This window comes from Nycticebus coucang, chromosome Y (assembly GCF_027406575.1).
Source record: "Nycticebus coucang isolate mNycCou1 chromosome Y, mNycCou1.pri, whole genome shotgun sequence".
Taxonomy (NCBI): domain Eukaryota; kingdom Metazoa; phylum Chordata; class Mammalia; order Primates; family Lorisidae; genus Nycticebus; species Nycticebus coucang.
This window is the reverse complement of record NC_069805.1, coordinates 33535292-33607380: the sequence shown is the minus strand read 5'-3', so window position 1 is coordinate 33607380 and position 72089 is coordinate 33535292. Positions and strand designations below refer to the sequence as shown.

The 72089-nt window shown below is 34.4% G+C and overlaps 1 long non-coding RNA gene across 1 annotated transcript; it reads right to left on the bottom strand.

Annotated features, from left to right (window-relative positions):
* Nucleotides 1-27695: 27695 nt before the first annotated feature.
* LOC128579190 (uncharacterized) lies at nucleotides 27696-61807 on the bottom strand. The gene is made up of 3 exons (XR_008378064.1): nucleotides 61759-61807; nucleotides 42099-42312; nucleotides 27696-28285 (listed from the first exon to the last, which is right to left on the bottom strand). It is a non-coding gene; the product is annotated as an uncharacterized LOC128579190 (long non-coding RNA).
* Nucleotides 61808-72089: the final 10282 nt, after the last annotated feature.

Genomic DNA, 72089 nt, shown 5'->3' with positions numbered 1-72089 from the left:
CTAACATTAATTAAATAAAAAATGCATCTACCTATTAATCTTCCTTGCCACTGTTACTGTTAGAAGCAACTTTAAATTTGGAATAGTCAACCAAGTAAGTAAAACCTGAGGAAACCATCATTTAGCAACTCAAACCACCAGAACCAATATGTTGGTGGTAATTTATGGGTTCTAAAATTATATTCTGTCTTTAAAAGTTATTTGAGTGTATGTATACTTATAGATTATGTATAGTAGCTCACAGGAAATGCAATAAATGTAATAATGTAGGGCTCAAGACAAATTAGCATAAACATAATACCTATGAATGTACTCATTATCTAAATATATCATATTAACTCTATTACAAGTTTATCATTTTAATTTGTAAATTCCTAATATCTACTGTGTTACATAGTTGATTCTAGCAAAGGGAAATTCAGCCAAATTTTGAAATTTATTTATATATTTTCCAGAATGCACAGGACTAGTTTAAAAGGTTTAGTTTTGAATGATAAGTTATATAATTTTTAAATGTTAAATACAGGACTTGATACACTATAAATCTAATATAGTAAAATAAAACAAAGAGCAACAATAATAATAATAATAAAAAAAAACCTTAGAAATTTTTCTTTTAAAAATTTGTGGTGGTGGCCGGGCACAGTGGCTCACACCTATAATCCTATCACTCTAGGAGGCCCAGGCGGGTAGATTGCCTGAGCTAACAGGTCTAAGACCAGCCTGAGCCTGAGCAAGACCTTGTTTCTAAAAATAGCTGGACATTGTGGTGGGTGTCTTCAGTCCCAGCTACTTGGGAGGCTGAAGCAATAGGAACACTTGAACCCAAGAGTTTGAGGTTGCTAATAGCTAGGAAGGCATGGCACTTTACTGAGGGCAGCAAAGTGAAACTCCGTCTCAAAAAAAAAAAAATTGTGGTGAGATAATGTCTTGATATAATTAACCTAACAGATAACATCTAGTCTAAAAATTTATGATTAGTTTATCTAATGAATATTTTGTTTTGCATTAGTTATTATTAAATGGATGTTATCCAAGATGTAATTCTGCGTGAACAAGTTAAAGGGAAAGTATCATAAAATCACAAGTTAAAATTATCTGCTACCTATAAGAAATTCATCCATAGCTTCCGGGTGTAAACAATAAGACAGAAGAAGAGCTGTGCTGTCTAACATTACATGACTATTACCCTTTAAGGTCCAGAATATTAACAACTTCTTTTCAAAAATCTCCAATTAAGCTATGTCTACCAATACTTAAGCTGAATCAAATATTGTGCAAACACCACAAGAATTACTAGGAGGGTCACTAGAGGAGTAATATACTGTTTTCTACCATTTTATAAGGAAGAGAAAAGATAAATTGTTCACAAACAATAAATATTAGGTTCCTTTACAAAGCTTTCTCTAGTTCTCCCCAAAGTTACCTCTGTTTTCTGAATTCTTACAATATTAAAGTAAACTTGTTTTCATTGCACTTAGCTTATTCTGCTATCTTTTTATTTATTCATATATACTTGATTTATTTATTATGATAGATTGAATGTGAATAGTTTATATTATACTTCTTTGAAGCTGTAGAGCTCCCAGAATAGCTCTTTACATGTTTTACTCAGTAAATTATTGGAGAAAATTGAATGCCTAGAAAACTGTGATTAAATCAACATAACTATATTATTTTATTATAGCAAGTTTGAATGAATGGGCACAATTTAAAAAGAACATTGAGCTATATCTTATAGGAAGACCTACATTCTTTCCCCTACAAGTCTACCTGCAACGAGTTCGTCTTAATTACGTGTAAGACAGTTAGAGCAAGAAAAAAGCTCTATAGCAGATCTGGGTGTTAACAGAATTTCTTCTTCATTAGGTCCTTGGTCTCAGGGATTCTAGGACTGAATACATGGACTACAGTTCAGTGGTAAGACAGGATTTATTTTATAGAAAAGAATACAGAAGAAAAAACACCAGAGCTCCTGGCAGAGGGAAAAACTTGAGTCTGAAAATATCTCCTCTGTGCCTGTGTTCTTTGTCTTGGGGTGTATGTGTAGTCTCACAGGTACTTTGTAGTTCGTTTGGCCAAGCCTTGGTTATAAATTAATGGATACAGATCCTTCTTCTGGGGCAAGATGAATGAGTGCTTTAATGAAAGGATACGGTCCCTTCTGTTAGAGGCAAGGTAAATGGACACATTAAAGAATGGATACAGTCCGTTCAAAAAATTGCCCAGGGCTAAGAAATTAGGGGTCCCTGTTCATCCCTCAACATGGGAACCTTGCATAATCCTTAGGCCAGTGAAATGTTCACAGGTGAGTAGTGCAGCCAGAGTAGAATTTTCTAGGTTCTATGGTGGTTCTGGGGTTGATACCAGCAGCAGCGCCAGCTGTGCCATGGTCTCCCTCAACTAACCAGGGAACTGTGGGCTTCCACTGAGCTCACCCTCTCTGCCACACTTGGTTCTCCAGCTCTGCTTCCCCTGGTCCGCTGCACCAACACCACCAAGCCAGCACAGAGATACAGAAGGTGCGGCAGGTCCTACTGGTGGCTGGCGCTGACCAACCTGGGGTTCACTGCCCTGTATTATTGACAGCATAACAAACTTGTCTATGAGGTATCAGTTATGCACCTCAGAGCATCAGTGATGCTCCTCAAAATCTCTGGGAGAAAAAAAGATGCTCTTAGTCATCCCTGGCCATGGGATAATTGGAGCAAAGAGCTGTGTTAAAGTTATATACTGTCCTGTCCCAAATAGTTTCTGTTGAGAAAGAGATCTTGATTGGCTACAGGAATCTGAAGCAGACTTACCATTGAAACAATTGATTTTCTAACTTGAGCTATCTGTAATTATCTGCCGAGCTATATATTATGTGAAGCAGCACCTCATCCTTGAATAGGACAGAGATAACTAAGATCAGTCACTAGTCTCTTATGCATTCACGAGTAAGTGGCATAGCAAATCTGGTGCAATACTACCTATCATTTCACTTAAATTGGCAGACTTTGGGGAAGTGTTTTTAACCAATTGGCTGGGTAAGAAAATGCTTAGGCCTAATTTATGGATAATTCTGCAGATGATGGTGGCACTAGCCAAACTTGGAAATGCTATGGAATTATTTTCCTAGTCTAGTGACCCTGAAAAAAAATAGTGGAGAATAAAAGTCATCCCAGTGTCCAGAACTTCTGAGCAGTGAATAATTTTTATCTTATATATCATGTGGAGATGCCCCAGGCTACCAATATCCAAGAATTAATGGTAAATACATAATAATTTGTCAAATGGTCAAGGAATATGAGAAAGAGGACTGGGGGATTGATTTTTTTAAAAAGTATCATGAAGAGGAACAGAGATGGATCTCTGTAAAGGAACATATAGTTTGAGGGTTTACCTGGGCCAGATGAACCAGAAAAAGAAAAGTAGGATCTCTATTGACTTCAATCAGAAATGAAAAGGAGGAGAAAATAATAACAAATACCACAGAAATACAATAGGACTTTAATGATTACTCTAAAAAACTCTATATCTGGAAATTTGAAAATATAGAGGAAATGAACTAATACCTGGAAACACACTGATACCAGAATTTCTCCTTCAGTTGGTCCTTGGTCTCCGGAATTCAAAGAATGAATGCAAGGACCATAAATCAGTGGTAAGACAGGATTTATTTTACAGAAAATAATACAGAAAAACAAAAAATAAAATGAAACAGAGCTCCTGGAAGAAGGAAAGGTTTAAGTCAGAAAATCTCTCTGTGCCTGGCTTCTTTGTTTAGGGGTATATGTAGTCACATGGGTCCTCTGTAGTTACATCTGGCCAGGACATGGTAACAAATGAATGGATACAGTCTGTTCTGCTAGGGCAAGAGGAATGAGTGTATCAATGAATGAATATAGTCCCTTGTTCTAGGCAAGGTGAATGAATCTTTTAATGAATGGATACAGTCCATTCACAGAATTGTCCAGGCCTAGGAAATTTACATAAAGCTGGACAAACCTGAGAAATGGGGGGTTCCTGTTCAGCCACAAGTGCAAGGGAAGGGAGACAGAGGCCAGGGGCAGAGACAGGACTGCACTCCCTGATCCGGCAACCTGCAGGTGTCCCCCAGCAGTTGTCTGGCCCCTTGGGTCAATGGAGCCTCCTAGGGCCACTCCCAACCTTCCAACCGGCTAGTTCCTCTGCTGGCTGCCGAAAAAACACCCCAGGGCGAAGACCACATGTCCTCCCCTTAGCTCTGGCAGGGCTCGCTGGGACACCACCTTCCTAAACTCAACCAGAAAGAATTAGAAATTTTGAACAGACCTAAATCAAGCACTGAAACTGTGTTAACAATACAAAATCTTCCAAAAAAGAAAAGACTCTTGACCAGATGATATCACACCAGAATTCTACCAAAGCTTCAAAGAGTAGATAGTACCTCTATTGCATAGTCAATTTCAAAACAAAGGAGGAATCCTCCCTTAAAAGATTCTATGAAGCAAATATCACCCTCTTTCCAAAACCAGGTATGGGAGAACAAATTCCAGCTGTCTTTTATGAAATAATGTTAATCAATGATTGTGGAGAAACGTGTAGTCACTGCAATTCTCATTATTCTTCAACTTATTTGCTTACTACGTGTCTGTGACTGACATAATCTAAAATATCACAAGCCATAAAGTATATGTGTTGGAAATTTGTAACAAAGACACCTCAAGATATGCATAGGGAGCAGAATGTCCAGGGCAGTAGCAAAAGTTGCTGACCTGTGACATTAGCTAGGCAGGTGACTGTAACAAAGTTTCGGTCACAATCACAGTGAGAATTAGGACACATGTGTTAGCAGCAACAGTTACAACCATAGGCACAACAAAATTAATCACTTAGCTAGGCAGAAACAGCTAAGCAGATACTAGTCAGACCAATAACAGCAGGTGTCAAAGCACATGTTCCCCATACTATGATACATCAACCTAGAAAAACAGTCTGCACATCTTGTGTATCCTGCTAAACAGTGTAACATTTATTGTAACATTTTCCTTGCAACTGTTTCTTTAAATTCCTTTGTTTGAATCTCAACAAATACCTGTAAGAACCTGGAGTAGCCACGGCACTGCCACACTCTGACAGCTTCTGGCCCCCAGGACTCTTGGTTGTATAGTTATTTTATTCTGACCTTCTGCATTTTCTTTCTGCCATGTTCCCAGAAACCCAAACTCTCCACCCCACTGGGGGCTGTCTCAATCAGGAATAGACCCAACAAAAAGGAAAACTATAGGCTAATGTCATTGATGAGTATGATGCAAAATTATTCAATAAGATCTTAGCAAACAGAATACAGGTGCACTTAAAAAAACGATATATCATGATCCATTGGGTTTTATCCCAGGGATTCAAGTTTGGTTCAACACATATAATCCTATAAATGTAATTAACCACATAATTAAAATAAAAGACAAAGACCATATGATTCTCTCACTTGATGCAGAAAGGGCATTTGACAAAATACAGAATACCTGAATTTTGGCTATTATTGAGCCATTAATATGACATCATTTCCTGGTCAAACAAGTGGTAGGCTGACTACAATGGGACACTTTTATCAAGGAAGAAGCATCAATGCATTCTCAGTTTAACAAATAATAATGTAGGGTATGAATTTACTTTCCTTTCATGTAATAATTATTTTCTCCTCATCCTCAGTGGATTAATCAAGTTTCTTATTAATGATCATGGCAAAACAAACTGCATTTATTCTTATTACAGAATTTATTTAGCCAGACAAGTGCATCAAAAAGGTACATATTGCAATTTTTTTTGTCTTTATCATGAGTTCCCATCAACCAAAAGGGACAAGCCAGATGAAATGCTGGAATCACCTTCTGAGAATTTGTTACAGTTAAGGATCATCTTACTGTAATTTTTATTTTTTTTTATTTAGTGTTCTTTCAATTAAATTATAATATATAGGCCCAGGTGATAACAGTATTTTGTGGGACTGATTTTTCTATTATACAAGACGTTTGAGTTTTGAGTAATTATTGCCCTGGGCTGCCAGTTAAGACTGTTATCTGACCATTTAGGTGTCTTCCTCTTAATGAAACATTAGATAAAGGAAATAATTATTGGAACGATTGATGCTGATTATCAAGAGAAAATTAGGTTGTTGCTACCTGATAGGACAGAAAGGCCCTTTTATAATTCATAGAATTATCTGGAAGTTTCTCTTAAAACTTTTATTTCAGTAGTAAAAAAGTAAAGTAACTGACAATAAAATAATGCAAGTGACATTATTCATTCAAACTCTTTACCCATCAGGTTAAGACACTTAACCAGCCAAATGTTGCCTGAGGCTAAAAGGAGCATGGTTAGAAGAGTTTGCAAATGTCAATTCAGATCTCCTGATCAGTCACAGCAACAAGGATTTAAGCATATATGCATATTTTTCTTGGTTGTGAATTATATATTTGTGTATAACTATTTTGTGCTCCTTATTTTTATTGGGGGTATTGTTTGTGTCAACTTTAGGATATCATCCCTAGGGTACAGATTTTCCAGGTAAAATTTCAACAAGTATAAAACAATCAGCAGTGATGAATAACATGACTGGAGAATTTTGTGTTCATCCTCTTTGAAGGGGCACAGTCCCCTGCACCCTTGTAAGGTGAATCAGTCTCATTTGTGCTCCTTGAAGTATGAGGCCCTGAGAAGGAACATTTCCAGTACTTGGGCTAAATGTGAGTTTTGGGGGATATTCTCCCCCAGCTCACAGAAGCAGCTTTGCTGAAAAATGCAGGCAGTTATCTCTTAAAGGAAAGAATGTGCCAGAGGGCCCTGACAAGTCACAGCTAGGGACATCTAGCTGTGGCAATGGGCCCTTGCACTTACTTCCCTACCTATTTACACAATAACTTTTAGTTAGTCATCTAGGGAAATGGGCAAACAGAACAGACAACCCAGCGCCTTTGTGGTTTATCTCCATTGTTGTTTATCTCCAAACAGAACATTCTTAGTTTGGAAAGGTGTGTAAGTACTTTGCGGCATTAACGCTGATAAGGAATCTTTATGACAGTTTTGTTACATTTTGTCTTCTTTATCCTTGGATTATTTTTATCTGATGAGTTTGGATATATAAGAATGTGAATAAAGACAGGTGATTGCTGATGTGCCTGAGCGAGCACCAGCCTTCCCTTTTAAAATCATTCATTTTGTCTGTGGTGCTGCCTCTGTGTCATCGACCAAGAAGCCCAGTGGACAGCAACACCTCTTTTCACACATGGTGAAAATCACTATATGTAATATAGTCACATTATATTGGGCAGAAGCATGAAGCTGTTGGTGGTGGTGGTGTGTGCAGACACATATGTGAAAGGACAGTGCACCCTGGGGCAGATACACATCTATCCTCTCAAAGACCCACCCTTTTGTGTACTCATCCATATTGTTGCTATGAAACAAAATTTTCCCAGACTTCCTAAATGTTTCTGCTAATAGTGAGAAGACCGGAAGACAGGAGAATGACGAGCCAATTCTGTTTCTGCACTAAAAGTAGTGAGCTGCCCCTAGTTACTTCTCAGGCTGTCAGTGAGAGATGTGTGCCAGGGACAGGAGCTCTGGCAGAAGGGATAGTTCTCTTTTGTTCCACATATAGTGGTGGTATCTTTTCAATTGTTTTAGACTCCACTGCCATATCATGTCAGTGGTATTGCCAATCTTCTGCAGAAAATCAGAAGGTGTTGCCTTTGGGTTTCTGAACATAAATAAGTATTGGTAGATTATTGACCTTGTATTAAAACCACATTTTATTTTTGATACCCTTTCCCTTTTACTCCTTCCAACGTTCCACAAACTTGAATCCATCCCCTTCATTAAAGTGTCTAGATTCTTGGAATGATGGAGTCAATGTGGTAAGAATGAGTAAGTACTGAGCTGTGACCGGGGAGGTCTGCACTGCTTTTCTAAACCTATACTACTGCGACAGTTTGTTCTGGTTGAACTTTTCTCTACATTTGTGTTCAGTGTTTTTGACTACAAAAATGCAGCAAATAAATAGCTATCTGGACAATTGATCTTAATTTTAAAACTCTATAAATGCATTTTGTCTTTACTGAATATGCATACTTTCAATTTTTAATTCTTGAAAATTAAAAAAAAAACATTTATTTATTATGTCCAGAAAGTTTGTGTCCCCATAAAACTCCTATGTTTGAAATCCTAAGGTAATGGTACTAGGAGATGAAGCATTTGGAATACAGTTGGATCATAAAGATGAAACTCTAACTTAATGAATTTAGAGGCCTTATAAAACCATAAGTGATTCGTAAAAAATTAAATATTTTCAGACCTGTTGTTTATTTTGTTAATGAAGTACTAGTGCTGAAATCTGTCTTGAAAATGGTCTTCTGTTTATTTATCTATTCCCAAAGTATTATATTAGAGTTAAGTAACCTCTCTCTGTTTGTTCTCTGCCATATAATACAAGAAGTTGGTAGTCTACAATCCAGAAAGAGACGCGGCTGGTGCCCTGATGTAGGATGTCATCCTCCAGAGTGGTGAAAAATAAATTTCTCTGTGTGTAAGAGTGATGGTTAATTTTCTCTCAGCGCGACTCAACTAAGGGCTGCCGAGATGCCTATTGAAACATTTATGGCTGTGGTGTCTATAAGGATGTGCCTGAAAGATACCAGCATTTGAAAGAGTGGACCGCTTTTGTATTGCTTATCATCTATGTGGTAGGCATTATCTAATCCACTGAGGCCCTTAATAGAAAGAAAAAGTAAAAAGGGAAAAAGGCAGATAAGTATAAAAAAGACAAATGCATATTCTCTCACTCTCTCTTTCATCCTGCCTTCCTCTCTCCATCCCTTTTTGAGTTGGAATATCCATCTTCTCCTACCTTTGCACATCAGAACTCTTAATTCTTGGCTTTGGACTCAGACTGAATTCTACCCCCACGTTCTCCAGCTTGCAGATGGCGTATGTTTGGATGTCCTGGCCTCTTGGCTTCTCTGATCATATGAGCCAATTCCCAGTATAAATCTACTCTCATGCATATATCTGTACACGTTTCCTATTGGCTGTGTGTCTCTCATGAATCTTGACAAAATACAATAAGTCATCCAACTTATAGTATTTCATTACAGACAAAACTGATATGAATTTTATCCCTGCTCTTCCATATAAATACATGCAAATTTTGGATCTTAAAACATCTGTCTTAGGTGAAGGGCATCAGATGTCTGACCCCTTATACTTAGGCTCAGACAAACCAATCCTTGCAACAAATATTAACCTTAAGATGATATTTTAGGGAGAGATAAATAAATATAAGCCATTTTTTTTCCAAACTAGTACTTTATTAACAAAATAAATAACAGGTCTGCAAACAATTATTTTTTTCACAGATCATTTATAGATTCTCTAGAATATTATAAAAGCCAATCAAACTAAAGCACAGAGAGGTCAATGAAGCCATTCCTAACCTCACTGGACTTCTTAAGTGTACTGGGCAACTCATTATCATAGTATGTGCAAATGTTTGCAATGCAAGTTACTGAAATTAATAATTAAATGAGATATCAGAAGAAAAATGACACAAGCCTAACATTAAGCAGTGTTCTTTATTGTAAGAGCTGTATTAGCAAAAATACAACACTGTAGGATGTTTAAAAATCACTACTGTATATTTGGACCCTAGAACTAGATTATTGGCTCAGAAGCTGATGACAGTATAAACGTCTGAAACTATTTCATATATTAATAATACAAACACATTTTTACATATGTGTGTATTGGAGTTTCAGTAAATAAAGAAAGCACAAGTATGAAAATATAATCAGACTTTGCAAATAATACATCTCAATTTCTTAATAAAAGCAAAGACATACAACTAAGATGATTGAGTATTCCTGATTTAAGAAGCAGGGATAGGATTGACACAGAGGCCGGTGGTTAACCATTGAATGCATATTGATTTAGAATCAAATGTCTTGGCAATAATTCTCAAACTTTAGTAATATACAAATAAACATGTTCTGTTAAGAAAGACTCTCAAAAAAAAAAAAAAGAAAAGAAAAACTCTCATGAACTCCTCTCTTCACTCTAGGCAAAGTTTTTAAAGACAATTCTACAATCCTACTTCATCCTAGCTTATACTATTCTTCCTGTACACTGATCTAATAATGTGCACAGTTTGTCTCTAAGACTGACAGTTGGTATTTTGTTACCCTATTCAGGAAATATATATATATATATATATATATATATTACTGCCTCCTTATTGGTGATCACACAGCGCTAACCATTGCCTATTATAGCTGAAAGGTTGTGTACATTGGTTCCTGTCTGCCTTTCCAGCCTTATTTCCATGAACACATTTCCAACTGTAGTCTATAACCTCAAGAAACCGCATTTTCATTACCTAAATACTTTGTATACTGTCATCCTCTGGTCCATGCTTACATCGCTCATTGCTTGCACTGGCAATTAACACCTAATCATCCTCTCAGCCATATTCACATCTAGAAATCCAGTTCAGCTCTCTTCTCTTGCAGAAGAAATTCCTGATCTCATTAGTAAAAGAAATTACTCCTTTCTTTGTTCATCCATAGTGTATCATTTCTATATAGAACTAATTGTAAAAAAGACAATGACTGAGAAGACAGATAAGCATTTGAATCAGGGAGTGTTCTTTATTCATTATTTTATTTTCAATGTTTATCTTTAATGTTTAACATGAACTGACTGAATTAATGACTTAATTTATGATTATGTGAAAGTATTATAACACAGTGGTTAAGTATCATAACAGTAGAGAAAAACTGTACTTAAGGAGAGAGTTCACATAATTGCAAAATCTCCTTATCCTCAACTTGTCTAATTGTGCAATTAATTTAATAACTGAACTTACTTCATCAAATTGTAGTGAGAATGACATGAGAAAATTTTGCACATGATTCTGAGCAATTATTCTTCTGTATAGTTATTTTTCAGTAAATGTTGGGTAAAGGGTATTAATATTATCGTTTAGTTTTTTAGAAGTATATTTTGTTATTAAACACATGGATCCTGGAGACCCTGTCTACAGGAAAGCTCAATCTGTAATTTACTATCTAAATAATCTTGGGCAGATCACTTAGTTATAAATCTCCATCTCTATGAAAGCATACTAGTATCAACTTCAGGAGGTTTCTAAGACAGACAGCATATAGATGATGCTCAGATAGTGCCTAAAAATGGTAAATACTAACTTATTAGCTCTTATGATCAAAACTGAAGTACGTAAAAGATAGGATATAGTATAATCTAATATGTATCTTGCATTAATGATATTTACACTGATATCTATGAATAATTTTAGTTAAAATTAGCAATTAAAAGTAGGTGTTTATTCAATGAACAACTCCAATATGATAATTAGGCTTTAAACTGTTGAAACACAATTACCATGCAGAGACATTATACTAATATTTCATTAGATACTGGATTAAGAGAAAACATTGAGTCAATACTCATAAATAACAACTGGGTCTTGGTCCCCAAGGCAATGCCTGTAAAATAGAAATTCACATGCATATACACAGACACACACACATAATTCTATGATCATGATGTTGAGTACACACTGGATTTTCTGCAAATAATGATTTTCATAAGCTTGTTATGAAGATAGTCAGACTTTATTCATTTACTATCTTAAAGAAGAAAATTTTGACAATTTTCTGTTTCCTGGGTATATCAGTAAGTACTAATACAACCAGTTACAAGTCTGTAGAGAGTATCTATAAGTTTTTTAATTGATTCTTCTCTTTCTAGAAGATTTGCATAGTTTTTGAGACCATATTCCCTAAGGCCCATAGGGCAGGTGAATTTGCTATATTCAAAAAAAAAAAAAAAAGCTTTAATATTGTTAAATTTAAAGCATAAATCTCAGTTATTCATGATATCTAAGAAAGAAAAGAAATAAAGGTGAGAGAACAGGTAAAGAGATGGAAAGAGAGGGAGAAAATTTCATAATTTCAAAATTTCAAATATAGAGAGTTTAATAGCTAACATTTTACGTCAGAATCTTCTTCCTGGTCAGTTCTACATATTTTAGGGATAAGGATCCCAACGTGCTAACACACTTACTGTAAATTAGCATCATCTCTGTGTAAGTGTATCTTCATGGCTGCTGGGAATTCAATAAAATTATCATTCATTAGAATTCCTGACAAGAGTATACGCAGAGTCAAGATCTTCAGGCAAAGTATTAAACATTTTTTATTAATACAATATTGTAATGAGCAACAGACTTCAGAAGATGGCATTCACTTTAAATGGGATATATTTATGAGATTATTAGGATAACTAACAAGTAAATGCTTTTGTATGGAAATACAATTATTTCTTATGTAATGGGCACCAAATAGAAACAAAAACTATGAAATAAACAGGATATGTCTTTTGTTTCAGATTAAAACCTCACCAATTTAAAGTGAGTTTGCGTTTCTATTGTTTTTACTTTTCATATTTTCAAACACTTATTTTAACATTTTTTATTATATGTGGTGATTTGACTCTGAGCATCAGTTAGAAACAATGGCAGTAAGAAATTAAGTCCCTTGCCAGGAGGCCTGTGGAAGTCACACATGATTAATGCTGCCATGATCAACAGGGTGCCTTACATTCTACAAATCAATTTTATATTCAGTTTTATTCACCCATGTGACTGTTGAATGGGTGAATAAAATGTTAACAGTATGTCTGTTCCCCAAAATGTGAAAAAAGGATTCATAGAGTGTTAGTAGGATTTGAGATAAAGCAGCAAATACATCACTTCCTACCTGCAGGTGAGTTCTCTTAGCAGAGTACCAAGGCATCTCGAGATAGCACGTGTGGTGTGATTCACCCAGCAGGGCCTTTCCCCATCACTTACACAGCATGCAACCTCTGCTGCATGGGAGGGAGAAGAATGATTTGCAGCATGGCTAGGAAAAATAGGGTGAACGAAAACGGCATTCCTGCCCTCACACCTAGCATAACACTCTTAACAAATCATCAGGTCGGTCAAAAAAGGATATCTGCATAAACAGCTTTGGAAAATGAGGGAGACAATACAGGGAAATAAGTCCATGCTAAAAAGCGTACCTATCAACTGATCATTTCTTTCTCTTTTACTGAAATATGGGCCCCTCATTTTAGAATACTCTCCAAATCGTGAATTTTTGTTTGTAAGTTTAAATATAAAGACTCATTTCACAACAATTGATTTACAATAGAATTGGAGAGAAAACACAATAGTCTTATAAATAACACTAAAAAATATTTTGAAATAACATTAGACTTACAGAAAGTGGCAAAAATAGTATAAGGAGGTACTGGGTAAATACCATCCCACTTATCCCATTTCCTCCAATAGTAAAATTTCACATATTTATACTACATTATCAAAACCATAAATTGGGAAATGACTTTATTTATTTATTTATTTATTTATTTATTTTGAGATGGAGTCTCAATCACCCTGGGTGGGGATCTGTGGCATCATACCTCACAGCAACCTTGAACTCTTGAGCTTGAGTGATCTTCTTGCCTCCCAAGTAGCTGAGGGCGCTGCAACAGGCCCTGCTAGTTTTTCTATTTTTAGTAGAGACAGGGTCTTGCTCTTGCTCAGGCTGGTCTCAAGCAAACTACCTGCCTCGGCCTCCAAAGGTGCTGAGATTACAGCCGTGAGCCACGGTGTCTGGCTACAAAAATAACTTAACCTTAAAATTTTAAGATTGTTTCATATTACTATTGTATAGTTAGACAAACCATTTGTATTTTCATTTTTAAGCACTTTTCTATCTATGTTGAAGAAGGAATACGTATACTATTTCATTGAAGATTTAATTAAACAATATTATAAGCATCTATGAATACAAAGTAATTATTTATTAATTTATGACAACTTGTTTTGTATTTGTTGAAAGTGTTGGTGTCTTAAATTTCTACAGGAGAATTATGAATAAATAAACTTACTTTCTATTAACATATCTCATAATAATACAGTAGCTATTTTCACAGAGACTAAAACACTTAACAAGGATGAAATAAATTCACATACATTCTTGTGTTATTCTTGATGTATAAGTAAAGATCACAGAAAGATTAATATGTACAGTATATATCTAAATATTATAAAATTATCATTTTAATAAGGCAGAGAAAATATTAATGATTTCTGCTCACAAAAAGTATTTTATTCTCAATGTTTACAAATAAATTATTTCAAATTTATAATGCATTTTTCCCAAAAAGAAAATCAGATTTGATAACCACCTTTTCAGATTCACCTGTCAAACTCTACTTAGTTTATAATGCCTCCAAAGTAATTCATATTCTTAATGAAACAAAGTGAGAAACTACTATCACAAAACATAATCAAGCAAAATAAATATAATTTAATGGAAAAAGTGATAATATCAAGTGAATACTTATATTCTGAAGAAAGAGAACATAATTAGGAAATGTGATATTTGTGAAATTTTTGAAAAGAATTCTTAAAAACGTTTAAGTGATATATATATTGATGACCCTGAATATCTACTATGCATTATTTCCTTCTTATTTCTTGTTTACATTTGATATCCTGGATTACTTCTTTTAAATGCAAGCCATAGTTGAGGTATTTTAGTTTAATTTGTGTTATAAATAAAAAGTTAGAGCAGAAAGGATCTGATTGATATATTTAAAGGAAAGCAGAATAAATGTCATGTCAAGATGCAGCAAGTATATAAAGTGATGTTAATCAAGGTATACTTAACAGAGAATTGCATCTTCCATCAAATATTAATTGAAACTATATTAATTTTTTCTTTGTGAAATCATCTATCAGCCCAGTGAGGCCACTTATTCACTTTATACACATTAAGTAATATGCAGCAGTTTTTTAAAAATGTCTTTCGGTTTTAAGTCACCATTAAAATAGAATGTTATTAGTCCTAAATGGAAGGAAAGTTAACTATGGACAAAAATACCTCCAAAGCAATAACACACACCAATATTTTTGGAAAATCAAAAATAAATCACATTTCAGAAGAGAAAGATTTTAAAACATGGCTGAAGCTGAATAAAGAAACATAATTAAAAAGCAGAGGGAGGGTGATTGGTGGGATTACACCTGTGGTGCATCTTACAAGGGAATAAGTGAAACTTAGTAAATGTAGAATGTAAATGTCTTAACACAATAACTAAGAAAATGCCAAGAAGGCTATGTTAACCACTAACCACTATGACACCATGAAAATGTGTCAAACGGTCTATAAAACCAGTGTATGGTGCCCCATGATCGCATTAATGTACACAGCTATGTTTCAATAATAAAAAAAAGAAAAAAAAGAAAAGAATTGTGAGACCAAAAAAAAAAAAAAAAGAAAGAAAGAAAGAAAAAGCAATATAAAGAAAATTATGAAACCCTAAGAAAAGAAATAGCAGAGGATATTAACAAATGGAAGAACATACCATGCTCATGGCTGGGAAGAATCAACGTTGTTAAAATGTCTATACTGCCCAAAGCAATCTACCGATTCAATGACATCCCTATTAAAATGCCAACATCATAATTTCGAGACTTAGAAAAAATAATTCTTCGTTTTGTATGGAACCAGAAAAAAAAGCCTTATAGCTAAGGCAGTTCTTACTAAGAAAAACAAAGCTGGGAAGCATCAGCATACCAGAATTTAGGCTGTACTACAAAGCTATAGTGGTCAAAACAGCATGGTACTGGCACCAAAATAGAGACATAGACATTTGGAATTGAATAGAAAACCAGGAAATGAAACTAACATCTTACAGCCACCTAATCTTTGATAACCAAACAGGAACATACATTGGGGGAAAGATTCCCTATTCAATCAATGGTGCTGGGAGAGCTGAATATCCACATGTGAGGGACGGAGGGAGGAGGGTGGGGCCTTGGTGTGTGTCACACTCTATGGGGGTAAGACATGATTGCAAGAGGGACTTTACCTAACAATTGCAATCAGTGTAACCTGGCTTATTGTACCCTCAATGAATCCCCAACAATAAAAAGAAAAAAAGACTGAAACTGAAACTGCACCTTTCTCCACTCTCAAAAATTGATGCAAGATGGATAAAAGACCTAAATATAAGGCATGAAACAATGTAAAAGAAAGCATAAGAAAAACACTGGAAGATATCAGTGTTTTTGATATCTTGACTTCATCAAGTCTTCATAAAGACTTCATGAAGAAGACTTCCATGGCAATTGCAACAACAAAAATAAACAAATGGGACTTAATTAAACTGAAAAACTTCTGTACAGCTAAGGAGACAACAACCAAAGCAAATAGACAACCTACACAATGGGAAAGGATATTTGCATATTTTGAATCAGACCAAAGCTTGATAACTAGGATCTATAGAGAACTCAAATTAATCCACATGAAAAAAGCCAATAATCCCATATATCAATGGGCAAGACACATGACTAGAACCTTCTCTAAAGAAGACAGATGAATGGCTAACAAACACATGATAAAATGCTCAGCATCCCTAATTATTAGAGAAATGCAAATCAAAACCACCCTGAGATATCATCTAACCCCTGTGAGAATGGTTCACATCACAAAATCTCGAAATTGCAGATGCTGGCATGGACGTGGAGAGGGGAACACTTTTACACTGCTGGTGGGACTGCAAACTAATACAACCTTTTTACAAGGAAGTGTGGAGAAACTTCAAGGAACTCAAGCTAGTCCTCCCATTTGATCATGCAATCCCATTACTGGGCATCTATCCAGAAGGGGGAAAAAAAAAATCCTTTTACCATAAGGACACTTGTGGAAACAGCCTAAATGCCCACCAACCCAGGAATGGATTAACAAGCTGTGGTATATGTGCACCATGGAATACTATTCAGCCATTAAAGAAGATGGAGACTTTACATCATTTGCAATAACCTGGATGGAAGTGGAAGATATTATTCTTAGTGAAGCATCACAAGAATGGAGAAGCAAATATCCTACGTACTCAATTCTCATATGAGGACAGTTGATAACCTAGTTCACAGTGGGGGTGGGAAAAGGGGAGAGCAGAGAGAAGGAAGGAGGCAATGGGTGGGCAGTGACAGTGTGTGACACACCTTTTGGGTATGGGACACAATTATAAGAGGGATTTTACCTAACAAATGCGATCAATGTAACCTGGTTCTTTATACCCTCAATGAATCCCCAACAATAAAAAATAAAAATCAAAAAATAAAGCCATGTAAAATTGTGACATGAAGTGGACACCATATTCTGTGCTGCTATAATAAAATACCTGAGTTGAGGGATTTATAAATGTCAGAATTTATTTTCTTATAATTCTGGAGGCTGGGAAGTCCAAGATCAATATGCTGGCCACTTTGGTTGTATGAAAAGAGCTTCTCTGCTTTCTAGGTGGAGTCTCACTTTTTCACCCTTCTCCAAAAGGAAGAAGCCCCATGTCCTCCTCACATGCAAAAGGGCAAGATAGAAGAACACTGCCAGAAGCCTCTTTTCTAAAGGTTTAATTCCCTTCATGAGGGAGAGACTAATCAAATCTTAAATACATCTTTTGATGCAATCACATTGGCAACACCTGAATTTTAGAGGTGACGCACTAATTCCAAGCAAATGAAAACATAACATGAGGATGTCAATAAACAGAAGTCTATATTGATTTAAGAGAAATATAGAATTAACTTAAGAGAACAAAAGACAATAGAAGTGATATCCGACTTTATCGTGAAAGGTTATTAATTCCTAGAAAATGAGTATTGGTATTTTTAGCCGGACACTTACATAACAGTTTACACATTTTCAGCAGTGTATAGAATGAATCTATACGGGGTAGGGAAAAGATTCAATGGGAAGGACAATTTTCATCAAGTAAGCACTGAAGATATAATTGTGAAATGGAAGCAAATGATTAGGGATTAGAAACAAAGGCAGACAAGCAGATGTATGATGTGGGCAGTCATCTCAAAAGAGGGTGAATCAGTTGAGTTTGGTATCTGGTACACGTAGTTTAGAAGATTTTGCTATTGAAAATTATTTAAAACTGGGCAAAGTGTCACCTACCAGTTTGACAAGCCGCAGCAGGTATATTGCTTAAGCTCAGGAGTTCATGACAAGCTTGAGCCAGAGCAAGATCCCATCTCTACTTAAAAAAAAAAAAGAAAGAAAGAAAGAAAAGAAAAGAAAAGAAAAATCAACCCCACTGTCGTGGCAGGTGCCTATAGTCCCTGCTGTAAGGATGCTGAAGCAAGACGATCTCTTTAGTCTTGGAGTTTGAGGTTGGTGTGAACTATGATACCATAGCACTCTACAGGGCAACAGAGTGAGACTCTGTCTTCATGAAAAAAAACAAAAACAAAACAACAACAAAAAAAAAACAGTAAAACCTAAAAGAGAGTTAATTTAGGTGATAAAAAAATATGTGCTTTTAGTTTATATGTATTGTGTTTAACATGTTTATGATAATTCCAGTTGAATAGTCCAGAGGAGAGATGAGGACTGATGCAGAATGTTCAAATTAGAAATTTTGTTAATAAAGAATGGGGTCTTGTTTAAATGACTTCAAATTGTGTGCTTTTTACATAAAGACACACATTCAAATGGACACCTAAGAAAATTCTAACAGGACCTTCCAGAGCAATTACCAGAGGCCATTGCAGATTTAAGGCAGTTCTAGGAATTTCGATAGCAGGAGACCCTGCGTCATCTCCAATAACCTTCAGCTGGGTGGAAAAATATGCCATGCTCTTCTGAACATGCATTTCTAGGATTTTCACCTTGCGGATTTCTCTGGGTAGGACAGTGAACCCAGAATAGCTGGACTGTGGTAGAGAAAAGTATATGTGATCACCAAATCTGTTTCATTTTCCTGCTGAGTACACAGCTCAGCTGTTTTTTTGCCTATTCTGCAGTTAGGTACAGCTCTCTGATTAAATTTAGATCAATGAAATTTGCATTATAAAGATGTTTGTCACTTCCAGGCCTTATTATTTAAACATCCTATATGATCCTCCTTAATTTCCCTCCCCCTTCTTGGGATAGCATTATGATCCCAAGGGAATCCTAAAGCCATGTATTCAGTATTCAAAGATGGCATGAAAGGAATAGTTATCTCTAGGTAATCACTTGGTCAAAGTCACTGGGCATGAATAGTACATTAGCTTTTTGTCTGCACAATTAAAACTTAAACTTTCACTGCAAAAGTCACTGAGTCATGGAGATTTGCTACAGTGTTAATTACCCGGGCACGTGAATACCAAGATGTACGTAGTCGTGCAGTGTTTTTCAGACTTAGGTTACGTAATGAAATAACTTTTGAGTTATTTATCCTAAAGAGAAGAGGTGTGTTTTTTTTTTTATTGAACTAGCTAATTTCATTTTGTTTCCAAATATTATACAATTATGAAACAAATGTATTAAACTTTATTTATTTTTAATTTTTGTTATTTTCACATATACATGTGTTTATTAGGTTTCTGTTTTTTGCCTTCACAAAATTAAAGAAGCTTAAATTTAATAACTATATACAATAAAATTACAGTGTACATAAATGCCCCTATGATATTTGCCTTAGATTTAGGATAACTTTTCTCTCTGGAAACCAGCCTATTTGGTGTTTTTAATCACAATGAGATAGAAATGTCTAATAACTAAAATTTAGAACTCTCACAAGGGTTATTCTAGTTCACAAACCACACCTGACTCTGAGTGGTTCTGTCCTGAGTCCCCTCTCTGAACCTGGAACCTTGCATTTGCTGTTGGGCTGGGATCTGGATTGTTCTCATAACTCAGGGAATGAAGGTTGCTGGGGTTCTTTTTTTTATTATTAAATCATAGCTGTGTACATTGATATGATCATGGGGCATCATACATTAGCTTCATAAACCGTTTGACACATTTTCATCACACTGGTTGATATAGCCTTCCTGGTGTTTTTTTAGTTATTGTGCTAAGACATTTACATTCTACATTTACTAAGTTTCACATATATCCTTGTAAGATGCACCGAAGGTGTGCTGGGGTTCTATAGTTGAGCTTCTACATTATATTGTGTCTGCCTCCTATCTCCAAAATAGAGATATTTTTCTTTTATTTTTTCCCTAGGTTGAACAGCAGAGATGATGAAGAAAATCTCCCGAACTTTAATTACACTGGCCTTGGGACAAGAATATGGTGAAAACCCAGTGAGGTCCTCTGATCTCAGTTTAGAAAACTGCTCTAACATAACAAGGACCCTGGAGGGGAAAATCAGGGAGAGTTCTTATTCTGATGGTACATCTGGCAAGCTTTCCTCTTTTGCTCTCCTTTTAAGGGCTTTTGTTTGGTCATTAACTATTGTACTGGAATCTAATTTCCGTTCCTTACCATTCATCCACAATTCAATGATTATTAGTATTTTATGAGTTGCACGGCCATTACCCTAAACAACTGCAGACAATTTTGTTACTCCAGTAGATCCTTCAAAACCATTCTACTTTTGACCACATATTTGCTTCTGACTACTTGGGGACAAATCAGTTCATACTGAAGGTTTGAAAAGATACATGTGATAGAATGCACTATTGCTGACATTGCTTTTGTAAAGATCACTTACATTGAGGTATATAATATTTCTGAGCTATTTAATTTCTACCAATGCAGAACCAAATTCAAGGACCTGAGCAAAGATTGCTTCTTTGAATAATCATAGCCCAAAGAAAAACTGAAAAGGAAATGAGGTAAAGCTAGGAAAGTTTTGTTGGTGAATTAGATGTTCTATGTGAGGGTAGAGCTCTCTGAAAACCCTGCATAATGTGCTTCAGGAAATAGAAATGTAGGAAAAGGGAACATTTAGGCACCTATGAATCTTCTCATATTAGTCAAGTATTGGCCCTAGTTGCAGAAATTCACTCACATTTAGACACATTAGATGCTTAACGTTGCCTGGTGTGAGTCAGTTCACATGGCAAAAAATAAAACAAACAAACAAAAAAACACCTGAAATAGAAAAATGCTAGAGACGGGAGTACTGGAGGTGATATACAGGCAGCATGCACAGAAGCTGTCTACCAAGCTGCAGCCATCCTCTTGTCCAATCTTCAAGAACTCATCCCATGACGATAAAGAGCATCATCTTTGGGCCCACTGATAAGTGGCATTGATAGGATTTTTAGAATGTGTAATACTAACCTGTGAAATAATGCTTCTAAGCAAATAACATTCTCTGCTGTACTGTTCTCTATTTATTCTACATCTTTAAGATCCTTTGATGATTATGTTTTCCCTACTGGAAAAATGTACAGAATGTGGGCCACATTCTGGCATCCTTTTAGTAAAGAAAATACAGTAGAACCTCTGTAAGTTGACCACCCGAGGGACTGTAAGAAACCCGTCAACATAAGGAACTAGGACTTGTGTACTGATACGTGCATGTGGTGCACGTCCAATCTATGAAATTAGGTCAATTTAAGGAGGTGGTCAACTATGGAGGTTCTACTGCATTATTATTATTAGTTCTTTTTTTTTTTTAAATAAAATCAGAGACCACAATTTTCTGCTTGAACTGTGCCACTGATCTAAGTTATCTTTGGAGCCAATAATAGGAGATGCCATCTTATTTTGCAATGCATTTGACACTGTTGGCACTTCAGCATGAACTCTAGCAAAGCATAGCCTTCTTTAGAAGAGTAAAGGCTACTTTAACCTCACCCTGGCTGGAGGGCTCAAGACAGTTTAACCACATGTTGGCATCCCACATATTATTTCACTTCTTCCCTGCCTTGCCCTCAGCAGCAGGGTCCTCGTAACATCAAATGAGTTTTCCGGTAAGAGTATCCCCTTCTGAGGGGTCTGTTTTCTAGAGCCATTCCTGGTAGAAACTGTCTTTATCTGGGTTTCCCTAAAGTAAAGCCTGAGACAAAGACTTGACTATAAGCATCTTCTTTGGGAAGAGATTCTAAGAAGCAGGGGCGAGTTAGTGGAAAGAGTGAGAGAGGGTAAGTAGAAAAAATAATAAAGGCTGCATTACTGATTTGGTTATGACTTTGGCACTGAGAGCTAGAAAAGCCCTGAGAAATCGTGTAGAATGCACCTCAGAATTGCCCTTCTGAAAGGTGAGAGACTGTGTCATTTATACACCGACACTTGCTTAATTACAGATATTACTTCTTTAATAATAATTTCTCGATTATTGCCCCCTGGAAAATTAAGTGTGCATGGATTTCTGTCTCTTGGGTTGTGCAAGCTCAGGGCTTTGGGAAATGGCCAAGACAGGTTAGTGGAGAAGGAAGAGAGGAGGGGCTAAATGTTTACAGTCAGAAATTGGAAGGGAAGTTGGAAGATGCATATCTTGTTTGTAATCAGACAAGTGCAGGTCAAAACAATGTGGTGTGGGCATATGTGCTAAAATGGAGTTTGGAGAAAAGTGGAGCTGGAGACGTATAATGTAGTTGTTGTCTGCATGAAGTTTTGTCTTTGAGAAGAGGTGCCTGGAACATGATTTACTTGAAACTGGTTGTTGAGATTTTCTATAAGCAAGGATTTCTCATTAGTTGATCATGTAGACACAAATTAAGCAAAAGTCACTTGTCTTCTCCCCTCCTTGTCAGGAGAGTTGGTTGAGGAAGAGAAGGCTTCTTTGACAGAAGTTATCTTGAATTGACTAAAATTATTATGGCCATTCAACGGAACTGGAGCTGCAAATAGAAACCACATTTCATCTTTGGAAGGTAACAAGAGCTACATTCTTCACACTCTGATGGATTGATACTCATATCTACTCCATATTTATATGTCCTTCTGAAATTTCAATGAATCCTTTTACAGCACACAACTGCCACAATGGCTGCTTAAAAGCCCACGCTTGAATTAGAGGCAATTTACCTTAAAACAAGGGCTGTAATCCTATAATAAAGCTAATGTGCAGAGAGGAGATGGATTCTCAGAAGCAATATGTGATTTCAGAAATACCAGCAGACTGCGATGAGTCTCACTTTGATAAAGCATGATAGATAACACCAATCTATCTTTAGATTCAGGTGTTTTATAATCAAACAAAAAGTCAAATGCAAACTTGTTAATTTACTGAAGAGTTTAAATCATTTGAATTCCAGAGAGAATTGCTAGGAAAGAAGAGGAAGAATTGGGAGACACAATTTTTAAAACTACTCTACAATAAAATGAATTGGGGTGAGCACCTGGAGGATCTTAGGTGTGCCAAAAAATGATTGAAGATCATTAATTAAATTATTTTCAAAAGAAGTTCAAAGCACAATAAGTATATTCTTTCTTTTTTTTTTTTTTATTCTTTGCTTGTGTGTGTAAGTTTGCTGTGGTTATTTAACTACAGGTTAAAACAACAGGTTTAAGCGTGATGTGAGACAAAAAAGGCTGAAAAACTCTGACCTAGACTAGTCCCACTAGAAGATGGTATGACATTTCTTGCTGCACCGTGCTTTATTCTGCTGGAGACACGCTGATAGAGCAGACTTGTGAGTACCGTGGAATTAGAGGGAGGGACTCGAGTGAAAGATGTTGCCCCAGATCCCATTTACCAACTTGTCCACCCTATCCTCAGCTGATGTGAGTGTTACTCCCTTTTCTGAATAATACTCATAATCAGGTACATGTGGCTAGAAGTCTGGCTTTCTTTCTCCAAAATGTGAGCAACTCTGAAAATACGTTATTTGTGATGCAAGTCTTTCCGCATGAGATCAGTTAGAATGTAGAATTCAAATGAGACCACATTGTTTCCCTCAAACACCTTTCCCCAAGGACCAACTCTCCTATTAAATCATTTGAATCTGATTCCCAGTCTCACAGTCTGCTTTTAGGAAACACGGTCTACGAAAGACAGTGGGTCTTCCTGCCTAGGCTTATAGCCTGACAGGACACTATGCATGGTTTGATGTTTAGGTCTGTGGTTTAACTTTCTCTCTATGGGTACTTTCTGTTTCGAACTCTTCATTTTCTCTAATATCAACTGAGTTAAAAAGGAAACTTTCAATACTGCTAACTCTCAGTTGATATCTTGATTTGCTCCATATGTAGAACTGTACAGTAGTTTTTAATATTTTAGAGTTTAGCATCAGCAAATCCAAGAGAAAAATGGAAATGAGAGACCTTTTGTTCAAAAATTGAGAATGTTAAGACAACAATAGCAGAACATCAGACCAAGTATAGGGTCTTCTCAGGCTATGAAAAAGTTAAGTAAGACTGAAGATAAAAAGAAGCTGTAGAATTTCTTTTCAATTAGAGGAGAGTATCTAAGCCTTGGATTCTCACCAGGATGCTGAACATCACATTTTCTTTTCTGTAACTTTTCTCCCAAGGCTGATTAAAATCAAAGATATTTAAAAACAGGCTAAGGATCATCATGGTCACTCATGTAAAGCTAATCCGTGTATCAAGTTAGAGATTGGTTCAATGAAAAGGATGTGATTTTTTCATTGCATCTACTAACTTTAGTAAAGGGAATAATAAATCTACTTGCAAGCTATCGTGAAGATTAGAGATAATGCATGCAGCTCCTGACCCCAATTCTCATGCACCAGAGGAGCTCAGTAAAACAAAGTTAAGTTTCATCACCAGAAGAGTACATTCTTAAATCTCAGTAGTTTAGTCCCAGAGAAATGGTTTCATGAAGCTGCATTTTCATGTTTAGACATGTATTTTTATTAATTCATTAGACTTTGGCATCTTTTGAAAAACTATAGTTGAAGACATAGTTTTTTATGTTGCATTATTATTACCTCCAGTTTAAAAACCCACAAAAAACACCGAGTCTAGTGTCTGAAAATACTTTCCTGTATTGAGTGCTATTATTGAGAATGAAATGTTGTTGTTGTTGTTTTTTAATGTGGTTACCAGGGACTAAACTAAACTAAACTAATAACTAAATCTAATATTAGCTTTTATTTCATTATCTTTAGAGTTGTATAGGTTTGGAGTTTATTTTACATTTCTATTTCAAGACTTATGTAAACTATATCTGTCACTACCATGTTAGTACAAAAGAACTACTATAATACAACTATCATAGACAGTGACTTGTCAGATGCAGAGTAGTCATATACATAATTTCATTAAAGTTTCATAACCATCATTTAATATGGTCAATATTCTTATTATCAGATTCAGTTTAGAAATGAGCTAACTAAAGCTCAAAGAATAACTTCACCAAGAGATAAAAGGAGAACATGAATTCAGAATTTTGTCTTTAAATCCTGGGCTACTTTCAACACATATTCCTAAATCATTTTTAGTGGTAAGTTAGTTGTAATTTATGAATGATTTTTCTGGGTAAAAGAAAATGTTTTCCTCTAGTGTTTTTGACTCCTTACATCCGCCCACATATGATTATTCATGTGACTAAAAATGTATACAGTTATGATTTAATAAAAAATAAATAAATAAATAAAAATAAAAAATAAAAAGTTAGTGTTTTTTTTTGTTTAATCTTTGTTTCTCCAGAAGCATGCATCTTTCATGGTAGCTAACAGTATTCTGCCTATAAACCTGGGTGATGATCCCTTGTGAAGTATTTAACACAGATACCTGCATCTCCTAAACTTTTAATAAATTTGAGTATGATTCCCTGAATGGGTGTGGTAGTGGACTCATATTTTGCCCACTTCAAAATGAATTTGAGATTGAATTTAATTAACCTGCTAACAGTTCAATTAGTCAGATATTATTCCTGGGGTTCACATGAGGAAATAAGAAAGAAGACTTGAGAGTCAATGTTTTGAGAGGTTGATCTGTGATTCCAATAAAAATGTTTATCAGTTACTGTACATTAAAAGCAGTAGAAAGTGCTCTCAATTCTTGCGGGGGGCACTACGAAATATATACTATTGTCTTAATTTTTTCAAAAGAGTATCAGAGGAAAGTAAATAAACTTGCTCAATGTACAAAATAGATCAGAGCCTACTCTACTGGTCTGTCCTAAACTCCTGCCTCATCTTCCCTTTTCTGTTCCTCCTTTTCTAATTTATTCACATTTTAAGACATTTATATTGTGATACTATGCATATGCCATAAAAATTACTCATTTAAAGGGCCTAAATCAATTGTTTAGTACATTCAGAATTGCACCACCATCACCACAAGCTAAATTTACAATATTTTCCTCATCCCAGAAAATGTCTTTACCCAGTTGCATCACTCCCATTCAGTACCTTTGCCCCAGCCGCGCATAATAACCAAGCTATCTTGGTCACTCTAGAGTTCCCTCCTCTGGACATTTCATGTGAATGGAATCATGCATATGAGTTTCTTGGTGCGTGCAGCTTCTTTCATTGACATACCGTGTCCAAGGTTTATGAATGTTGTACCAGGCATTATAGGTTTCCACTTGTTACAACAAAGCAAACAAAGGCCAAAATACATGCATATTCCAAGTTCCCTTACAGTTATTGGCAATATCTTTATTCCATTTTCATTATTTATGCCTCATCGTATTTCATTATGGCTTTTGCTAACTTGACTGAGAAATGATCTACAACATATTCTCTGTTACTTAATCAGAGGGACTAGTTTCAGTAAGAACAGTTTTGTTGGCTTATTAACACGATTTTATGCATCTTCTGTAGAAACTTTCTTCACTCTCAGTGAGTAGGGCGCCGGCCCCATATACCAAGTGTAGCAGGTTCAAACCGGGCCCAGGCCAAACTGCAACAATAACAACAAAAAAGAAACTTTCTTCACAAAATAATATCTTCCATTCGCTTTATTAGCAAAATGTACTTCCAGCTCAACTCACACCCAGCTCATAAGTCACACAAAAATTCCAAATTTATGTTTTGATTGTGATTTATATTTCCATTGGGATGACTCATAAGAAACTTAAATTCAGTGGGTGCAAACAAAAATTTCTTTTTTTCCTTCATTCCCTGATCTCTGCAAATGTTTATCATAGTAAATAGCAGAACCACCTACTTTTAATTGATAGGTAACTAGGATCATACAATTGGCTTGTCCTCTCATTTTTACCTCCTAATTTAATTAATATTCAATTCTATTGTATCTAATTCACAGACTGTTTTAAAATTCTCCAGAGAAACCAAATCAATCAGATTAATAAATGCATATACGTATGTACACATGTATATATTTATTTATACAGACATATACATGTATGTTTGTATATGTATATTTATTATGAGAATTGGTTGCCAAGATCATGGGGGCTGAGAAGTCCCACCATCAGCTCTTTGCGAGCTGGAGAACCAGGGAATCAGCTGGCTTTATTCCATCTGAGTTTGAAGGCTCAGGGACTAGTAGAGGGGCCCCACTGGTTTATGTCCCACAGTCTGGAGGTCCAAGAAACAGGAGCTTCAATGTCAAAAGGCATGAGAAGGTATATATTTCATCGTAAGATTGGAGAGAACAGATTGTTTCTTCTGCCTTTTTGCTCTATCCTGGCTCATGGAGTGGATGATACCTTCTCATAATGGAAATGATAGGTCTTCAGTCTACTGACGCAAAGGCTAGGTTTTTTGTTTGTTTATTTGTTTGTTTTTTATGGAAACACCTCCAAAAAAACTCAGAAATATCTCCCAGTCAATTTGACACTTAAAATTAACCATCACATAAACCTCTCTCACATTTATCACTTTATCTCCTTCCATAATGTCACGTATTTAGTCAAAAGTATGGTGGTTCCTTACTGAGACACCACCACCTAATTGATGCTAATATTCACCTAAATGGATTGTCTGTTTGAATTGGTGCCTTCCACTCACACTTACCTGGTCATTCTGGACACGGTAGTAAAATGGACACTGAAGTGATTTTTCCTATTATTTCTTTTATTACCATTAGGCTTAGGATTAATTCTGAAAACTTTTCCTGACTTGTAAGTTCCCATGTGATTGGCAATCTACTTCTACTCTTACCCCATTAATTCCTTCATTACTCAGTGCCCCGGAAATAACCGTACATCTATCCTTGTTTTGAGGAATCGACTGGCAACAAGATCTCTTCTCGGCCACCTAAAGGTCAACTGCTTTTCTTTCTGCCAATATTCCCTTTCCTTGTACTTTATGCTAAATTCTCTTTTTCCTTCTAGGTTTAACTGAAACATCTTTGCCTAAGAGAGACCTTCCCTGACCCAGCAGGTTTGTTTAACTTCTATCTCTAAATGCTCTTACGATGTTCTGCACTTCCTTTTTAATACTTGCAATTACGTGTTTAAATCTTGTTCTTTGCCTTGATAATTCCACAAGGAGCATGATCACATCTGTCAAGTCCCGAGCCGTGTCTCAAGCATCTGGCGTAGTCTTTAGCAGACTCCGGGTATACACAATTGTCTGTAAAGTAAATAAAATGGCCAATTATCATCAAATTCAATTTTATCACCATTGTCATTAATAACAAGGAAAAAAAAAATTATTACTACTACACAGTATCAAGGAAAACATTTAGTCATAACCAGAAAAGGGAAAATAAAACAGCCGCAGAAGTGTCGGTGGGGTTTTCCCCTTGGAGGTTTTCTACATTATTTTTCAGCCAGAGGTTCTTAAGATTATATTTGCAAAATAAAATATTTTTAAACATTTTAAAGTAGGAAGGACATATGGGGGAAATTAAATAAATAAGTGAGTTCTAAATATTCATTGTATGGTGACTGGAGACTGAGGAAGACGAAGACAAATAAATTTACCGTATTTGAAAGGCTAAGTTAAATGACATAAGAGTAAAGGAAACTTTCATTAAAAAACCAGGACTTTTTGAAAATAAAATAATGTTTTTGGTTAGCTAATATTTCCAATAAGTTTTCAAATGAGGTTTTTAAATTTTTATTCCCTTTATTTTAACCGGACAAAACGTATTTCTTCCAAAATTTACTGTTTCCTTTTTGTAAAAAAATCTCTTTTTAGCAGGAAATGCCACTAGAAATAACATAACAGAAGTAAATCTAATAAGATATGAGATTTGATCTGAATATTTTTATGATTGGTGGAGATCAATGTACCAAACAATCCAAATATTTGGCACGAATAAGGCCCATCACTGAAAATATATTTCTTCTTTTCTTTTTTTTTTTTTTGTAGAGACAGTGTCTCACTTTATGGCCCTCGGTAGAGTGCCGTGGCCTCACACAGCTCACAGCAACCTCCAACTCCTGGGCTTAAGCGATTCTCACGCCTCAGCCTCCCGAGTAGCTGGGACTACAGGCGCCCGCCACAACGCCCGGCTATAAAAATATATTTCTTTTTCTTTTTAAAGTCAAGTAGACATGGATCTCCTAGGGGTACGTTGCTATACATTTTGTAATCCATACAAAATTTTATCATCTTTGTAGGGAGGCACTCTTCTTAAAACCGTGCTCTTTCAAGATTGATGAGACGTTGGTCAAAGGACATAAAATTTTAGTTATATCAGAGGAACAAGTTGAAGAGATCTAGTGTACATAACGGGAGCTACAGTTAAGAACAATATAATGTATAATGGCTAATAGACTAGATTTTAAATGCTGTCAAAAAATAGGTGTATGTGGTAGTATGTGTGTTAGATATATTGATTTAACCATTCCGCAATATGTGTATGTGTGTGTGTGTGTATATATTTCAGTATCATTTTTTTGCCTCAAACATATACACTTTTTACTTGTCAATATAATAAAAACTATGTTCTTTCCCTTGAAAATTGTTAGATAAAGCAAAGAAAAATTTTAAATGATCAAAATTAATTAAATAAACTATTTTTAAAAAAACAAAATAGCATATTTTGTATTTTACAGCTTCAACAACCATTATTCAGTTTTACTTTTGACATGTAATATTTCTTAGAAATTTTATTTTTTACTAAGAAGAATATGTTCCAGCTCCATCCATGTAAACATGAAAGAGGTAAAGTCTCCATCTTTCTTTAAGGCTGCATAGTATTCCATGGTATACATATACCACAATTTATTAATCCATTCGTTGATCGATGGGCACTTGGGCTTTTTCCATGACTTAGCTATTATGAATTGGGCTGCAATAAACATTCTGGTACAAATATCTTTGTTATGTTGTGATTTTTGGTCTTCTGGGTATATGCCCAGCAGAGGAATTACAGGATTGAATGGCAGATCTATTTTAAGATCTCTGAGTGTTCTCCATATATCTTTCCAAAAGGAATGTATTAATTTGCATTCCCACCAGCAGTGCAGAAGTGTTTCCTTTTCTCCGCATCCACGCCAACAACATATTCTTCTTAGTAAAGTATCTCAAGAATGGAAGAAAAAGTACCCAATGTACTCAGCCCTACTATGAAACTAATTTGGGGCTCTCACATGAAAGCTATAACCCAGTTACAACTTAACAATAGGGGGAAGTGGGAAAGGGGGGGTGAGTACAGGGAGGGGGATCGGTGGGATCACACCTGTGGTGCATCTTACAGGGGTATTTGCGAAACTTGGTAAATGTAGAATGTAAAGGTTTTGGCACAGTAACAGATAATGCCGGAAAGGCTATGTTAACCACTGTGATAAAAATGTGTCAAATGGTCTATGAAGTGAGTGTATGATGCCCCATGATCATATCAATGTATACAGTTATGATTTAATAAAAAAAATAAGAAATTTTATTTTTTACAGATTTTTCTCTTATCTTTTGGTATCTTTTATTTTTTCTTGACAGACCTCTGTTACACATGTAATGGAGCAGTAATCTAAGAAAAATTTTAAGAGCAATTTATATGATTACATACTTGGAAGTATATAATACTTAGAAAATAGAAATGATCAGTACTCCATATTTATATGCATCCATTATAGTACAAAATGCTAAGATAATAAACATCACATGAACTCTGTCATAGTTGAGAACTAATTGATGGACATTATGGACACAAAGAGATGTAAACATGATCGGAAATTAAGGAGAGGAGTGGTAAAAACCTAGCTGTTTGGGTACAGTGAACACTATTTTGGTGATGGGCACATGGATAACCCTGACTGGAGCAATATAAATGCTATCCTGGTAACAGAATTAATTCTAAATTTTAAAAGTGGCAACATTTTTTTTAAAGCCACTCCTGAATTTCATTGATCTTGTATGTGATTAAAATTCTTCTTTTTTATTAATTAAAGTGGAACTTGAAAACTCACAGGCTTACCCAAGTTTTTTATGTGTGACATTTTATTGGGTTGCAATCTCATGTTGAGAGCTCCCTCATAATTAGTGTTAATGTTATTTTTTGAAGCAGTTTAGCAGAATTGTTATTTTTTGAAGCAGAGAAATACTTTTTATTAAGGATTAGTGGTCCACTTTTTGAAAGAGATTTTAAACAGTCTTATTTGGGGATTTTTTTTCTCCTGGAGTGATTTTGGAGAAATCACTACAGTAGGTAGTATTGCATGAGAATTATTTACTCCTCAGTTTTAGAACTGCATCATATGAGCCATCATTCTAATAACAATAATATTCTCTATACTTAGTTGCTGTTGAGCTAAACTTGTCCAAACCACTCAAAGTATATTCAGAAATGAACAATTGCTATCCCTGTATCAGTGTCACTTTTTTCTAATTTGACTGGATTGGACTATTTTTTTTCTAATCATAGAAGAACAAATTGATTTTTATTGTTTGATGTAGCTTCATAAAATCTTCAGCTAAGACATTAAGATAATAATACTTTTATAATTCCAGCTGGCTTTCTAAACAATATAGGACAACATTGGTAGGAGAGAGTGTCTCAGAGATTTCTCAGAAAGTAAAAGAAATTTAAAAATGTAAATTGAATATTCATGTAATTGCAATCTAAATATACATTCAATGTTTAATTGTGAAGAATAATTTTTATACTATCCCAAGTTGCCATGGTCATTGTAGTAAAGAATTCCTTTATGAATGTGTCAGTTATTCTTAGCTCACAGCCTAGATGATAGACGCTGTAAGTGCATAAACTAGAAGCTAACTGTGATTTAGGTTTTGGATGTTGGTAGAGCAGAATCTTCTGCGTTGGGGCTAATGATTTAACAGGGGCAATTATTCTTTACAGAAAAATACTCCTACATAATATGTGTTGTTCTTTATATGAACTTATTCGATTATGAACAAGAACTAAATGCTATTCTGCTGTGTATTCCATCTTTTGTCACAGCATGCTATAAAAAAAGGAAAAAATGTGTCAAATGGTTTATGAAGCGAGTGTGTGATGCCCCATGATCATATCAATGTATACAGTTATGATTTAATAAAAAAATAAATAAATAAAAAAAGAAAAAAAAAGGAATAGCAACCACAGATGAAAACCACGTCCCTTATGTTTTTGAGGGAACTAATAGCACCCTTTGGAGTTGCTAATTGGCAAAAATCTGCAAGCATGGGCTTTTGAGGTACAGTTACCATGGAAAATTTGCTTTGAAGTTGGCACCTGTGAATATTTGACTTAATTTGCTTTCCAAGTTTAGGGGATGAATGGAAAACACTGTCATTCTTCCTCAGACAAGTCATTCTTGACTATTGCCATCACAGTAGTTATGGACATTTGTATAGAGGATAAGTGAGCTGATTACTAACAAACTTTCCTACTGTTTTGTAGTTATTTTCGATCTATATTCTTCTGCTTTATTTTCATTCTTAAATTTATGGATCAGTAAAAATATACATGTTTACCAAAATGTGAGAATACATTCATCAATGCGATTCTGTATTACTGTATAAGGCCTAACAATAAAATGAATAAAATTTCTTCAATATGGTAATATTAAATATCTAAGTTGAAAACATATTGTTTAATTATTGTGGTCTTGTTAATGAAGAGTTTTTCTCAAAGTATGTCACCATGTTGTAAGATTTATTTGAATACATTGATCTGTCCTTCTCTGATTAGCATAAACCAAACAGTGGCATTTATGGATAAAGATTAAGATTTAAAATAGTATACTTATAAGGAGAAGATAACTTTGATTTATATTTAAGCAATAAAATAAATATTAGATTCTTTAAATCTGTACTTGTAGGGATTATCAATATTATATAGACTATGTGAAGCAGTAGTCAAACCAAATAGACTCATAGGATATACATTAATATGAAGGTAGAAAGAGAGGTGTGTCAAAAAGGGAATTAAGAAAATGGTAAGTTAAGAAAAATTGGAGAGTACAGAGAATAAAGTGCTGTAACACAGTAACTACAGTAACGCACCAGTACAGCGAGGCAGACACTGAGCACAGTGTTATGTGCTGTGTCCTCCTTCCCTTGCTCAGTAACACTGTTATGTTATTTCTCATAACAACAAGCAAAGTGACACCTTGAAATTTCTACAATAGCTATATAGATGATCAGATTAAGTGAATACACAAATCTGAAAATAATTTATTAAACAGAAAACCATATTTGTATAAAGAAAACAAATATACATAGGGACAAAATATTCTGGATTTGATGATGCTTTGTAGTCCTGGATTAAAATACAGATTGCCTAATATTGATCAATATCCTGAGGGATCTCAATCAACCTTATAAATGAAACAACCATTGCTTATGTCCTTTCCATTTTTTCTTCAGTTTCTTTTTTTAATGCATCAAAACTGGGGCACATGAAGAAATACAAGTTGATATTCATTCTTGTACCTAACTTAAAAGAGTGAAGACAAAAAGATATCCTCATATTTGTGTTAATTTTTCTTATATTTATGTTTATGACTCAAGTAGTATTACTTTTTCAAAATAACGTATTTATTAATGCTCCCATGTATTATGTTTTAGAGAAAGTGTTTTAAATAATTAAAAGAGAATCATAATTATTTTTACCTGGGACTTTCTGATAAGTAAGATACTATATAACAAATACATGGTAAAATTAAATTAAGAATATTGCTTAAAAAGATTAGATAAGTACTTTTCTAATAAAACCTCCAAAACAATAACAAAATAATAATATAAGCAAGTATAAAGCTTACTCTAAGGATTTTGAGATGGTAACAACTGCCTTTAGTGAAAGTAATGATTAGAAGTTGTAAAGCAGGAACTTTTGTAAGTGGAAATTATAAACCATTTATCTCATATCTTCCATCGTGTCTTCCTAGTGGGTTTTCAGTAAACATATTTAAAAATTACATCTTCTTAAACAACAGTAGTTCTCATATAATTTAAGAATTGGTTAAAGAAATAAACTCCCAAAATGTCTTTAGAGTATTTCCAAGTTATATATTTAAAAGGGTGCTACTGAGAAGTCCTCCTTCACGGACTTTTGTGAAATAAGTGTAATTGAATCTTGGTGTCACTGTTTCTTCAAAGTAATAGACTAGGCATTTGTTTATTCTGCATCCTGTTTCAGGTTAGTTTTCTAATCTATAATCTGAAAGAATAATTATATTTACAAAATGAGATTCTTGGGAGGATTAAATGAGTTGATAGATCTAAAGCTTGGCACAGAACGGCAGTTAAGAAATGTTTCTCTGTCTCTCTCTCTCTTTCTCTGTGTGTGTATATGTGTAGTTCATAATGCATATAACGCATTATAGTATATAATGCATATTAGAGTCCACAAACTTTTTTAATTTTCAGTTCTTACTAAGAAGAAAGGTTTTTATTGCTGTAACTCTTCACAATTATCTCAAACCCTTTCACTTTCATTATTTAAAGTACAAAATCCAGAGATACACACGAAAGATATTTTTCTTATTTTTAAAGATTAGTTGATTGGCAGTTAAAGCAGCTAGGCAAGATACTCAGTTATACACATCATAAGAAACACAAAAGCTTAAAAATACAGATTCTATGTTCTATTCCATGAGTTCAATAATGAAGATTAAGGGCATATTGTGCATATCTGGGAATTGATAGAAATGACTGTGTAAACTTGAGTAAATAGTAAGTGTTATTTAATGTTCTCTATGTCTAAAAATTTTAACATAATTCATATTAAATTTCTAAATGAAAGTTCAACCTATTAAAAGTAGATGTTTTAAATTTAGAAATACCTACAAAAGTTTTAGAAATTAAACTTTTATATCTGTTTATTCATAAATCTATCAAGTGTTCATGAACTGTTTAAGTAAAGTGTATTTACTTCTTATTTTGATAAAATAAAACTGTCCAGCAGATTAATTAATTAATTAATGGTATCTTGATGTGCTAAATATTTTGAAATCTGCCTTTCAAAACCTAAATCATGTAGCACTAATTGTTTATATATTTGTTTCTGCAAGATTATATCTCATAAAATTTGTATCAAAATGATTTTGAATCATGTCTTCTTTAGGATTTTATAATTGTAATTCCTCAAGCCAAAACATACATTTTAAATTATTATCATTTCTGTCTTTATAATTTTTAGGTTTGTCCATATACTACTTTTCTTCCAAGCTCCAAATATAATATAGTTAGCTAAAAACTGAGAGTCAAAGTACATAAACTAGCTTTAATGTATAACTTGAATTTCCCCAGACTTTAGTAGTCTTTGACTTTTTGAATATAGGTGGGATCAGATTGATATTCACTTCTCCATTTTTACTCAGGTAACCAATATGTCTTGGAGATGGTTTCATGTCATATATAAATATGTACATATATTTTGTTGCATGTTAGTAGTTATAAAGTATTCCATTATATTAATACATAATTAAAATTTTAGTACTTTATTATATGTGTCCATGCTTTAGATTTGAGTGTTTGAGTAACATACCCAAAGGTAAGATGCAATCATTAATGAGTTCAATCCTGCTGCATCCTGTAGTTGATGAACAAATGTTCTCCAGGCAAGTTCCACTGCCATTCTGCCTACCTCTGCCTATCTATCCATTCCGCACTGAGAACTGGACCCTGGGCTCTCACGGAGACTTAGTGATCAACTTGGAAAGAATATTGTTATTGCCTTCATGTAAGTCTCAGCTAAAAAGAGCCCAAAGCAGTGATGTTTTCAGTAAACTTATAGTTTCTTAATCATGAGAAGTCTAGACAGAATTTTTCCTTTTAAAGAATATGTTGCTGGCCTAATGTGGCCCACACAAACCCCTCCCTCTCTTCCTCCTCCTCTTCTCCTAAGACATAGAACATAAGGACCTACCTAGCCTCACCTCAAAGTTCGCACTAAAGGACCTTAACCCACCAAAGCCATCAGAGCAAGCTGTGGAATTTTCCCACCCCTTGTGCCCCATATAAAAGAGGTCTCTGACTGCCCCCAGGGACAGATGCCATCTTTGCCCTGCCCAGGCAGCCAGTGGAAGTCCTTTTCAATAAACCTCACCCAAACATCTCCACTGCAGGTGTCGTCTCTGGGCTCCGCCAGTCCACCTTTCAGAAATCCCTGTGTGAGAAATTATTTTAGTGGATTTCAATGTCTTTATCCCCAGCAATGCTACTGAGATATCAGTTCTTTACTTCAATCTTTTACAGCGTTGAGAACATTAGATGAGACTGTATTTTTGTGCCATAGTTTCCTAAAAATAAACCTTTCACTCAACGAAGGAGTATATCCAGCTCATTCTACTCAGAAGCCTTATTCTTTCTCATACAAAATATTAAGGGGTTATTTGTGAATTATAGCAATGGTCTTTAATTTTTTATCACTTTGAATAAATGTTTTATTTTTTGCATAATCAGACAGCCTGTTGGTTTCTTGCCAGTTGACTTTCCTAGCCTGAGTCACAGAGTGTATGTCTACAAATGTCTGGAGCATCAGAGACGCAAGGTGATTTCCCTTTCATGAGAGTCTACATTGTAAACATTTCACTAGTGACCAGGCCCAAGCCACAATTAACTATGTGTGTTAATTTTGATTCCCCATAGATGGTCTCAGCCATGGTTAACTTTCTGTGTAAAGTTGGCTGAACCACAGAGTCCTCAGATATTTGGCAACACTTTATTAGGGGTGTTTAGGTGAGGTTGCTTTTGTAAAGGACTAATATCTAAATCAGTGGACTTTGAATAAAGAAGAGTGTCCTCCATCATGTGGGCGGGCTTCATCCAGTCAGTTGAAAGTCGGAGTAGAAGAAAGAGAATGAGCATCCCAGAGTAAAGGAGAAGCCTCCACAGACTGCATCTGGGCTGCCTCTGCAGCATAGGCTCTCACGGGTTCTGCACCTGACTGCTCTTCAATCGGGATTGGAACTTGGGCTACAGGGTGAACAAATTCTTTACAAGTAAATCTTTATCTCCATATATACACATCCTATTGGTTATGTTTCTGTAGGGGAAACTGAGCCCTGACTTTTAGCATGAGACTCGCTTCCTGCTTGAGAGACCTGGAGAAGCATGAGAATGGCATGTGAGTTGTGTGCATGCAGATCAGAACACTGGCCTCCAAGGGAGAATGTACATGCGAGGTGTGGCAATAGCAGGCCTATCGGTTATGGTAAAGACGCTCTAGATTCCAAGTTTTCTTGAGGATAGAGGCATGGTCTTGCTTAAGGTCTGAGATTTTGCAAAAACAAATTGGAGACATTCTTTTCTACATTTTCCATGTTCCCCCTTTTTAATGCTGATGTCTGATAAGTACCTTATAACTATTTTTTCCTACTTATGGTAATAAATACAACCCAAGTTTAGCTAGCTTGGGAAGGCTCCCCCCAGAGTTCCTCAGTCTCTGGACATAGACTTTGTGGCAAGCCTCTGCATTTCTGGCACCAAGACCTCCTTATCTGGTGATCCCAAACCCCTTCATGTGTCTTCTGAAAACTCTTATAATGCAGGCTTTATTAATAAATACACTAGCTTTCCACCTTGTAATATCATGGCTACATAAAATGGAACATTGTTTTGGATATCTATTATTTATTTGTAAAAGAACTATATAAATTTAAAACACATTCACCTTGTCGATGTGGGTGAATTTATGACAGGTGATGGACCAAGTTAGATGGCTGAACCACAACTCTAAACTACTGATAGCAATGGATCAAGTTAAATTTATTGTTTAAAAGACTGAAAACCACAAAACCACATCAAGCAGTATTGATTTTCCTTAAGTGGTGAAGAAGCTTTTAAGGATATCTTACAAAGTGTGTTGTACTATGTACAGGACAGCATTCCATCAATTTTGCTGAATTCAGAAAGTTGGACACAGTTTGGGAGAATTAAACAAATGGAGAAACCTTTAGATTAATAAAAGTAAACTCACGTTACCAAAGAATTGGTTGGTGGAAACTTGGAAAGGCATCATGACCACTCAGCCCTTCTTCAGGGGAACGGTTGAACCTAGACAAGCTGCGTGATGCTGTCATTAAAGATAACAGAAAAAGGCTAAGATAGCACGTGGATTGTCACGCTTCACTACTCTGTAAACACAAGCGACTTGGCCAGCTCATGAGTCATGTTCACGCGCTCCTCAACTGCATCAGACGTATGCATGGCAAAAAGCATCACACATAAGATGCTGCTTTTACAAATACCGTCACCAGGCTAAATGATCTGTGTCAGCTTGTTGTTATACACGCTCCCGCGGGAGTAAATGCTTCCAAGGCCAATCATCGTGCCTAACATCAACCACGCCATCTAAATGTAAATGCAAGATGTTTAAATTGTTATCCGATGATAACTTGAATTAAAAAAAATCATTTCAAAAATATAAAATCAAAGTAAAGAATCTTACTGTTGCTGGTGAGTCCTTTGGCTCACATTACTTTCATATCTGTGCTAGGTGCTTTGTAACATGACAGGTAAGAATTTGAATTATTGTTCATTAATCCTTAAAGGGATGTGGAGAGAGAGTCGGGAAGGAGAATAAAGCACGTTTTTAGCTTCTCACATTATTCATCTGCTACACATCAATATTCCCTATAACATCTTGCCAGTACTTACAATCTGCAAGATTTTGTAGTCTTTGTTAATTTATTTTCCTAGGGGTACCATAACAAATTATTGCAGACTGGTGTCTTAAAACAACAGAAATTTATTGTTTCACAGTTTTGGAGGCTAGACGTCTACAATAGAGGCGTCAATAGCACCATGCTCCCTTTGAAATCTCCAATGTTTTCCCTTTCTAGCTTCTGGGTTTTGCAAGGTACGGTAGGCATCGCCTGACTGTTAACTGCAGCATTTCAGTCTCTGCCCTTGTTGTGACATGGTGCCCAGAACCTGCATGCTTACCTTGATCTCACCTCTTGTAAGCACATCACTTTAGTCTAACCCACTCTGAAGGAGTTATCTATGTGTAATGACTCTATTTCCAAATAAGTTCACATCATGAAGTACCAAAAATTGGAACTTCAATATTTCTTTTAAGGGAATAGAATTCAACTCATAAGCAACACTACATATAAAGCTATTTATTTTAATAAAAATGGAATGTGACAATTTATTTGAAGAAATGTAATGGAAATTGCCTATGGTAGGAACAGTTTCGTCTCTACCTCCTTACTATGACCCCAGATACATAGACTTTAAAGTACTTTTAAAAATTAAATTGACTCATGAATTTTATTCAAATGAACAATTATTAAGTTTAAGGGATATTTAACAATAGCCAATTTGTTCTATAATCACAAATAGCCATTTTTCACTTATCAGACAAAAACTGTAAAGATTGGTTGACTTCTGTGACACTATTAAAGTAATTGAGAATCTGCTACATTTCAGAAATTGTGCTTGATAAGAACAATGAGATAGGCAAGATAAATGGATAAATAGAAAAAAATATAATAAATCAAATGTCCTCACAGCTGTATCAATACATAGGATCATGATTAATAGGTAATAATAACTGACAGCCTCTTCTTCAATGTTGCAATTATATCTTCCCATATAGCAACACCCATCAAAATTTACCTCAAAGAATCATTTCCAAGTAAATAGTTAAAAATATGGTGGGTATGGGGAGTGAGTTTATAAGAAGAAATATGCTTGTTGCTGAGTAATCATAGTGAAAAAAGTAAAATAATCTACAACAGGAGTATAATTAAATAAATATAACACACTTACATGATCTTTTTTTGCACATCAAAATGTATACCAGCATATGTAAAATTTGATAAATGACTAAAAAACTATAATTTTAGATTTTGCTGGCAAGCTTACAAATACGGGTTTCTTTTTAAGCTTTCAAAATTCTGTAATAATGGATCATCCCTTATAATCATAGAAAAATTGACTTCATTAGAATTTAACATGCATATAAAATTTTATAACTACAAAATTTCAGAAGTATAATTTCTAATAAAAATTTACTGTACAAAATTTAAAACTTCTTAACACAAAAAATAAGTGAGTGAAGTAATGGTGATTTTTTTTGGGGGGGTCAAAGGGGTTTTCTTTCTTTTTTTCTTTCTTTTTTTTAATTAAACCATAGCTGTGTACATTAATGCAATCATGGGGCACCATATACTGGTTTTATATACTATTTGACATATTTTCATCACACTGGTTAACATAGCCTTCCTGGCATTAGTTATTGTGTTCAGACATTTATATTCTACATTTAAGTAAGTTTCACATGTACCCTTGTAAGATGCACCGCAGGTGTAATCCCACCAATCACTCTCCCTCCGCCCATCCTACTCCCTGCCCTCCCCTCCCTTCTCCTTGGTTAATCAGTCTGATTTAAGCCTTCTACATTGCATATCAAATCATCACACATTGTTCCCCATAAATGTATACAGTTATGATTTTAATTAAAAATTAAAAAAAATTATTGTACAAAACATTTCTATAATGAAAAGAATGTACTAAGCAGGCTAGATAAACTAAAGCAATAAAACTATATTCACAATTTTTTTTTTTTTTTTTTTTTTTTTTTGTAGAGACAGAGTCTCACTGTACCGCCCTCGGGTAGAGTGCCGTGGCGTCACACGGCTCACAGCAACCTCTCACTCTTGGGCTTACGTGAATCTCTTGCCTCAGCCTCCCGAGCAGCTGGGACTACAGGCGCCCGCCACAACGCCCGGCTATTTTTTTGTTGCAGTTTGGCCGGGGCTGGGTTTGAACCCGCCACCCTCGGCATATGGGGCCGGCGCCCCACTCACTGAGCCACAGGCGCCGCCCTATTCACAATGTTTTAAACATGCTCTGGAGCTCTAGTTATTTCAAAATAATCTAGTAGTATATGATGAACGCACTGGATCCTGAATGAAGATTATCTTTCACCAGCAATTAGAGTAAAATAAATGGCATTATCAATGCAAAATAATCCAATAATGAAAAGACACCCATTTTGAAGGTAAATATCTTTAAGCTATTTCTCCCTTATCCTTTTGTTAATTAAAAAAAAAAAAACAAAACCTCGGGCACTTGATGAAGGTTGAGGGGTTTTCACTCAGGTCCAGTCTCGCCCCTGATTAATGTTACTGACAAAACAGAACAGAACAAGTCTGCGGTTCCCTTGCAGAAGAGAAGCTGAATTGAGCTCCAAATCAGCTTGTCTTTGCTCTTGTACTGTCTATAGGCTGACGATCCCCTGAGGGCCAGGTGCGTCTTAGGTTTAGTAAAGCGGACCTCTGGGTCAGCCCCGCCCTGGGAGTTTCCCTGGTTTGCAAGTTGGAGTTGCCTCAGGCAAACTCAGAGTCTCTGGTTGCCCAGGGAGACAGGTGGTGTGGCTTCAGAATATTCGGTAGTGAGCCGTATTGCTAGCAAAAGAGGGCTGCTGATTTATGGCTCAGGCAACGGCTGCTCTGGTATAGCTCCCCTCCAACGGTCCTCTCTCTGCTCCTGTACCCCAGAGTCTGCACAGACAGGCTGCAGCCCAGCACTGTCTACACCCCTCAAGCAATCACCCAAGAGTCTGGACCCCTGGGGGACAGGCCTCCAGACCTTGGAGCGAGAGCAGAGGGGAGTGCAGGGGAGCGCTGGGAGCCTGGAGTTGTGGGCAGAGAACACACAGAGCTTTATACAGTTTTATGCTTGGCCGTACTGTCACCAAAAGACGGCTGTTGCACTGTGCTTCAGGGAACTGCCACTCCAGTGCAGTCCCCTCTCCGCCTACCGACTGGGACTGGCCTCCAGACCCCAGTGTGAGCGAAGGGGAGCGCTGGGAGCTCAGAATTCCAGGTAGAGACTATATACAGTTTATACAGTTTTATGCCTGGCAGGAGGATGCCATGGCACCCTAGTAGGGGAGATAGGTCCAGTTTTTAGAGGGTCTCTCCCATAGAGTGTAGTGGGAGGACTTTTGAACTCTGCCCGGTTGTTTATGGGGCATTCTGAGCCGTTCTCATGGGGGAGGGGACTCCCGTCCACTTGGTGATGGATTTTGTACCTTTTGTTTGTATCCTTGTGGTCGCAGCTCACCTCAGCGGGGTTGACGTGCGTTCTACAACCTTCTCTCTTAGTGCAGCTCAAATCCACCAGGTTACTTGCTGAATTTTTGTCCTTTAAGTCTCCTTCTGGACAGGAGCCTCTGTGGAAAGCTGGCTTCAATCAGCCATGTTGTCTCCTCCCCGGAATGTCGGTTTTATCCCAGAATCTCAAGGCTGGTTCAACATACGTAAATATATAAATGTAATCCAGCACATAGACAAATTAAAAAACAAAGACCATATGATTCTCTCAATCAATGCAGAAAACGCTTTTGATAATATCCAGCATCCCTTCATGATCAGAACACTTAAAAAAATTGGTATAGAAGGGACATTTCTTAAACCGATAGAGGCCATCTACAGCAAACCCACAGCCAATATCATATTGAACGGAGTTAAATTGGAATCATTTCCACTCAGATCAGGAACCAGACAAGGCTGCCCATTGTCTCCATTGCTTTTTAACATTGTAATGGAAGTTTTAGCCACCGCAATTAGGGAAGAAAAGGCGATCAAGGGTATCCATAAAGGGTCAGAAGAGATCAAACATTCGCTCTTTGCGGATGATATGATAGTATACCTGGAAAACACTAGGGACTCTACTTCAAAACTTTTAGAAGTGATCAAGGAATACAGCAGCGTCTCAGGTTACAAAATCAACACTCATAAATCGGTAGCCTTTATATATACCAACAACAGTCAAGTTGAAAAAACAGTTAAGGACTCTATCCCATTCACAGTAGTGCCAAAGAAGATGAAATATTTGGGAATTTATCTAACAAAGGACGTGACAGATCTCTATAAAGAGAACTATGAAACTCTAAGGAAAGAAATAGCTGAAAATGTTAACAAATGGAAAAACATACCATGCTCATGGCTGGGAAGAATCAATATTGTTAAAATGTCTATACTACCTAAAGCAATATATAATTTCTTTTTCTTTTTTTTTTTGTAGAGACAGGGTCTCACTTTATGGCCCTCAGTATAGTGCCATGGCCTCACACAGCTCACAGCAACCTCCAACTCCTGGGCTTAAGTGATTATCTTGCCTCAGCCTCCCGAGTATCTGGGACGACAGGCGCCTGCCACAATGCCCGGCTAAGCAATATATAATTTCAATGCAATCCCTATTAAAGCTCCACTGTCATACTTTAAAGATCTTGAAAAAACAATAATTCGTTTTATATGGAATCAGAAAAAACCTTGAATAGCCAAGACATTACTCAGAAATAAAAACAAAGCAGGAGGAATTACACTACCAGACCTCAGACTATAGTACAAATCAATAGTGATCAAAACAGAATGGTATTGGCACAAAAACAGAGAAGTAGATGTTTGGAACAGAATAGAGAACCAAGAGATGAATCCAGCTACTTACCGTTATTTAATCTTTGACAAGCCAATTAAAAACATTCAGTGGGGAAAAGATTCCCTATTTAACAAATGGTGCTGGGTGAACTGGCTGGCAACCTGTAGAAGACTGAAACTGGACCCACAGCTCTCATCATTAACCAAGATAGACTCTCACTGGATTAAAGATTTAAATCTAAGACATGAAACTATAAAAATACTAGAAGAGAGTGTAGGGAAAATCCTTGAAGAAATTGGGTTGGGTGAGTTTTTTATGAGAAGGACCCCCCGGGCAATTGAAGCTGCTTCAAAAATACACTATTGGGACTTGATCAAACTAAAAAGCTTCTGCACAGCCAAGAACACAGTAAGTAAAGCAAGCAAACAGCCCTCAGAATGGGAGAAGATATTTGCAGGTTATGTCTCCGACAAAGGTTTCATAACCAGAATCCACAGAGAACTCAAATGCATTAGCAAGAAAAGAACAAGGGATCCCATCGCAGGCTGGGCAAGGGACTTGAAGAGAAACTTCTCTGAAGAAGACAGGCGCATGGCCTTCAGACATATGAAAAAATGCTCATCATCTTTAATCATCAGAGAAATGCAAATCAAAACTACTTTGAGATATCATCTAACTCCGGTGAGACTAGCCTATATCACAAAATCTCAAGACCAGAGATGTTGGCGTGGATGTGGAGAAAAGGGAACACTTTTGCACTGCTGGTGGGAATGCAAATTAATACATTCCTTTTGGAAAGAGATATGGAGAACATTTAGAGATCTAAAAATAGATCTGCCATTCAATCCTGTAATCCCCCTATTGGGCATGTACCCAGAAGACCAAAAATCACACCATAACAAAGATATTTGTATCAGAATATTTATTGCAGCCCTATTCATAATTGCTAAGTCATGGAAAAAGCCCAAGCGCCCATCGATCCACGAATGGATTAATAAATTGTGGTATATGTACAGCATGGAATATTATGCAGCCTTAAAGAAAGATGGAGACTTTACCTCTTTCATGTTTATATGGATGGAGCTGGAACATATTCTTCTTAGTAAAGTGTCTCAAGAATGGAAGAAAAAGTACACAATGTACTTGCCCTTATTTTGAAACTAATGTAGGACCTTCACATGAAAGCTACAACCCAGTTACAACCTAAGAATAGGGAGAAAGGGGAAAGGGAGGGGAGGGAGGGGGGAGGGAGGGGGGAGGGAGGGGGAAGGAGGGGGATCAATAGGATTACACCTGTGGTGCATCTTACAAGGGTATATGTGAATCCTAGTAAATGTGAAATGTAAAGGTCTTAGCAAAATAACTAAGAAAATGCTACAAAAGCTATGTTAACTAATGTGATGAAAATGTGTCAAACGATCTATGAATGAAGTGTATGGTGCCCCACAATCATACTAATGTACACAGCTATGGTTTAATAAAAATAAATAAATTAATATTAAAAAAAGAAAATTACAACATATGAGAAGATTTAGAAAAAAATATGTAAAACGTTTTATGTGACTTTTCACAATAATAAAAATTGTAGTTTATTCATTGTGTACATTAAGAATATCACATGGTATTATATTCTTACTTTGCATTAAGAATATGAGCAGTCACCAGCCTTAAAAGATTCTTTTTTTTCCATTGTTTTTTGCAAATCAAAATAAATGACTGCTTTATAAATTTACAAGTTCTAACTCAGTTACCTTAATCTATATCTTCAAAAGACACATTTCCTAGACAATCATGAGGCAGAAATCTAACTGTAGGACATGAAACATTTGACAATGGGTCCTCAGAGGAAACATGTATTGTGGCTGAGCTGAGCAGGAAAGGCTACACAAAAGAGGTGATAATCAAATTGAGTGGAGTCGCTTATACTTATAAACAAACTATGCATTTTTATACCACCTAATCTTGGAAATGACAATGAAATTCTACTTGGCATTTCTAACCTCCAATATATTGTATTCCAGTCAAACTCATACTCCTAGTTCAGAGGCCCAGGTGTCACCCTTTCTGGGAAGTTTTCTCTAACCTGTTCAGATCAAATTAGGAATTTCTTCTTTGAATTTCCCATTACCAATTACACACTCGATCTCTAAAGTAAAATTTACTTTACTCTGTGATAATTTTTTATGTCTACATCCATGACAGAATTAACTTTTTCTGGTTAGGATTACTGTTTTTGACACTATATCATCACCACTGTAGAGAAGGCATTCTGATAAAGTTTTAAAAAAGCTTTTTATTTATATTAAATAATTAATATTAAAATTAATTGCCTATTTAATATTTATCTGAGCATTTTATCTTTGTTCTTGCTCCCTTTATTTTTTATTTATTTATTTTTTTATTAAATCATAACTGTATACATTGATATGATCATGGGGCATCATACACTCACTTCATAGACCATTTGACACCAACAACAGTCAAGTTGAAAAAGCAGTTAAGGACTCTATCCCATTCACAGTAGTGCCAAAGAAGATGAAATATTTGGGAATTTACCTAACAAAGGACGTGAAAGATATCTATAAAGAGAACTATGAAACTGTAAGAAAAGAAATTGCTCCCTTTAAAATTACAGTGCTGTTCACTGTATAGGAAAGTGAGAATTTTTATTCTCAAAAATATATCTCAAACATCTAAGGTACAGGAAGTAATTTGATTCAATGACAGTGAAAGAGAAATTCATAACATTTTTATTGAACCTAGGGTGCCTCCAAATCAGTAAACATCTTAGCTGTAAAGACATAAGATAGAATGAAGAGAGAGAACAGTCAGTGCTTCCAGGAAGGTCCCAAATGCCAACCTGAATTCTAATGCATATTAAATGCAAACTAACAGATAGATCTTGATTTAGAAATGACAGAAGAGACAATAACCAGAGAGGGGCAGTCAAAACCCATTTTACATTTGGCATTTTCAAATACTGTTGATTCCCAGAGGCAATAAATTATATTGTCATCAGCAATAGTAATGTAAAGGGTATTAAGAAATATGTTCTATACTTAAAGTAGTTTCTATTTAATAGGTATTAACAAGATGTCAACAAAAGTAGGTAAAATTGAAAAGGCTCAAAATATTCAAATAGTCAATATTCAAAATATTTAATACTCAAATACTCAAAATATTTAATATTTCTATTTTCAACACAGAAATTACTTTGTTTCTTGGTGCAGAGGAAACGGTTATATCTTTTGATAGAATTATATTTTTTAACCAATATTTTGATCCTGGACTTTCTAATTATCATTACTATAAATGCTATTGTTTATCTTTTGCTAGCAATATGTAGGATGGAAAAATATTAGGAATAAGGTAAAATAAAATACTCCTAAAGAAGAAGCACACAAATATATATAAAAAGAAGCAAATAACAAAGAAAAATAGGCTCAAAGATTTCAGACCAAGTATGACATATTGGAGACCATACTTCTCGACAGTTCAAGGTTTTGGATAGAATACATTAAATGTTTTTCTATAAATTCTTCCAGAACAAAGAAACGGTTACTAAAGACCATTATGTATTAATGATATTAATGTTTACATTTCAAAGATGGTTCTGGAAACTGTAAAGATAAATTCTTTTTATGGTCAACTTTCAATTACAAGTCAACTTTTATTTTATTGTTTATTAGAATTTAGTACTCAATCATTTTTTTTTCATATTTGTGTTTTATTGTTTGTGATTCATCAAGGGTACAAAAAAGATTACACTGATTATAAAGTTCCACTTATAATTGTGTCTCTCCCTCAAGAGCTGTGCCATACACTGTGACCCTTACCCCCATACAGGAGGTTTACATAACATTTGCAAGAGTTTAAATAGATTAAGTAATAAAACCTAATCTTAAGAGTTTGCTTTGAAGAATTTGGGGGGAACATACTCAAATTCAGTTATTCAGCTCCTTAAAAAAAGGCATTGTCTATAAGCTTTATCAGACCTATTTTATCCATTTTTAAGTACATGATTTCTGATCAATTTCTGAATTATACTCATAATGTAGTAACTCTAAATCAGAGTGCCTTTTTCTTTCCTTGTCGGTTTTGAATACATTGTTTTCCTTTTATCAACACAAAGAATTGAAATTAAAAAATTTCATTTAGCTGAAAGTTGATGAGTTTATTTCCTAATAATATTAACTAAAAAATTTAAGACCTTTTTTCAATTTTCATATATACTGTAATCCATTTTTTTCTTAAATTACAAAGATTTTAAATGGATCTGGAATGATAAATAAGACTTCACCTCCTAGGTATCTTTATTTGTTCCCCTTTTAAAACTAACATAAGTTTTAGGTTGACTATGAATAGATAAGTAAAGTCTTATTACTTATTTTATTTTGTTTTGTTTTGTTATGTTTTGGGGATGAAGTCTCACTCTGTTGCCCTGGGTAGAGTGTACAGTGCATGACATCATAGCTCACGGCAACCTCCAACTCTTGGGCTCAAGTGATCCTCTTGCCTCAACTGCCTGAGTAGCTGGGACTACAGGTGCCCACAACAATGCGTGGCTATTTTTAGGGATCTTGCTCTTGCTCAGGCTGGTCTTGCACTCCTGAGCTCAAGCAATCCACTGCCTCTGACTCCCAGAGCTCTAGGATAACAGACATGAGGCACTATGTTTGGCCAACTCATCCTCCACTAAAATAGAAAAAAAAAGAAAAGAAAAAGAAAGCTTTAAAAAATTTTGGTTAAATAAAATAAAAGCAGAAACCTGATAACTGATTTATTTACTTATTTGCTTGCTTCCTTCAGACACAGCCTGAATGCAGTATGTTGTATGGTCATGCCTAGGGCTCTATTGCTAAATAACAACACTGTAACATATGGTATATTCTATTTTATGAAGCAAAAGTTTCACAGGCTCTATGGGTCAAAACACTTCCTCAGTATTCTCACCAGGCAAAGGAAGCTCAAAGCTTTAAGAGATCTTTACAGCATCTAGAGTACCCTCTAGACTCAAGTACTGGCATGCTAACAGGAAGGATGTTAAGGTCTCTTCCTGTTAACATGCTAGTGCTTGATGAGGAAAGACTGGTTACTTCTGTCCGTGCTGCTCCCCGACTCAGACTCATGGATAGTCAGCTCTGCAACTCATTTAACCCCTAGGCTTCTTCCTCATTTAGAAGTGATCATATTACCGGTGACCCCCTTTAATTTTCTTGCATACCAATGTGGTCCATTTGTAAGTAAACTTTTGAATCCTAATAAACATCTCATTATCGCTTGGAATTTATGTTGCATTTAATTCTTATTATTTTTTCTTTTTTTTTTTTTTTTTTTAAAAAACATAAGAGAAGGTTTAATTTTTTAAAATTATGTAATCAAATTGACAAGTCGGGACATTAGAAAAGGGCTACAAACAGAAAAATTTTAAAAGAAAAGCAAAAACAAAGAAAAAAGACAATTAAAAAATGCTAAATATGAAAGTGATATTGATCATGGACTTTGTAGTACTTCCCCTTTAACATCAAAAGTTGATTAGTTTTATTCTTTATTAGGTAGAGAAAGATGACTAAGTATTAAATATTTCTAAATATTATTTTTTGACAAGAATAATATGGATTCTAAAAATCAACTACTTTTTATTTTTTTATTTTTTTTTTTATTATTTTTTCTTCTGTTCTCAGTTTTTTTTGTCTCATGCCTACCCAAATATTCACGAATACAATGTTTTGCTTTTTATTTCATTTTTCCTGGAATCCATTCATATAATCCATATAATACGAATATTATTACATTTTTATTATTAATTATAGCATCTATCAGAGATGCACACAGGGTCATGCTATGGTTTGTTTTAATGATTTTTCTATATGGACTGGGAATAATTCAGAACTCTTTGTGAAACATCTCTAATTCTGTGATTCATTGAATATTTATCTTTACACAAAGAAAGGCAATTTAATATCATATCTCAGAGAATTTTGGCTACAATTTAACATCATTCTGGTCAACAAATGAGTATCTCCACTTATGTTTTGTCTTTGTCATAAGGGAAAACTTTAAAGGAATAATATTTAAACTCATAAAAATTAATCCAGTTGTTGTAGAAATTATGTGAGCATGCTACCCTCAAATGCCTATTTTCACCATTCAGTATGCGTTTATCAGAGTTAGACACTGATTTTAGGAGCTACTAAGACAATCAATTTTCTTCTAAGAAAATCAGCTTTCATTTGTAATACAATCATGTGAATTTTATAGGTAGTTGTTTCTGATATGTTTTGAATGAAAGCAAATGACTCGCTCTAGAACACAAGAAAGTTTTCCTTTTATTCTTTTTTTCCTTAGCCTTTTCAATATTTTATTTATCATATTAGCTTGTGTACTAAGGCTTAGTACATACAATGAACTGCATGAATACCCAGAGTACACCTCACAGCAATATATAAAAAGAAGCTTATAGACACATAATATTATTGTATTAAAAAAATTATGAATATGTTAACAAAATTTTTCAATATCAGGACAAAATTTTATGAAAAATAAGCCTTTATGGAAGTTAAAATAAAAAATAATGTGCAACAATTTTCAGTGACTCACTGCTATAACCCATTTTTTTCTTAAGAAAAACCATCAGTTTCAATAAAATATCAAAGCCCTTAAAGACATTCTTTTTGACTTATTTCTTCATATTTAATAAAGTTATCACATGTCATTTCTGAAGTGATAAGATTTCTCAGTAGCCCCTAACTTCAATTCCCCACAACCAAACACTCATTTGTTTCTTTTGGTCAAATAGCATTAGGCTAAATCAAAGAGGGAACTCAATTAATAGAAAAACAAATGTCTTTAGCTTTTGAATTGTTTCTTTTATAATATCATTTATGGAAGGTTTTATGAATCCATTTACCCAAGTTTATTTTCTACTTCATTAGAATAGCTGAATTCTCATCATTACATAATGTTTAAATAAATAAGTAGGCCATAACTAATTTTTTTAATTAAGAAAACATTCATCACATATTCAAATTATGTTGGCAAGTTCTTCAAAAATTTGTTTTTTAAATGTCGAGTTGATTTTCCAAATTTAAATGCCGTTATTAGTTTTTAGTTGTGAACTTCCTGAGAAGTCATTTTATACTTAATGTTAAGCCCATTATGAGCTGTTTGGTTAAAAACATGAAGTCTTGGGGCAGTGCCTGTAGCTCAAAGGAGTAGGGTGCAGGCCCCATATGCAGGAGGTGATGGGTTCAAATCCAGCCTCAGCCAAAAACTGCAAACAAACAAACAAAAAAACATGAAGTCCTTTGGAAGAATACAATCATTTTATTAAACAGTTATTCTAAGTATTATTAATTTAAAATTCCCTAAGAATATTTGTTCTTGGTATTCATGAGTATTATTACTTCTTAAAATAGGGCTAAAGGCAGAAAATTCAATTTTATAACTTTGAATATGCATGTATTTGAGTAGGACAAATGTATATTTTTAAAAATGAAGCAGATTTTAAAAATTAATTAGACTGCCTCAGGCTTTTGAAGATATCAACATACTTTTGTTTGATGTCTGATTTAGTAGAAATCCAAAGGACTTTTTTGCATTCATTATATGTGAGAGCAAATCAATTAAAATACTTTTGACGTGCCTAATGAAAATAAAAAATCTTAGACATTTCTGATAAAATTTTCATACATTAAGCCATTAAAATTTATGCTACTTTTCATATTATTTTTCATAGGAAAAATTTATGGTTTGTTCTGTATCCTCACACTTCACAAAATGAAAACTTGACGGTTTATATTATGGAAGTGTTCTTACAAGTCCATCTGTTTTGATGCGACTATCCTTATACACTGGAATAAGTGTTTAAATACATCAAACTTTGGTAATGTTTACAATTTTCAAATTGTAAAATAATGTAAAAAATTAAAATATAATTTGAATAAATTTGTTGAATTTTTACTTTAAAAGTTTTAAATTAAATGAATATTACTTTGTAGCATTATTTATATACTGTTCATGGTGGTCTAATTCTGACATCCTGCAATACCATAAAATTTTATTTAGGAAAATTTTATGTCTTAAGTGAAAGGCCTCAAGAGCTCTGCGCCTTGAACAAATACATTTGGGACAAAATTAAAACAATACTTAATGTCAAAGTTACAAAATGAAAGAGAATCCATTCAAAGAAACTTATTGAACTAACTTAACAACACCATATAATATGCTTTGTAGTAAAATAATATCAGACTAGTTGAATGTCAGTATATAATAAACTATGCTTTGGCAATTGTTCTCAAATAACATGAATACTTAAAAATGTAAACATGTGAGTGATAGGCTAATAAAGCAATGTTTACATGTGCTATTTTACTCCAAATCCAAATTCTGCATTAATATATTGGTTTCAATATTACGTTTGTTCTTAATCCTTATTTAGAGGTTAAGTTGATAAAGGTCATGGAGATTAAATAACTAATCCCCAAACACAAAACTATCATGAGTAGCATTATTCAGGGAAGGCAGAAAATTATAAGTCACAACTAGCTTTAGATTCTTAATTCTTATCTGTAAAATAAAACTTCAGAAGGATAGAGACCTTCGTGATATTTGTTCATTGGCAATTTTTATGTGCTTTTGACAGCCCAAGCACAAGGGAGATACTTAAAAGATATTTGTTGAATGCCTACACCTGTGCCTCTTGGACACGATAATTGCTTTCTCTGAGTATTAAAGTACAGTAATGACATACAGCTCATGGAGTTGTAAGAATTGAGTAAAACAATGCATGAAATACACTTAGCACCACTCCCTTAACTGAGTTTCCAAACACCACTATGTTAGTTCTGGATATACATTTTGATAAAAGATTCTTGCTCTTATTTAAAGGCTTTATAAAAAATAAATCCAGACCCCAGGTTAGGTCAGAATAATGGATACTTATGAAATTCATGAATATTAATGATTTAACTATACGATTGGAATTGTTAGTACTTTACCAACATTAACTCTTAATACCTTACTTTTACAATTTTTCATATCTATATTAAAATGCAAAAGGAAAACAAGAAAACTAATTTTAAGCATGCTAAACTTTAAATCTAAATTATGATTTAATACATAGTACATAATCATTATAAAATTATTATTGAAATGTTTTCATTATTTTTTGAACTTAATCTTTGAGATACAGTGTGCATTTTACACTTAACAGCACATCTCAATAAAGATGTTAAATTCTCATAAAGGAACAATTGACCTTCATTTAGACTTCGCAAAATTTAATTCAAAAATTAGACTTATATACTCATGGTATCACAAACATACTTATAAGCTTTCCAATAAAATATTATAATCATTTAAATAATTACTTGAAATTAAATATAACTGTGTTTGGGGTGTATTTTAAATGCTTCCTCATGTGGCTAGCAGCTGTCATATACTGTAAAGTGCAGACATATGAGCTAACACGTTAAGAGCAACCAGATTTTAAAAATACATGTTCTGAATGAATAAATGAATATACAACTTTTTAAAACATGTCTGTCATTTAATAAAATTAGAATCAGCGGTGCCTGTGGCTCAAGAAGTAGGGCGCCAGTCCCATATACCGGAGGTGGCAGGTTCAAACCCAGCCCCAGCCAAAAACCAAAAAATAAATAAATAAATAAAATTAGAATCTATATTTGTGTACTTTTATGTAAGCTATTGATACCAATATTTTATGAGGAATAACAATTTTACCTCATCTGATTTTCGATGCTCCATCTGTCAATCCTTCACCAAAGTGTCCATATAAAAATAGCTTCTTATCGATTATAGATCTGACTCTGTCCATAAGTTAACTCATCATTTTTAATAGATGGAAACAACATTCTCCACTAACATTTTCTATGTTTTTGTGTGTGTGCATGTGTGTGTGTGTTGGGAAGTACATGATAATGTCTTCAGAAAAAAAGCTAAATAGGTGGAATGTACCATGGGGAGTAAGTTGTAGAATTAACCTGTTACACAAGAAAATATAGCTTCATGTTTGAATAAAAAGTATGTTTTTTTCAAATTGAAGGTTATTTATACCTGTAACAGTTTAGTACCACATGCTACAATAATTTATAGATATGGAAAAGTGAACACATTTTTTAAGCTATAAAAAGAAAAATAATGAGAGTTAATCAAGAAGGCACAACTGATTCACATTAATTATTTTAGACTGGGCCATTATTGATTATTGTGCCCATGGTATTTTTGCATCTAGCTCTCATTTGCAATGGTGTCTAATTTGACATCTAGCCAAACTTGACCTCATTCTTCCTATCTTTGACTTAACATCCTAAACTGCAATTCATTTGTTTTCTTTTAACATCATAAAATAATGATAAAATTTGAAATTTGAATGAGTATATAATTGCCATTGATTGACAAGCGGTGAATGAAATTATAAGATGTTCTCTTTATAATTTGGTGAATTTGTTCAAACATTGCCATCTGTATTTGCTGGAAATCCAAGAACAATATCTCAGCTACAAATTGATTGTGCCTGGTAACTCAGCTGGTGGAACATGGTGGTAATTTAGGGAGAGATGATCGTTCAATTACTTACAAATTTTCTCATTCATAGGCAAGTGAGCATTCCAAAGGCAATGCAACTACTCACAATTCTGGGTACACTCTGACATTTCCAAAAAAATTCAAAATGGTCTCTGAAGCTACTGACTGCTAGGATTCCATTATATATTTTCATGGTTTATAAAAGTCTTAGTGCAATTTTAAAGATAAATGTGAAAATTCTTAGGCAAGACAATAGGATGATTACAACTGTTACTTTAACAAAAGGTGCAATAATAAAAATGCTTGTTTAAAAATTATAAAATGATTGACAACTACTGTGATTAATTTCAGTGCTTGAAATTTGAAATGTATGATAAACTTCATGTTTTTTTCTAATACCCCTCAAATATAACACTATAGAAATTTTGTGTATAAAAAAAAGAACAAAAATAGAACATATCCTATAATTAGAATCACTGTTCTTTTCTAAGTGTCTAAGTAATCACATTTGAAATTCATATTCTAAAATAAATGTAATGATGTATTCATTCAGTATTAACAAGTATTTCATAAATAATTTACTGAAAGTATGAATAAATTAAATTGAATTACTTATAAATGTAAAATATCTTTATATTAATAAGACTTAAAATAATTAAACAGTAAAAAATAATTTAGAAAATATTTATAATATACTTTACAGATATATATGTGTATGTGTAGTATATATATTTTTTAATCCGAGGATGTCTTTACAAATCAATAAGGAAAAGAAAACACTCTACTGGAAAAAATGAAAAAACAAGTGGTAAAAGATAACTTATGGATAATGCGCAAAAAACAGACAATATTTTCTGTCTCATCAATAGCCATTAGAAACAAAAATTAAAATAATGAAAATTACCCAGAAGGTGTCCATTACTGTACTGGGAAACAACAATTGTAGAGTTTCCTTGTATAACTTAGAAATTCGTCTATTCTTTTGCTTCCAGCTGAAGGCAACTTAAAATTTATTCTGTATCTCTATAAATTAAATTATATTGTGCATAATTTTACAAGAATGGTACCATACTGAACATTTTCATTTCAGGCTTTTCTTTCAAGGCTTTCTTCACTTGGCATAATAATCTTGAGATTCATCCACGTTATTGATTCATTGTAACTTAGAGAACATATTTATATATTTGCATATGTAATATAGATGTCATGTGCAAAGCAGTAATCAACGTAAGTATATATGCATATATGTGTGTATGTTTACATTTTTTTGTTGTTATTGATGGTCATTCCCACTAGAGGGTAGTCTTGGTAGAGTTAGAAATTTTGTCAGTGTCATTAACTGTTGCAATTTAGTGGCTAACAGCCCTTGGCACACAGTAGACAATAGAAACCTGTTAAAAGTCTTTTCGATGCCTGTACTTACAAAACTTTATCTCCATATCTATTATTTTTCTTAAGATACATTTCAAAATTGAAATTATAGATTTCAAAAGTCAGGACCAATTTTCCATTAACATGTATGTAATAAACAAAACGTGGTATGACCATACAGGAGGTTAATTCAACATTTGGAAGAGTTTAATAGATTAAGTACTATAACCTAATTTTAAAAGTTTGCTTTGAAGAATTTGTGTGTGGAATGTATAAGAGATTATTTGTATTTCTTTAATCTGTTGGTGTACTTTTTTCTCAGAGAAACAGAAATGTGCATTTATATGTGTATATGTAAAACACAAAAAAGGTGTTTATAACAACATTTTAACCATTATACATCTTTTACTTTATCAAAACCATACAATGATAGATGATATGTCTCTTTTTTTTACTGTCTTTTACTCTGTTTTATATCTTTTAATTTCTACAGAGAAAATCAGTTATTTTTATAATAAGAAAATGCAACCCATTTTAAATTAAGTTTGTTCAAACATATAGCTATATTTATTTCCTTGGAAATTGAGAGTGTAACAGGTAATTATTTGAATTTCATTGGAACTAAAACATCTGGACAGGCTATCCACAAGATAAGGGACATCAATGGCTAATAAATAAGAAAAATGTCCAGTCTTGCTAATAATCTAAGAAGCACAAAATTAGATTAAATAACAATGAGCTACCATTTAACCCATGGAATCATTGACATTAAGTATAATTCCATTTAACCCATAGAATCATTAACATTAAGTATAATTCCTTTGCTATATGATTGTTATTGTTGTGAGTTTTAAAATATTTATAATAATACTAAGCTTCTTAGAATGTGGTCCGAGAAATAAGAAAATCATTGTCCAGCAATGTTTGTAATACATTATTTAGCAAAAAAAGGAAAAATAAAGCAAACACAGGATTGGTATGTATAAGAAGATATTAGTAGTTTTAATCTTTGATGAAAGAAGTGATTATTTAATTTTCTCATTCATATTTTTATTGTGTTTTTTCAAGTTTTTAAACATAATCTAGTTCATATTGTAGAACAAAATCCAATTATTTATTTTCATGTAGTTAAATGTTGTGTCCCTTTTATGTTGACCTTACAAAACTGTGTTAAGGTTATTGCCATTTGTTTCTTGGCTTAAGTATCACCCAAAAATGATTGTAAGTCAGATTGTTTTATATTTTGTAGTTATATGTTTCTGGCTTATAAGATGTTTGACATTCTATTGTTCTCTTTTAAAACATTTCTCCCATTCCTGATCAGATTCCTAAAAGCTCTCCTACGTCATGATTTCCTACAAATTACTTATCCTCTCCTTGTTCACATCTATAAAATGGGACAAATGTTAGCACTACAAATGCAAAGAATGGACGTTTAAAAATTTCACGAGTTTTAATTACAGCTAGCGTTTACTGAATATGTATTAAGTTTCCAGAATGGAACTAAAATTTGATAACAGAATTATTTCATTACCCTCTAATTATAATAGTGTATTTAGCAAATTCACTGCTGGTGAAAATATTACTATTTCAAAAATTTTGTAATTTCCCAATGTCAAATATCCAATAAATGGTAAAACTATAATTTAAAGAAATAGAGTCTCATTTGAGTTGCCCCGTCTTTTGTCTCTTACAAAAGTCTCAACAAAGGTGTGGTTCTCAATGTGTACTATGCACCCGTTCAGTGTGGCTGTCCTTCTTAATGTTTCTTGAGCCTCTTGGTTTGAAACTTCACTTGTTAGATCCATCACTGTCATCATATAATTATTTATTTGATGAAAATATTAATGATACTTTACATAGAAAATAATAGACTAAAATTCTACTTCATCTATTGGTGGAAAATAACTCAAACAGGTTACTTAAAAATATGACAATCCCTAATAAGTATGCAGAAGATAATTTTTAGTGAATTCAATCTCCCTGAGTATTCACTTGGACTTGACATTATAAATATTTCACTGCCATTCCTTAATAGCTGATATTTTTCATGTTTTGTACTATTGACTTCAGAATAATTTATATTAAATAAAATAATAATCATAAATGCTATATAATTTATGATAATTTATAAAAGGAGACTTCAATATTCAGTATATTTGAAGATCTAGTGCAGCACATAGTTACTTTTTAAAAAATAGAATCTATGAAAATAAATATATACCTTCCTTAAAAGAGACTTTTATTTCAAAGTACAAGACTTTAGAATATTTTTCAAGTTTTTCTCCTTTTTCTTAAATAACACTTCTATCAAAACAACAGTCTTTATTATGCCTTTTACAGTTAGAGTTTTGAATGTTTATTTATTTATTTTTTGACTGACAATATAATTGCATAGTTTCAATGATTCTATAACTTCTCAAGACAGAGAAGCACAGTCTTCTGTTTGTGACCTGTCTACAGGACAAAGTCTGTACAGAGAGAACCTTTCTGGAACCGGGCACAGTTTATTCTCAATGGCATTTTATAACGAGGTCACCGAACTTAACAAACATCAGGAAAGTCATGCTTTTAAGAACATTTTCTATTTTTATTTTTAAATCTCTAGAAAATCACTAACTCATAATAGTGAATATTTTTTTTTCGTTTTTTTTTTTTTTTTTTGGTCTTCAACTAATGTTCCTGAAGGGGAAGAAAAGATTTTGCATGCATCTGGTGATAGCTTTTTACCGGTTTAATCAGCTTCAAAGGAGATGGTTAAAATCAATCATACGCATGTCACTTATTGGGTTTATAATGAAAATATGATAGACCATTGGTATAATGGCCATTAAAAGCAGATTCAAAATATAATGCTTCTTTTAACACGCAGTACTGTTTTCTCCAATTAGTAACTTGTAATAAAACTATGTGAATCTTTGATAACGTAAATGGATTATCATTTTAATTTTTATCTTATTAATATTTTAGGATCTTTTATTCTAAACATATATAGCACTTAGAGATGAAAGGTTTAATAATGTTGCTTAAAATAAAACAAAAAAGAAAAAATTTTACATTTAAAGAACATAGCATTGATATTTGATTCTCAATTAGAAACAAAATTAAAAATTAATTCTGGCTACTTTTATTGAATTTATCTTTCTTGATACAGAATAAGTATGAATGAAGATTTCTTAAATAACTTCCCATGGTTTCCATTCAAGAAATGAAACTCATTTCATTCAAGTAATGAAAATGGAATAAAGGGAAACATGTTACTGGAGATTTATGAATTGATATTCATATATTATTTTTAAAATATTTCTACCTTGACTTCAAAGTAAAATTTAATTGCTTACTCTATGAAAGTTATTTCTCTGGGGAATTAAATACATTTTTTCAGGTATACATGAAGTAAGAATTCATATATATTCAACTTCAGTGGCAGAGCTCAATATGAATAAGTGAAAAATTAACAGAAAGTAGGACTCATCCAGTATACACTCTCTCATTTTAAAGATGAAAAGAACATAGTGCTTAAATGATGAATTATATTTAAAAGCCATAGAGCTACTGTTATTTCCGTTGGGTGTCCCTGTAACTTTACAGAAAAGAATGAAGAAAAGAAATGAGCTTATTGCTTATATCAATTTATTATATTAAACCATGTAAATGAGAAAATACATTAAAAAGGGTATGATCATTTTATGTCAGATACAAAAAGTTTAATAATCCATATTTATATTTTTAAATCTTTTTGTATTTATTTATTAGTATTATTTGTCCTATCAAGGAAAGTTACATAATATTATTTTGCATACAGATTTTATATAGAAAGTATCTTCATATGATTATATCAGCATTCTCCACAGAGCCACAACAAACTGTGCGTGTATGTGTGTGGGGGGTGGGCGGGAGAGAGAGAGATTGCTTAATTTTAAAGTACTGGCTCATAGGATTGTGGAAGCTATAGGCAAGTCCAATAATGGCAGGCAGACAGCAGCCTGTCTGAGACAGGAGCAGAATTCCTTCTGCTCTAGTAAACTTTAATTTTTGCTCTTTAAGGCCTTCAACTGATTGGATGAAGCTCACCCACACTGTGAAGGGTAATCTATTTTATTTAAAGCAAGATGATTATAAATGCTAATCATGTCAACAACATATATTCACAGCAACATTTAGACAATAACACCTACATTTTTCAATAAACTGTCAAAGAGACTGACCAAAGCAACTGAAAAAGTTTCAACAAAAATTTTTCTCCCAGCTAATTCCATATCCCAGATGAACAAAATCCTCTCAAATGACATCTATTGAATTGTACATGATGACATAGTTGTACATCAGAGCAGGCCCAGGATTTTAAGGTGACATAGATTTATAGGCCCTGTTCCATTCATTTAATCTATAGAATGGATAATGCTATGCTGTGCTCAGTACTATGTCATTAATAAAATTCCTGGGTCAATGTATTTTTTTCTGTAACTTTATCAACTACACCAAGAACAAGGACCTAATCGAAGCCAATAGGAATCAGGGCACTCTTTCATTTTATTCATACGCTATTGCAACCTGTCCTTTTGTAGTTATTTTGACTTATTTTCCTAATACTTGGGAAATAACTGCAGTTACTTTGAGATGCACTGTATTGATTATTGTATTTAAGTGGAGACATCTTTATTTGTAAAATTTATATTCCAGATTGTAACTCTTCTTTCCTTTATTTAATAAATTTTCACATCTTCTCTATCTTATCTCTGAAATATTTCCAATTTTTTGGTCTTTCTCAATCTTCACAGTACCACCAAATTCAGTCTCTTAAGGCTCTGGTTTAAACTACTAGGATGTATTTGTCATCAAATTCCCTGACTTTAAATATTTTCTTCTATACTTTGTTCTCCACAATGAAAATTCTTTTCATAACATATACACGCATCCAATTACTCTTTCATGTAATAAAAATCTCTCAACACCTAATAATCATTGCATGAGAAAGTATAGATTTTTAGCAAGACTTAAACTTTCTTCCCAATTACCTCCTTTCCCATCTGACTTTTGAAGATATACTTCCTAACTTAGCCTACTATTGAGTGGAGACATAATTTACAAATAATTTTATCCTTTATATTGTACAATTGCTATGGTTTGGATATTTGACACTCCAAATCTCATGTCGAAATTTGATTCTCAGTGTAGAAGGTGGGGCTGCAAGGGTGGTATTTGGGTCATAGGGACAGATTTCTCATGAATGGCCGGGTGCCATTCTCTCCAGTAGGGAGTTCTCACCATAGTGGCTCCCATGACATCTGCTTATGAACAGAGTCTGGCACCATCACTCTCTTCCCTCCTGTCTTTCCGTGTGATATCTGCATACTCCAGCTCCCCATCATTTTCTGCCATGAGTGGACGAAATCTGAAGCCCTTACCAAAAGCAGGTGCTGGCTCCATGCCTCTTAAATAGCTTGGAGAACAAGGAATGAAACAAACTTCTTTTCTTTCTTTCTTTCTTTTTTTTTTTAACAACAGAACCTAGTCTCTTTATTATTAAAGTCACTTGGGAAGGAGAGGGTTACAAAAATATCCCGAAACCTGTACACGGTAAGAGTGGAAGGAGGACTACACGGGATTTGGGCCATGCTGTTAACCCGCGCCTCCCTGAGTACGGGCATTTCCCCGAAGAAGGACATTTTCTAGTCAGGAGAGAAAAAGCGAACTTTGGGGTTAATTCTCTCAAAACTCCGAGGTAAGGGAGAGGCAGCAGTCCTTAATTTTCCAGGATCCAGCCCGAACTCTCACTTTAGCCCAAGGGGAAAAGAACGGGTCCCGCCCACGCCCGGCCCGATCCGGAGCCGGGGCCTGCAGCGACCCGGGAGGATAGAGGCGGGGCCGGGTGGCAAAACCGCCCTCCCCCCTCGCATGTAACACCGCGATCGCCCGAGAAAGACGGCTGAGTTCTCCCACCGCCACGCAAGTCGCGGGGGAACGGGCAGTACGAATGCTGCCGCCCCTCCCCGCGGAAGGTGGGGAGCAGCAGTCGGCCTCTCTCCTGTGGGCTCCGAGGGGCCGGCCCGAGGAGGTTGGGCCTGCTTGGGGGAGCTGACTTCACACCCCTCCCCCTCCGGCGACCAGGGTGTTCAGGGACACCCCGCCCGCTCCAAGTGAGGCGGGTGGGGGAGGCAGCAGAACTGACCGGAGCCTGCAGCAGCGCGGGGCGGGGAGGGAAGCGCGCACGGGCGCGCAGCCGCCACCCCCGCGCGCCAGCAAGGCCCCCCACGCTCAAGGGCGCGCCGGGCCCGGAAAGGGAGGAGGCCGCGCGTGGCACTCAGGAGGGCCTACTCTAGGCTTCTGTCCCCCACCGCTCACCCCCCAACCCCCTCCAACCCGCTCCAGGCCTCGGACTCCGCACTGACCTGACAGGCCGCGACATGTTCGCTGTTAAAACAGGACGGAGTAGAGAAGCCAAAGACCAGGACCTCCCCCACCCCGCGCGCTTGGCGCCCCACCCCCCCCCCCAACTTCGGCCGATGGGGCGGGTGCCACCGAACCCCGAGCTGCTGGCTTTTCAAACTCCGTGCTCCTTGGTTCAGGGCCCCTGGATGAGACGAGCCCTCCGCTCCCCCGTCTCTTCAAAAATCGAAACAAACCTCTTTTCTTTCCAGATGCCCAGCTTCAGGTATTCATTAATAGCAACCCACAAAGAGACTAAAACCTTATGATTGCTGTACATATGTTTAGCAAACATCATCCATCAACAAACATGCTTATTTTTTTTTCTGCTGAGAGCATTTAAAGTGTATTCTCTTAGCAATTCTCAAGTATATAGGGTTATTAACTATAGTCACCATGCTGTACAATACATCTCTCAAATTTATTAATTCTATTTATTTGAAACAGTACTTTTTGAGCCACATTTCCTTAATCCCTCATTCCTCAGTCCAGGCAAACACCACTCTGTTCTCTGCTTCCCTGAATTCCACTTTTTTTTAGATACCAAGCATAAGGGAGATCATTCAATATTTGTCAGTCTGTGCCTGGAGTAGATATCCAGTAGTGGGATTGATGGATCAAATGGTAGTTTACTTGTAGTTCTTTGAGGAGTCTCCGTATGGTTTGTACTATTTTGCAGTCCCACCAACAGTGTATAAGCAGTCCTTTCTCTCTGCAGCCAGGTAAGAATCTTGTTTTGGACTTTAAAGGTCATTGAGAAAAGTGATATCTCATTGTGATTTTACTTTGCACTTTCTTGATGATTAGTGACTTTGAGCATTTTTTCATGTGATTTTTGGCCATTTGTCTATCTTATTTTGAAAAGTTGTTTATGTCTTTTATCCACTTTTTATTGAGGGTTATTTTTCTTGTTTGAGTTCTTTATAGATTCTGGATATTAGCCATAGAAGAATAATTAGGACTACAGGCAAAGACCCTTCTCCTAAAAATACATAGACATAAATATGGATATAGACATAGAAGTAGATGCATATATAAACTGAATGAAAAAAAAGTCTCTTTATATCTTGGACCCCAGTAATTAAATTACCCCAGTAATTTTTACTTTAACCTTTGTGTGCCACAAATTCATCTAATTTAAAATGATTACTTCAATACATATGGATTTTGTGAGAATTATTAGTATATGATGTAAAGTATATGAACAATGGTCAATGTTATTATAATTAGTTTTAAAAAGTAATTGATTAATTAATTTAATTTCAATTGATTTAGAGGGTAAAAGTGTTTTTCTTACATGGATGAATTATATAATGCTGAAGTCGGGGCTTTAAGTAACTATCACCAGAATAATATGCACTAAAACAATAGGTAATTATTATTTTTTTCCCTTCAAATAATTAAGGGGTATGAATGCTTCTATACATGGATAGCATTTGTTAATGGAATCTGAAGTTGGGACTATTACTGTTCCTATCACTCAAATAGTGTTGATTGTACCTGATACATAAGATTTTACCCCTCCTTCCCTCTCCTACCCCCTTTTTGAGTTCCAAGGACTTTTACTTCTCTCCATGCCTGTGTGTGTCCGGCGATCATTTCCAAATTATTGGAGAGCACACCTGATGTTTGTCTTTCCCTTCCTGGGACACTTCACTTAGAAAAATGGTTTCCATTTCCATACAAAGTGCTGCAAAGGACATTAATTATTTCTTCTTCTGGATGAACAGCATGCATGGTGGATATATATACACACACACATGGGTCGTTACAAGGCTTTGAGATATACAAAAATCAAGAAATGTAAAATCCACACAAAAACAAATGAAGCCCTGTCAGCAGCACAAATAAGTCGAGGAGGTTGAAACTTGCACGGTTTGAAAGGGCACTGCCAACTGTGTTTCTTGGAAGTGAAATGATGGATCATAACAGTCTCTCTCAAAATTTCTGTAGTAGCCTATGTATCTATTATCTGTCTATCCATCCATCCGTCTATCTATCTATCCCCATAATATATATACCATATTTGTTAATCCACTCATGAAATGATGCACACTTAGGTTCATTCCACATCTTAGATAGTATGACTTGCACTGCAATAAATACGCAAGTGGAGGGTTCTTACTGATAAAATAACTTTGTGTGTGTGTGTGTGTGTACGTGTGTAGATACACAGGAGTGGGATTGCTGGGTCAAATGGTAAGTCTACATTTATTTCTTTGAGAAATTGCTATACTGTTTTTCATAGAGGCTGTACAAATTTATAGTCCCACTTACAATGTATAAGAACTCCCTTCTCTCTGCTATCACACCAGCATCCACCATTTTTTGCCTTATTACTAATGGTCGTCCTGTCAGGGACAAGGTGGTAGTTGATTAGGAGTTTACTTGCATTTCCTTGATTATTGGAGATGTTGAGTATTTTTTCGCATATTTTTTGCCATTTGTCTATATTAAAAAAAAGCATGTTTATGAATCACGTGCACTTTTTAATGTAGTTATATGATTTTATACAATTTTAATTATTTGTGACAACTACCTTAGTTTTAACCATTTAACCTAGTTGACAATTGCCCAGTTAGTACATGAAAACATGAGACTGCTTTGATATAACAATGAACACTTTATTTTTATTAAATTAATAAAATAGTAAAAAATTAGTAACATAATAGATGTGTTATTGATCCCACCTGGCTTAAAAAAAAAAACACACTGAATTTATCACACTTCATTTTGTGTTAAAATGATAAAACACTGTGATTATTAATTAAAAAAAAAACCCTTCATTTCAAAATACAGCTTCACTCTCTATAAGCTATTTTAGTTTGGACATTTAATTATTCCTAACTATAGATAGGTTAGACCTCATCTAACAATATTTATATCAACTCTTATATTCAGGATTAGCTTTCAGATTACATAAAATTTTTTAGGAGCTCATAAAGCTGTGTTCTGCACATACTAAGCACTCAGGGAATATGGGGGTTCCCTCATCACTCAATTTACTGAAGCTCTTGACTCAGCTTCCTTGATGATGTGTATTTCTTCTCATTTTTATCCACTATTAAAATTCACATTATTCAAATACCATGTTTTCATTTAGCTTCATAGAAGAAAATATTCTAGCAAATATCTTCTCTGATAAGATGGGTTTATTCAATTAATGTATTGTCTATTATCCTTTTATGTTCATGCATGGGAGTTCTCTCTAGCATGAATTATCTGTAATACCATGCTATGTCTAAATTCTAAATTGTGAGAAAACAATATTTAATTTTTTATGTCCAAGATATTGTTCTTAATATATTTACCTGTTCAATTATGCTTCCCCAATTTTTTAAAAAGTAAGTTTTGTTTTTTTTTTTAGCCACTTGTGTTTCTTTGGTTTTTCGTTTTGTTTGGATGTTACTTAAACTGTCAATTATTATGGGTACATATTAAAACTCTGGTTCACCATTATAACTGTATATAGTACAGTGTAGAGGGGATTTTAAACTTTTTTAAATACATCAAAGAATTAGCATAAAAGCAATAAACATACCTTGCCCTCAAATGAAATGAAAATGGCAATCCTAGAAGGCAAACACAGATTCCAAAGCTGATTATCAGCCTGAGGCTCTTCACTGAACTTCGGTTGTATTAGGCTTCTGTTAAATGATTATATTGGAAAGGGGATAAAAGCTCGAGATGCTCACGCCCTAGAAACTAATAAGACAATACTGCAAAACCCTAGAAATCCTGAGAATACACATTCAATGTAAGGGTAAATTAATCTAGTTGCATGGAAGAAGATAAGAAATAAACCTATCTCTCTCTCCTTGGGACTGAGTAGAGAAAAATATGCATACATTTTCTGTAAAATTGTGTTAAAATTAAAACCCTCATCTATTAAAGAAGTAAATTCATAAAATATGTGAAGTTCAAAACAATACAAAGGTCTGCTTCATTTCAAGTCACTGCTGAAATAAAACATACAAAAAAAGGAATACAGATTGAAACGGGAAAAAGTAAACCTACCCACTTTGCAGAAAACATAATTATTAACTAGGAAATTCCTAAGGAATCTACAAATAAGAATTAGAATTGACAACTAAATGTAGCAAGATGGTGGTCTTCCTGAAATCTTATCAGTATAAATTCTATTTCTGTAAACTAACAGCAAATAATATGGAAAATTCTTCAGTGGTAGTACTAAAGTTTGCTGACCTGCGTTTTTTTAAATTATTATTATTTTTATTCTATGGGGGAGTATTCATTTAGTGAAATAGAAAAAAATGTACATTTCTTCGTGTTATTTGTCATAACCTTAATGAGTCACAGGAAACTACATTATTGAAAATTATCACATAAATTTAAGGCTATTTTATGTCTGATTTGAAACAACACTTGGTGCATGATCATTGGGATGTATTTGGATCTGACTTTCTCATAAATCACTGATATGATTGAAACTTTTCTTTGGATATGCATTAGCTTATTGTTTTTGCCATCAGATTTTGCCTCATTTGTTTGCTTTGTATTAATGATTTAAAAAGTATAGATTGACTTAACACTTTTATCATTGATATCAATGAGAAACAGGAAAGACTCTATTTAATGTAAATTCAGATCGTGTCTGACAGAATGATTTTCTTTGTTTATAAAAAAAGTAAAGAAAAACTTTAATTACTCTATGTAACCTAAAATTCATAATAAAATCCTCAAGTAAGTTCATATTTATGTTTTTCTCTTTCAAACTGTACAATATTTATAAATAATTCATCAACCTCTTTCCCACCCCAAATAAATGAGATGGGAGTATGTGGGTGGCAGAAAAGTTGAACTGGAAAGTAAACAACTCAATCTACATATGTATATTAATATAGGTACTTTCCATTATTTTATTAATGTGCATACATTTAATAAAAGTAGTGTATGTTCATTGCCAGAAATGAAACTTTTATTAATCCCTAAGCTGTAAATACTCAGTGTTAAATACAAGAACCTCATTTTACAAGATATTACAGGAATGTAAAATTGCCATGCAGGCTGAAAGCATGCAAAGTGATCTTGATAATGAGAAAGAAAAATTACGATTATTTTATTACCTGCAAACATTTTCATCACAACATTAAATTTTCTTATTTTTACTTTTATATGCAGAGAGAAATTTAAACACGATAATCTAATATTCATTCTATACACTGTTATTTAAATCATTAGCAAATTGAGAACTAATTGTTGTATTTCTTTGTAAAAACCTGCTCAAGAATCATTTCAACAATGTTAACCTTCCTATTTCGTAAGGTACGGAATGAGCACCTTGCCTATGCCTTCATACTCTTCCTAAGTTTGAATCATTTTATTTTTGTGTTTCAGGGTTGTGTAATATTTCCAAGAGTGGTTTTAATGTGAAGGTTTTTTTTTTTTTTTTTTCCTGTAGTCACTTCTGAGACATCATCATCTCTTTTTACCATAAATTCTTTGGTAATTATGGCAATGATGCCTTCATAATATTTTCTACCTTCATATGTATAACCCCTTGGACAGCAGCAATGTTAACATTCTAGGAACAAATGGTCATATATTTCTTCTATAACTCCATTTATATTTGATTTAAATTTGACTACTAGGGTTATTATTTTTTGCTTTGTGCACTTTCCCTTTTATTAACCATTTTCTTCTCAACTATTTACTCAACATCACCTGTGTTTATTACTGAGAGCAAGGAAATAACACAACTATGTGCATTACTCTTTGTGCATAAACTGAATTACAGATGTGCAGACTTTGAGAAAAGTGACATATTTGCTCATTATGATGTACACCTGGTTTTACATAATGAATTTTGGACTGAAAAGATGGCTGCAATGTTTGTACTTCATGAAACTGCTCAAATAATATACTGTGGAAGCTGAAATTTGAATCATATTAGGATATTGATGCTATGTAACTTAACCACTAAATCTTAGAAATTGATGTGTACTGGGACCAAAGTGAGGCCTTCCGCATTGAATTGCTGGCTCCTTGTTCTGTATTAGTGCTTTGCCTAAGTACACTTTTGATATTTCTTATTTTCTCTTGATAGATTCTCAAAAGCATACATTGTTCCAAATTTCGCCCTAGAAAGGCATGCTTATTTGCATTTTTTCCAATTATGTCTGTGGAAGTTTGCCAATTTCCCTTAGAACATCCATTTGTTGGGCAAGTGATGTCTAATTCAATTCACATATAAAAAAATCAGTCAGACTTTGTGATAAAACCCATTCCATGAAATATTTGTTTAGTCAAAAAAAAAGTTATGTGTAATTTTTTGTTACAACCAACATATTTCTATATTTCGGTAGTACAAAATTATTGACTCCAGCTGATATAAACATTTTTATTTCTTTACTTTTAGATATATTTAACATTAATATTTATTTTACATTTTAAAATATTGTATTAGAATTAATTTCATTGCTATATAACACTGTGGAACTTAACTCATGCTCTGAGTCTCCCCTGCTGAAGGTGCCAGTAATATCTTTTCCGAGATTAAAATTATTTATTTCTTTGTGTAGTGGAAGCTTTTCCAACATTTATTCTTCCCCAATAAAAGAGTAATGGAAAAAAATTTCCTCCTCCAGGAATATATACAACTTTAAAAGGATGATTTGAAAATCACAAAATGCTGTAAAACAACAAGTAGCTTCCATTTGAAGGGTACAAATATATAAGGTGCTGCTTTGAGTTCTTCATGATGACCTACTGAATCCCCACAAGAGCTTTCTGAAGTAGAATTACCAGTATTATCCTTGTTCTATAGCATGTGAGATAATGGTGGCACAGAATCATTAAGTGACCTGACCAAGGTCCATATATAACTGTGAGTGTTGATTGCAATATAGGCTACCTGACCTAGTCTGTATGATATGCCTTATTATTAATTATGCATTCTGACAATTTCATGTTACAACTTATTCATCAAAAAACCACTAACATAGAAACACAGCAGAAATTATAGTTAGCCTGGATATATATTTATAGAGATTACAGTAAAATTATAAAAAAATAGAATGATGTCACCTTGCTAATTTAAAAGGAAGTTTTAAACATTGCCCTCTTTTTGGATCCTTCTAGATATTCTCCTTTTCTCCTAATATTGATGTCTAAATTGCATAAGGTGCTTAGTATCCATAAACTAAAATGAATCAATATTGCCACTTGAAATTAGGAAATTATAAGATCTATTTGATTTTAAGTAAGTGTTAATCGCATGTATACACAAGTGTGTAGATCTGCCAAATATTTTCACTATATCATAGTATTGTTCAATTAAATTTTATGTTAAATTATTCTCTTCTACTGTTTAAATATTCTGAACAGTTTGTTGTAAATCTTCTGAACTATTTTGAAAGGAAGTAACCGTATAGTGATTTCAATAGCATCTGAACATATTTATATATTTAAAACATTCGGATACCAACTCTTTTCCCAGTCGTTGAAGCAAGGGGGTGTTGTGTGGACTAAAATTAACTAGAAAAAAATGAACTTAATTCATCACTGATAGACAGAGTTTGTTAAAATACAGGAAGTGTGATTGAGGAAAATACTATAAATCAGGAGAGCACAATGATAAGAGCACGTTTAGAATGTTGATGAAATTGAAATGTGTCTTGGGATATACAGTGAATATTCATTCACCCAAGAAAAACTCATCTCATCTCCTTCTAATAATTCAGCATTCTAATTACAAGGTTAGACTTGAATTGCTGTATTTACCAAGGATATGAATTTTAATTTTTCCTAATCTTATCATAATTTGATTCAAAGCACTTTTGAATACTTGAGCACTTTTTACATTTACACAAATGAAAGCATAGGATTTGGAATCTGACTTTAAGCTTTTTAACAAGTCCAGTCTCTTTGCATTACTGTTAAATACTTATATATTAATAAAATAAAAATCCCTTCTTGAAATATCATAAGAAAAAGAGTTGAAACTTTTGTATTGTTCCCTAATAAATGTATTTATTTCCTCATAATCCTTGCATAACTTTATAATTTTGTGAACTACTAGATTTAGCTAATTTTATGAACAGAAAACAAGCACTTTTAAGTAAGATTATACTTAAAGTAAATTAAATAATATTAATGTACCCTCTTATTAACCTAAAAATTAACAAAAATCAAATAGACTTGATAAAGAAGAGGAGAAAAAGAATCTGTAACATTCTGACATGCTGTAAAACAAATAGCTTCCATTCAAAGGGTACAAATACATATAAGGTACTGTTTGAGTTCGTCAACAATATATTGTATTCTGTAACAACAGAATTATTCCATCTCAATTTTTGTCATTAGAACTCATATTTAGAGATAAATATTAAATAATATAAAAATAACTATCTATTTTTGACCATAGTATAACTATATGAACTTGAATTTCAGTCATCTATCCACCCAAACTAAGATATTTTTATGTCAGTATTTCCATAATATGAAAAAAAGTCCTTAAATATACTCTCATAAAAGGGCTGTTTAAGTGAGACTTTATCACATTACAAAGAAATAAATAAACAATGCCTTACTCTATGTCCTTCTTAATCCAAAATCATTGATTTGATCCTCAGTCATTAAACTATACCTAATCTTGGGCAAATAAGTAATTGATATTTAAGTGAGATTATTTTTTACTTTGATGATAGTATAGAAATTCAATAAGACTTCATTAATATTTTAACAAGTGTGTAGTATTCTATAGAAGAAGGAACACTTGAACAAAAACTGAGTCAAATCTCTGTTTTGTAATGTATCACTTACTGATTCATAATGCAGACATTTCCCAGACATTTAGCTCCTTTGTCAAAAATATTATTTAAATACTATTTTTACAAGTTGTTTTGATGTTTTAATAAAATGGTGCTTAAAAAACCAAGCTCTTTCATTTATCTTTTTTATTGTTCTTTAATCACTATTTTATTTCTACTCTAATATTTATTATTTCTTGTTTTCTACTAAATGAAGATTTAAACTCTTCTTGTTTTTCTAGTTTCTCGAACTAGATTGTTCCTTGAGACTAGATTGTTTATTTGAGACACCTTTACTTTTTTTATGTAGACATTTATAGATAGAAATGGGTCTCTAAATAACTTTGGATGTATCCCCTAGATTTTGTATGTTGTGTTTTCATTTTCAATTACATCAAGAAATTTTATATTTCGAATTTCTTCATTAGATCATTTGGTTGGTCATGAGATCTGGTTTACTTTCCATGTACTTTTTCCATTTCCAAAGCTCCTTCTGTTGGTTTCAGTTTCATTTCCCTTTGGTCAGAAAAAAAATACTTGGTATAATTTAAGTTTTTAATATTTATTAAGATATGTTGTAGCCTAACATATAGTTTAGGCTGAACATTTCATGGGTTGTTGAGAAGAATGTGTATGTTTCAGTTGTTAGATGGATTGTTTTGTAAGTATATGTCAGATCCATTTGGTTTAGAATGGCTTTAACTCCTATGTTTCCTGGCTGATTTTCTACATGGATGATGTCAGTACTGTTGAAATTGTGGTGTTGAGGCGAGAGGCGGAGCAAGATGGCAGCCGAGTAACAGCTTCCTTGCATCTGGGCACCGTGAGTCTGGGGAGATAGGATTCCAGGCATCTCTGGCTTGTGGGAACTGCCTATCATCACTCCTAGGAGGATACAGGGAGTCAGCGAGAGACTTCTGGACCCCAAGAGGAGGACTAAAACAGTGGAAAACCGGCAAGTGGTCGCGTGTGTTCAATCCGTCTAAACCCGCCCACAACTTTAAGTTCAGTAGCAACGAGGCTGCAAACAAGAAAGGCCTTACCTGTGAACTGTTTTGATGTCCTTGGACTTGGCACTGAGTTGAACTGCCTTGGGGAGGGCCTGAGTGGAAGTGCGGAGAACTTTGGCCGTTGTCTAGGGCCCCAGTCTGAGCCGCTGAGCCAGACGGAGCTAATAGTGTTTGGCGGTAGGTCACCCGGATCCATTGTCAGTGATCTGCCCCGGCAAGCTCCGCCCTCAGGGTTGCAGAGCTAGAAAAGGGTGGGAGCTGGTAACCCAGCAACCAAGTAGCCTAAGGGTGGGGTCTGAGCCGCCTTGCAGCCCTAACCCTCAGGGGCAGAGTGAGACCGGTTTTGGCACACTGGGTAAGTGGATAGCCACTTCAACAGCGATTCCAGCGAGAAAGCTGGGAAAGCTTCTGCTCAGCAAGTTTACAAGTTCAAAGTGCCTTTTAAGTAGGCTGAAGAGAGATTTAGGGTGTCTACCTGCTGGGGTTTGAGAAATCAGCAGCCCCCAGTCGTAT